This window comes from Centrocercus urophasianus, unplaced genomic scaffold (genome assembly GCF_019232065.1).
Source record: "Centrocercus urophasianus isolate 14NV4802_14NV808 unplaced genomic scaffold, USGS_Curo_1.0 seq_10, whole genome shotgun sequence".
In the NCBI taxonomy this organism is placed as follows: domain Eukaryota; kingdom Metazoa; phylum Chordata; class Aves; order Galliformes; family Phasianidae; genus Centrocercus; species Centrocercus urophasianus.
The window spans coordinates 76,350,616-76,413,041 of NW_024884142.1; the positions used below are offsets into that span (position 1 = coordinate 76,350,616).

Here is a 62,426-nt window from a genome sequence, read left to right on the forward strand (position 1 = left end):
AGCACAGCCTGACAGGTTATTAGGCTTGTAGAGACATAAGGCCACTGCATTTTGAACTGCATCTAGGGAACCAGAGATGAGCACACCAAAAAGTCAAGCTGTTTTGGACAGACAAACAGATGGAAGAATAAAACAACACCACAAAGAAAAGCAACCCTGCAGAGGAGGCAGCAAGCACACCTTACAGAAACCTCAGAAAACAGGCCAAGGCCAATTAACAATGAGCTGCAGCTGACAGAGAGGGGAGGATTTCAGGATAAGAGAGGTGGCACAGAGCCTAGAGGAGATGGGAGCTTAGATAGAAGAGCAGAAGGGGCCTCCTGGGAATGAGCCTAAGCAGGACTGCTCAGGGAATTTAAGCTAGTCCCTGTGAGGCCTTAGAAAAGGGGTCAGGACTTTAAGCAAGAGCCTTATGAGAGATTGGTTCAGATAAATTGCTAGGATCACCAGGGCAGAGGCAGGAATTAGTTCAGGGGGATAGCAAGGGGAAGGGGATTATGGTTACTAGTACCTGAAATGGGGTTCTTAGAGCAAGATCAAGAGAAAATGGTGAGCTTGTTATGCTGCTGAGGAAAGCAGAATGAGCACCTGGCTGCAAGCAAAAAGGCTGCTGAGAGACTTAGTGGGAAGAAAAAAAGCATAAGACTTACAGAGGATTAAAATTATGAGCCCAAGCTCAGCTGTGGAGTCACCCACCCTTTTGTTTATGAAATGGAGACCTCCAGCCAGATCACATACAACCCCCATGCAATAGGCTGCTTACTCAGTAGCCAAAGGGGCTCCTAGGTGGGAGGAGCACCAGTGAGGGCTGATATACTGTACCAGGAGCAGATGCACAAGGGAGATCACTTACTTGTGGATAAAATAGATATTTGTTACATAAAAGTTCTTGATTATTTGTTTCCAAAGCCATTCTCTTGCAGGCATAGCTTGTGATTTTTGGAGTGCATGGGACTGACTGTGATGTATCACAACTTGCTCTACTCCATCCCCTCTTATACCCCTGCCCACAGATGCCCAGAAGATAGCAAATGCATGAAACCTATCAGAGGAGTGAATATAGCAGCTGTTACACTTTATTTCATTATTTTTATTTTTCCTTCAGATTGAAAAAGAAAAGACAGAGAGAAAAGTTACAAAAGGTACTAAAAGGCAACAATACAGGCAGGACATCCACATTCCCATTCATGGGGCCCCCAGGGAAGGCAGTCTGCAGCATCCATGCAGGCAGGAATAGAGCTCTAGGGAAGCACCTCAAAAGCACAGGTGAGGGGCCACGAGGGCTGCATTCCTCCTGCAGAATAGTGGGCTGCAGTTGCCCCTTTTCTTGAGCATGGGCACTTGCTCTGATGCAGTGATGCATCCTGTCCTGCCTTGGTCAGCTCAATCTGGCAGCAGTTAAAAGCTGAGGTGTGCCATCCAAACAAAACAGGCAGTCTCTACAGGAGTGGGAAGAATCAGCAGAGAAATTTGCCTAAGTCAGAAAAAGGGACTTTTGCAGGGAATCACGATGATCTGCCTGAAGCACCTCACCAGAAAACCCAAGCAGTCCTTTGGAGGCAGTGCTGGTGCAGGATGTGGTCCAGCCATGATACTCATGCCAAGGAGCAGGCAGAGCTTGGACAGCATCAGGATGGATACCCCCTCACGTCCTTGCCCAGCCACTCTGCTTGCCTGAGAGAGGCAGTGGATGGGTAGTGGTAGGAGATTCATGTCCCCGCGCCTAGGTGACCTTCAGGCTTTTCCCCCAGGGTCTCACAGCACAGAAAGTACCAGCATGTGCTGGTTCAGTCTATGGCCTCCTATTGAGAGCTGTTCTGACCCCTGGTCTCATCCAAAAAGTGGTACAGTGGAGCAGATTTAAAAATAAAACCAATTTTATATTATTATTCACAGTTGCTCCTCTTGATCCAGACAAGTAAATTACACACTCCCACTTGTACCCAGTCAGATGCAGATTCAAGCTGAAGAATGCTGAGACAATTACTCCCTCCAATGCTGAGACAATTACTCCCTCCACCAGGTACTTGCAATAAAGACTTATCAGATGCAGCAAGAGGAAATGCCTTGTTCCTCTGCCTCACTATGACAGGTGACAGCTTCTCCCATTAGCTGATGCCTTGTAGCACAAAGCACATCTGTGCCTCAAGGCTAGACTCCAGTGGTAACAAGACTTGCTGTGGTTCCTAACTGCTGTAAGACTGTTAATAGAGAAGCTTCCTTCTTGTTTCTTCTGCCAACAGATGGCTACAAGACTCCTTCCTCCCACTTTATGCTACATACAGGAATACCTGCTCCACTGGGACAGAACGGAGGTCTATCTGAATTTAATAGCCAGCCTAATGGGGTAACAGACAACTTGCTGGAGACACTTGATTTGTTGAGTCTGATGATGCCAGTTGTTCAGTATCACAACAGGTGCAGCAGTACTGGGACAATGCTGTGGACAAATGCTGCATATCCCCAAACGGAGGCAGCCTCAGCAGAGAGGAGTACACAGACACACTCATGTTCTTCTCCCTGACGATGCCAAGAGAGAACTGAAGGTGGGCACTCTGCTTCTTTGGATGGCTGAACACAAATCCTTATTCTATAACTTTATTTTAACTCCCACTGTATAACCAGAATGCTCATGCCTCCCATTTCAATCTCATTTTAGATGATATTACTGAGCCAGCAGACTAGCTGGAATGTGGAACTATATCTTCTACTTACCCCATCCTACATCCATCTCCCAGGGTCTTCACTCAAGAAAGCCTGAATTTAATACAATCCTAACAGTCTCAGAGAGGGATCCTCTTTCTTTGCAAGCAGCCCAGTACAGCCTCTGTTTCCAATCCTGTCCTACTTTCTCTGTGGAAGAATGGTCAGGTCTACACCAAAGTACTGTAGACCCAAGTACTCTTGGAAAATTGTTTGGACCTGATCACTTTTCACTGCTGCCATGCAGGCTATACTAGCCCCTGAGCCCCTCAGGGATATCTCCAACTACACATCCATGTGTTCACCTTGGTGGCTGTCCTCGCAGTGTGGAACCTGTCACCTGTCCCATTTTACACTTCAAAGACAAAAATCTCTTCACCTGCTAATGCTCAGATGTGGCAATGCTATGAAACCAGTCACTGCTGCAGAGCTGTATGTTTCCTGCTGCCAGGGAGACTGCATTGCAAAGATGTGTCACTGTCCCCTTCTCCCACGCCCAACCCCCGGGTGTTGCCACATCCCTTCCCACTGCCAGGCAGGCGGTTGGTTGATAGTTCCTGAGGTTTTTGGAGAAATTCCTTCAGTAGGCACATGACGGTTCTTCCACTGGAGCTATTGGGCTCAGCGGCTTCAAGGTGCTGAGGGAACGGAAGGCAAAGGTGGATGGATCATACACAAAGTGAGGCGGCGGGCGGCCTCCGTTGATGCTCTGCGGGGGAACACAAAGAGTGATGAAGTCAGTACTCACATACGCTGCAAGCAGTGAGCTTCTTGCCTCAAACTCTTTCTCACTCCCTCTCTGGTACGATCACACCTCCTTGTATGAGTGGTCATACTTGTACTTGCAGCAAATAGCACCAGCCCAGGCTAGTTTCCTTGCTCCTACTCCTCCTGTGTAGAGTATGCCACCCCTCTCAAGACTGAAGTCTCTGAAATCTAAATCACCAGGATTCATTGTGCCTGTAGCCACTCAGGTATGCAGAACAAGGTGAGAATAATCAGGAGTACATTTTTCAGAGTCCCATCACCATTGCTGGCAGAAGGCAATATATAGATGAGTAAAATTCAGATTCACTTGTCCTTAAAGCAGGGACCTACTATGCTTTTAAAGCAGGCAGATAAACCAGGTCACTTCTGAAGACTCGTTTCTCAGTCCTGTTTTTCAACAGCTCTCCTGTAAGAAATTACAAATCACTGTTTCTCAAACTATGAAGTCCTAGACACACAGAAATTCTCCAGAGCTTTGGTTCCAGACTTTACAGTTTAGGCTTTCATCATTGTTTTTCCTCCCATCCCATTTACCACGTTTCTTCTTACCCATTGTTTTTGTCTTCTCTTCCTCTCTAATTTATTTGACTTGATTCTTAAATTATCTCACTTCTAATCCACCTGCAGCCTCTCTGCTCTTTCCACATTGTAATAGACAAACACGATATTTGTTCCTGAAATCACTTCACACCCAGAAGTATTTCATTAATATTTCTGGTAATCTCCATGCTGGCAGGGCTTCTGTGAGCAAGTTTGATATTCAGAAGCTCCAGAACTTCTTCAGAATCCTGGGGAAACTAGCTGAAGTGCCAGTGCTCAGCATTTTCAGAAATCAGGCCTTCCAGGCCTTAAGTCTAGACTAGGAGGTGACACCTAAGCCAGCTCTGTCTCACACTGGAGTGGCTGTCCAGGCTTCTCATGAGGGCACTTCCCTGAATGCAGTTTGTTCATAAGAAGAGGCAAAATTAAATGAAGACAGATTCCCAGAACAGTCCTGTCTGTAAGGTGGGTACACACATGTAGGACCTGGAGGAGGTGGTATTACCTGTAGAGCACTGGAACTGCCTGACCCATGGTTTAATTTACACATTTCTAGAACAAATAGATGAGGAATGGCTGGGAGATGCTTGGCGAAAATAATAATAATAATAATAATAATAATCCCACCTGAAATCATTCAAGCTTAGGTTGAATGTTGACCTCTAAAGATAGTTCTTCTCTCTTCCCCTGCTGGTGTTCAGAGTATGGTCAAAGCAGATTTAGAGTGAGGATCCAGTGTGATATAATAGAAATGCTGCTCCTCACTAGGTCACACTGGATCCATGAATCCCAGAGGAACAGTGATGCCAAATAGACAATTCAGCTCTAACACATAGGAAGTGTTTTCTATTCATATCTCAGGAACTTTGTTTTAGTGAGCAGAAGCACCAGTGCACTTCAAACACAGGTCTTTCAGACAGAGCAACCACATATGAGATGGCACATGCATCTCTTCCCAGAAAGCTGCCCAAGTGGCCAGGGTCACCCAAAGAGTCACACCAAATTAGACAGCCCTGAAAGCTTCCAAGCCAGGCCTCACACGCAGCAGTCATGGCAGCAGGATGTGGAAGCGTCTACCTCCCAGATCCTGGTCACAACTCAGCGCCATGGAGCAGCCTTCATATCACAAATGGCCTCTCTAAAAGCCAGCACAGGCAGTGCGTTTCTGCCTGTGGATCCCTCCTCTGCAAATTAAGATAGGCACTTGAGAACGGAAAATGCCAACATGGTGCTTGGCATCAGCTGCGACTAGAGTTCCAGACAGCAAATCCTGCCCTGCTTCATCCCTCTGACACCGTGGCCAGCAACATAAGAAACAAGAGAGGCAGATTTAAGGGCCTTTACTCAATAGCCACCTGCTGTGGGGTTATATATGGTGTGTGCTCTGGCAAGCCTCACAGACTGAGGGTAACATAGCAACCCCTATTCAAATCTAAGGGGCAGAATAAATCAGCACATTTGTCCTTCTCCAGAGCAGAGAAGGTCCCCTGCCAGTGCCAAGAGGGAACAGGAACAAAGAACCTGGCAGTCCCCTCCATTTTGAGATGCCAGACAGGATTAGGCAAGGCAGCTGAATCAGTTCATTTCTGGCAAACAGCAGATGGAATAGAGGCTGGGGAAGAATGGGTCCAGAGGACAGATGAAAATCATCCACAAAACTCACCAGGCTTTGGATAAGAAGGAGCCATGAGGCTGCTCTCTAGGCCATCTGGGGCCAAGACACAGAAGCAGAGCACCCTCTCAGAGCACCACAAGGGAGATGGGCACAGAGCAAATGTGGAGGCAAAGTACAAGGACACAAGAAGACAGCAAGATGCAGAGATTCACAGGCAGTTGGGTGGCTGCAAGTAAGTTCACACTGCACCTCACTGTGATGCCTCTCAAGCAGCAACATGATGATGGCTTTTGACAGCGCAACACCACAACTGCAGGCAAGGGCAGGGCAGGAAGGACTTCGTGTCTAACTGCAGGTGTAGGAGAGGCAGTAATGCAATTACCTCCATAAGATGACTGTTCCACAATCGTTTATAACTTTGAGCAGCATGGGGCTCTCTTTTGCCTGTATGGCTGATGACAGAGCAGCAGCTCTGCTAGGGACCTTGATGGAAAGAAGAATGAACACCAGCACCAAACTGGCCCGCTCTTCACAGAAGTTTGTGTTTCATCTGGAGTTTGTATCCTGCTATGGGGATGACTGGCCCTGATATGACTTAGTCCTCGACACCATTTGGGATCTCAGCATGTGGTGGTCTAGCTTTGATGAGCAATGCAAGGCAAAACTCCCTAGATCTGCTCTCAGAACAAGGAATAGGACTGGCTGCCAGAGAGGGAAACACGTTCCTCCTATCCTGCTGCTTGATCCAACTGTCTCCCTGGAATCGGTGCAAGTGTCCAGGCCATCCTGCCCTTCTCCTCATATACCCAGCACCAGCCTGTGATGCCAGAGATGTCACTCTGACTAAGGCAGGCTGTTTGGAATTCTCCAGCTACAGCAGACCCTGGGGAGCTTGCCACAAACCTTCCTGACAGCCCTCTCTGAGCAACCCCAGGCCGACTGCCTCAGCAGCTCCTCAGTGTAAAAACACTCCACATTTGACATTAAAGCCCAGTGTGATCACCCTAGTGATATTCAGGCAGCTGGATAACTTGCATAAAATGGAGCCTAATATGGGCCCTGTGCTAAAAGGGGATCATTAACCAGAGCCCTCAATTTGTTAAGCAACGTATTTACACAGCTGGAAAACAGCCCGAGAAGTAAACCACTGCTGGCAAGAGGGCACACATGCTGGGTTGTATGTTCTGTCACACACACTTGTGCCCACTTGCATACAGTTTGTGCACAGACTTACCTGCTCTCACACACCTCATATTTCCTCCCCCCTGTACATATACATTTTCTCAGTCACTTGTCCACGCTTCTCTCTGCATGAACCAACTTCTGAACTACAGAAGGAGCTTTCCCCACCCATATGGGCTTCATCCACTCACACCTCAACTCACATTGAAGCAGGACAGGGGCTGAGCTCCCTCAGCATCCCAAGGACAGCTCAGAGGAACATAGCTCTTCACTAGTCTTATAGAACTGTCAGGAGCACAAGTTAGTTTCAGTACCTACAAGCATTTGTACACCCAATTCAAGTTAGATTACCCCAAGGGAGCTAATTTGTGTGTTACCCACGTTTCAGGTAACTGAGCATGTACAGCCTTGGTCAGATGAGTTCATCCTCATGCACAGACACGTGCACATTCTCTCCTTCATACACACTTCCCACTTACAAACCTGTACTGTAGTCAGTATTATTACCAATAAATACAGGTGGTAAATAAGCAACTAGGCTTGAAACACATTAACAAAAAGTACTCCTCAAGATGGTATGAACTGTGACTGGATGCAATAATATCAGCAGCTCCCAGAAAGTAGAAATGGACAACTGCTCTATAAATGCATCTACAACACAACTGTGTATTTTGGCAAGAAGAGCCCAACATGTAAAAGGTAAATCTACTAATACAAAACACCACATTGCTCCCAGAAACACCCCCCTTGCCACAATGAAGTCTAGAGAAATATTTAAGGTGCATATAGTGAAATATACTAATTTTGGACTGAAAACTTCATGGAGATGTGGTTTTCTTATTTAGACAAAGTAGAAGCAAGCACAGCCACAAGTACACTTTCAGATGTGGAAATAACAATCACAAAAGGAGAAGAAACATGAAGTTATCTAACACAACAATGGCCTAGAAGAGAGCAGTGGAGCTAAGGATGATACAAAACTACGATCTCCTTAGTACTCTTCGGTTCTCTTTCGTAAGAGCTCTAGCATCCTGGCAGCATCCAAAAATCAGACCAGTTTGTGCACCCTGCCAACCCATTCCCTACTCAGGGCCAAGAGACCACAGGAGTCCCTTCTCTCCTGCCCTTGGACCCCCAGTAGCTGGGAAATGCTGCTGAACTTCATTGAAAGAATTACGCCTTCCAGTGGTGGACATCTCTCAGTGGTGAGTGAATGATCCCTTTACAGTCTGGAGACTGACTTATTGTAAGTCCTTTGGGGTGAAAGGTACCATGTAATTGCAAGTTGTAAAGGCGCATCCGATTCCCACCACCACCCTGTGTGGAAAGGAATAAATCCCCAGGAGAGTCTTGGCAAAGACAGACGCCTGCCCATGATGCTGCCAGTTTGTGAGACATCTGCCTTGCCCAGGGTGAGCAGAGCCAGAGGTAGTGTGCCCACATTCAAGCAATGCACAGAGAGAGCAGAGGCTGGATGACTATGCAGTGCAGCATGGACAGTGCTTTTAATTCCATTTTGCCCTTCTTCCTTTCACCTATGCCAAGTTGTTAGAAAAGAAACTGGTGACACTTCAGCCTTGACGTGGGAAACAATCATGATGTGAGCAAGAAGGGGGGACCCTGGGCCTGCTTCTAGTCACAGCTCTCATCTTGGACGTGGTCCTGACTAAGCAACTTCCCATCATCTATGCCTCAGCTTCTCCTGTGTAAAACAGGAGCATAATGTGTTAACCACAGTCAGGCAGCCAGGATGAATTAACATCTATGTGTTGTAATCTTCAAATGGGAAGTAATTTCCTTTCAATTACAGTCTTGCTTTAGGCAGTTTTCAAGACATTGTCATTGACAAGCAGAACCAGCTTCTCCAGTGGAGCAGCTATTCACATCTAACTGCTTCTTCGTAAGCCTCTGACAATTTATTTAGGTCACAAGCTAGGCGCAGACCAAAAAATAACCTTTCAAAGGCAAACTCCTTCCCATCTGTCTCCTCACTACCTCCAGGTTCACATACAGTTTGATTTCAGAAGATAGCCAGAAGATAGACCATGACGTAATATCAATTTAGAACCACTCCTCTCCCTTCTCTTTCAAGAAAAATAATGATCCACTCCTAATGCTGCTCTAATGAGCAAGAGCAAAACTTTGCAATCAGTGCTGTTTTTTTTCTTTTCTCCATTACCTTTCCTTAAAAACTGAGAGGAAGCGAAGGCCTGTCCTTCTCCACCAACATAAGGCTGCCTAACACCTACTTCCTTCTGTGCATTACAAAGACCAGTTCAATCGTTTACAAACACAATGTGTTTCTCTTAGAAAGGAAAAAAAAATCACCACCAACAAAAAAACAATTATCAAACATTTGCAGAAGTGTGTGCAGAATTGTCAGATGGCAACTACCAAACTTAGAGAGGTGCCACCAGATAGGCAACATAGAACTTCTTGTAAGGCACTTCAAAGGGCCAGGCAAGCACTGGTTATTTGCTCAAGAGCAGAAATAGGCCAGCTCCAGTTCCAGGTCCTCACTGGCACCAGTGTAACAAGTCTTCCTTCTCACCCCCATACATCTTTGAGATGTGTAGCTGAGAAAGCTGACTACAAACTTTGATTTTGCTTGCCTTACACTCTGGAGGGTGCACAATGAAAAGGCACAGATGGGTCACTTGGAGGGGCAGATTTTCAGCGCTCACTGGCTAATTTGGGGAACTCATCATCCTAAGGTGTCAGTGAAGATTACGTTCTGAAAGCTACACAAATCTCTCAGGAACAAAGGAAATGTGGATTCATTCAACTTAACTGCAAGATGTGTTTTATCACCACCCTCTTTCCCAACAAAGAATGGCCTGTGCTTTCCTGTACACACCTGCAGCAGTTCCTGCACAACACCCATAGTCCACATATTCCAGAGTACAAGGAGAAGGCACAAGAATACTCTCATCTACACATAAGTAGAACCTCTCTCTCTTCCCCAGCTTCCTCTCTTCAGCCTTCTCTGCATGGTAAGAACATCCTACCTACCTCAAGTGACTGCAGCCTGCTGCCCTCACAATCCCTTCAGGCCAGGAGCCCCAGGTAGGGTTCCTCCTTCAAGGCCTGTATGTGATGCACACTTGGGCATGTGTGGCTTCCAGTTTGCGTGAGGTCAGGGTAAGACTCTTCCCTCCAGCCAGGCAGGCCGGCACAGAGCAGCACACCGCTTTCAACTTAAAGGGAACCCAAATTAAAACTGCTAAGTGAGTATTAATTATCCTGGCATGAGCAGGCTGCAAACACAAGCTGACGCAGCGCTCTTGCCTCTGGTCAAACTGCTCCAGCTGTGGAAGCCAAGCGCAGGAAGTGGGTGTATTATGGGAGGTATGTGTGAGAAAAGAAGATTATGGCACTGGGGACTGGGAGAAGGATTGGGTGCCAAGTTCCCACAGCCACGTAAACAAAGGGGAGCAGGGAGCAACAGGGGTGGGCGTGGATGCAGTGGTAAAAGACGTGCTTGATCTACCATCTTAGATTTGAAAGTCCATCAGAGTAAGATAGTGGAAGAGTGGATGACCCTCCAGCTGTCTTCTACCCTTCTTTCTCTGCACCAGCATAGAGGTATAACCAAAAAGCTACCAAATTCATTTCTCAGTGACATGTGATTTGCCACCCTGCAAGGCCCTTCTTAGCCACACATCCCAGCTCCTGAACCACAGCCACTACCTCCATTCTATGACTCCTCACCCTTGCTCCTAAACCGGACCCACAACCCAAGCCATACTGCAAACACAAGGGCAAAACTGAAAATAGGATCACAGAACCCTGATTCACCAACTACTCACTCCTTTTCCAGCGCTGTATGGATTATGAAACTCTCAATTACTCCTGAGCATCTATTCTGCAAGCACTTACATGGCTTAATGGGTGCAGGGGCATACATGGCGTGGATTTATGAAAAGCAAGAAGCAATGAAAATTCTTCTATTTAATGGAGCAGAGTAAAGAGACAAATCCCTCCTCGAGATGCTATGGAAAGTCTGAAGGCTAGTTAGCCTTTGCCATAAAATCCAATAAAGGCAGTGCTAAATAAAACAATGTCTGGAGCCAGATATTTGGGATAGTTTTTAAACAGAGGCATTCCCACCTCAGCTAGACTATATCCCTCCCCATGCTGCCTTCTGTCAGAACTTACTGAGATCAAGGCCTTACGTTCTCCAGGGCCAGCCATCAATACACAGATCTTCAGCAGGTAGTTCACTGGCTTGGCTGACAGAAACATGGAGGGAGCTGGTATCCCCAGAAGGCCAGTAGATATTCATGCCTTCACTTCACAGAGGACCTTCTCCATTTTGTTCAGCAGAGAGTTGCCCATTATCTGGAGAAAAATGCCTGTCTAGGACTCTGCCTAGCAAGTAATTCAAGGATGTGAGCAAGGTGAGCCTCTCTTGCTGCTCCTAAAGAGCAAGATTTGGTTTAGGCATTCAGACACATACTAAACACAACCAGGAGTGACAGACAAACTGTCAGCAAGCCGCCTGAGATATCAGAGCTGTTTAGACTGCGTGGTATGGTATGAATAAGAATGCAGCTCAAGGAATGCGGTCTGTAGATCAAAGCCTATTTTCTGGTTTCTCAGTTTAACTCTGAAATTGCAATCATGATATTTTTTTTATGCTTATTATTTAGCAATGCTCGCAAAGTGCCTTGGGAATCTACAGTGGAAGGAATAACATATTGTACGTATGTACATGCACAAAGAATCTTCTGACTTGTGAAATCTTTACTGTTTACCATGCAGCGAGAAACAGGCTTGCACCTAATCTTGCTCTGTCAACTTGCATGCCTCATATTTATGAATATCTCAGGCCTCTGCCAAGACAGCTCAGCTCTAAGCTGAGAAGGTCCTCTGTTTTAGGAGGATATTCAGCATGTTTCTGCATTGGCCGTTTAGGCTACAAACATGAGAGATAAGAGTCAGGGAAGTCATTCCTGGGATCTGGCCACCGTTCAAGCAGGGGATGTTCTGAAGAACTGATAAGATCAATGCAAGAGTACAAGCGGTTTATGTTCCAATTTAAAATTCCTATTTTATTTTGTACATAGCAGAAAACACCTATCTGATCAGGCAAATTATCAGATTGGCCTTGAAATCCTTAATCTCTGCCTGTCCCAACAAGAGTTCTCAAGATAGCCAGGGGCTCACCAGTTGTGTATTCTACCCACCTCCCGCACCTGAGATAAGCCCAGCTGCTGCCCCTGAGCTAAGCTCCATCCACCTCTTTCAGAGACTATCTGCAGGAGTTCATGACGGAAAAACAAGGTACATGACTGAAGTGGAAGCCTTGCCCCAAGAGGGTCTGGACAACAGAAGACTTGTGATACTATAGATAGATTCTGGAAGATGCATCTCTGCATTCTGCAGAGCTAGCTGCATCTGATCAAGCAAGGTCGAGGGCTGAGGAAATTAAGTTCCACAAACACATGCTCATACAATCATCCTCCTTCCAAAACCAAGGACATGCCTCCACGTAACACTCAACCATACTCTTCTTGTTAAAATACACACACATACACGAGCTCCTCTCACTCATACCTAACACCTTGCTTCCACTTACAGACAAGACACTGGCTGACACACTGAGATATGAGCAATCAAATCTGCATACAGACGCCCGCTTCACTGGGCAACACCTCTGTGTGCCCATGTCTACCCCTCACTTTGCACTGAAGCATTCTATGTTACACGTGCATCCATACAAATCCATACTTCATACACTCACTGTCACCTCCAATTTATCCCCACTTGCCTACCCATAGGGCCTGATTCTCCTGTTCCATTATCCCTTACTTAGGGCGGATGGGCAGAGGGAGAGAAGAGAAATTGAATAAGTATTTTCTCCTTACTACAGGCCCTGACCTCTCACAGCAGTTATTATCCAAAACATTTCACATGTGACTAAGCTGCTGCTGCTGTCTTGGGCTTGTCATACTTCTATTCCATCACCTCACTTAAGAAGAGCTGCTTAGACAGTGGAAAGGCTGTAGCCTAACACCACTGGAAACCGAGGTACAAGAAATAAGGAAAAGGTGGCATCTTAGCATTCAAACAGCATGCAGAAAAGCAGAAGCCAACCGGGGACACTGGCTCCAGAAAGGCTCCCAAGGAATACAAACATTTCCAAGGAATGAAAATACTCTGGTACCAGATGGCAAAGACAGTGTCTCTCTATCTAACCCTCCTCAGCGAGGCTCTTCCAGAAGAAGAAGGAGGAACAGCATAGATGGGATGATGCATGAGAGTACATCACTTTGTGTCCTGACGTATCAGCAAAGCCCTGAGACATCAAGATAATAAAAATATCAGCCAGGAAGAACACATTTTTAAGAGCATGTTATCTTACAACCACATGAGACACTGCCTTCAGCAAAAATAGCATGAAAATGCTTCACTGATATCACAGTGCTAAGCATGCCTACTATCTAGTTGGTCATTTGTCCCTGCAGTGTGAGGGTTACGCTGACAATAAGATACGCAGAAAGCAGCAGAACATAGCAAAAAAAAAAAAACCAACAAAAAAAACCAAAAAAACAAAACCAACAAACAGATCTCCGATTCAAATCCTTTCAAAAAAAAAAACAAATAAATAAAAACAAAAAATAAAAATGAGGCAGCACTGCTTCTCTGCTGGCCTGTTCCTCAGATCAGTTCATTCACTGCATCTCCATCCACTTCTACTCTGTCTGGATGTGGTTATCCTGCCTAAGATCACTGCAACTCTTCAACTGTGCTGAAACAGGAGCACTGTACACCAGGACTTCCCAGGGTTACAGCAACACAAGTTCACGTGATGACATTTCCTGTTCAGACATGCAGACAGTTGTCAGATTCCTCCTGTAATAACTCAACAACCCATTTGTGAGATCTCCCTCAATTTCTTCAAACCCACTACAGTAGCAGTCACAACACTAAACCTCTGTTAGCAATCAGAGCAATAGAGAACCAGGCTTATAACCTGGCCTTCTGCTATCACCCCTTGCAAAAAGCTGTATTTAGTAGGGCCTCCGAAGAGCCCTCCCAAGGGCACTAAAGTCTCTGGTGTGCCTTAAGTTACTGAGTGCTAAGGAAAAAGCCAAAAATCACAGAATGAGGCTGGCAGGTGCCTGTGGAATAGGCATCTAGTTCAAAGCCCACATTCTGAGAGTGGTTAGTTACGACATGCTACCCAAGGCTGTGTCCAGGCATGTTTTGAGTTTCTTCAAGCGACTCCACAAGCTCTCTGGGCAACCAGAATTTCCTGTGTTTTAGTTAGTGCCCATTATCTCTTGACCTTTCCCTGGGCACCGCTGAGAAGGAACTTTGTGCCAAGCATATCTCACTGGCTGGATTGAGGTTTCCCTTTGTGCGGCAAGCACAACAACATCCTTCAGAGGTATGGACCTCTCTCAGCTGCTTCCAGAGCAGAGGCACCTCAACAAGATATTTGGCTGGGGGCCTGCTGCCTCCTCCCTAAGCTGTGTACACAGAAGTGAGTACTTGGAATTGCTTGAAAAACAGGAGCAAAAATGCTCATTTACCCAACACCTCTGCTACCGCGACAGATCAATTGGAGACTGAAGTATCATTTGCTATTGTCATGGAAACCGCACGAACAACTCAGGTAGTGACACACTGTACCAGCTCAGCAAGGCTGGCCAGAGAACATGGATGCTGTGCCATCTGTCAGAAAGGTGTGCTCTCCATTTCTGCTATTTATTTTAGCGTGAGCTGACATGAGCTCAGCAGGGAGCGGAGGGATGATTCTGTCTCTCAGATTCTCAGAGGCACATAGAAAGCTGCAATAACGAGCTCATGGTGCTAGAGGAAACAGCTCTGAGGTGCCCTTGAAATCCCAGGGGCTGTAGGGCTCCTAGCAGTAGCAGTACTAAAGTTAACTGTAGCCTAGGGACACACGGGAAAAAAAAAAAAAAAGAACAAGGAAAGTATGAGGGACAAGTCTAAAAGGAAGGTGGTAAATCCATTGGAGTAAAACACAGCAGCTGCATTAGCATAGGTCAGGTACAACCTGATGCTCAGAATCAGAATGCTCAGAGGGCACAGGAGGAAACAGCTCAAGTAAAAACAATTCAGGCAGCTGCACAAGAGAATACAAAGCAGATTGGGATTAATAGCGCATCAGAAGCATCAGGTCATGGTGGAGCTGGAAGACAGGACTGAAGTGCTCTAGATGAATGCATATGAGAGGTGAGAGAAACACCATGCAGCTGAATACAAGGCTTTAAGCCACTCCTACTTGCTCCTCCTCTCAATAACAAAAGTCACCTACAAAGCGGTGATGGACAAGGGCACCCAACTGCATGCAAATACAGCAATTCTGGGTACACAAAGGCATCAGTCCCTGTAGGGTCCTAGTCTGCTATTCATCCCTCCTGCAAGGCATCCTTGCTGGTTATAATTACTATGTAGTAGTTTCACTGTAAAATTCTTCACTACAAGCTGGTTTTGTTCACGTATTGCAAATATGAGAAGGATTATGTGGGATTCTGTAGACTTAACCACTTGCTTTGGCTGCAATGTACAAGGCCACACACCTCCCTGCAGTGCCACACAGCACTGACTGAAAAAAAGCCAAAGTACCCACAGAGGCTGGCTAAAGAGTCAAGGGATCGTGTACTAGGGACAAAGCCTAAGAGGTGCAAACAGCATGACATGGAAGAAACCTAGACCTGCTACGTTTCTGTGCACTCAAAAATAGGAGATGCTCAGACACTGCAGTGTCATTCCATCTGTAAAGCCATCCAAGTGATCTAGACTGTCATCTGGAGATCACCCATCCCACATCCCTTACAGTTCTGCTGACATCAGTGCAGCACATAGCTACAGTCCTTGCCTGGACTACCTACCAATACCTCTCATCCATGTCAAGCATCACTGGACAACCTGGATCAACATTTCTGCTCAAGAAGGATCCAAACGACTCTCTACAGGACAGCTATGCATAAGTGTATGAATTCATAGCACGAGATGTAGAGTTCCTCTCCAGTGAAGCAGGAACCCATGGTCCCCAAAATGGAAAATATTGTTAGCTTCATTAGAACCCAATTTAAGTCTGCAACTACCATTTATCCTCCAACTTTGTAACTTTTGTTATTCAACTGATCAAGCCAAAGAAACCTCCAGAGATAATCTTCTTGGCACAGGTTTTCAAGGACTATCACCACATTCAGAAATATGTGGAGAGATGAAGTGCACCACAAAAGAGCAACTTACACGAATTTTAATAACTCTAGTCTTCATTCCACAATTCTTCTTCAGCAGCATCTTCTGAAAGAGAAGTAGAATCCAGGGATTAGTAGCAGAAGCATGAGGGAACAAAGAGAGAGAGGTTGCAGGAAGTCTCGCCTTATTAATGCCTAATTACCAAACAAGATGGATAGATGGATGGATGGTTTAAGTGAGATATGAAAGACAGGAATACATGAATCATCAGAAGTGGCCATCAAGGAATCAGCCTAACCTGAGATTCTAGGATAGCCTAGACAGTCCTCCAGCACTGGCCAATACACCAGGTTTCAATAGAAAGCAGAAGGAATGCCAGAGAAAGAAATGAAACAACTGCTTAAAAGGAAGTCTCTTCCTAACTTCTGCCAATTAGTGGTTAGTACTCCACCCTGAAGCAGGTGAATTTGTCTTCCTTTTATGAAGAAAAAAATAGTCTTTTTAACGTATAGTGGATGCTCCCATTATTTAACAGCAAATTTCATTATGTTTACTTATTTAGAATTACAAAATGAAGCAAAAGTACCTGCCCACAGTCCTAAATCCCTTTGCTATACAATGAAGAGCTATTAAAGCTGTCTTAACATGAACCACACGACCTAGCAAACAGGATATACCTAAAACAGTAATTACTCTGTGTCATTTCAGAAATAAGCAGGTGAGGTGCAGTTTTATGCCAGTTCTGAGGCAGCGCTTTCAAAGTTGGCAAGTGAACAAAATAATTCTTTCTCCTCAAAAACAAACAAACAAGCAAAACAAAACCCTCAAAGTGGAAAAACAAGGTTTGAAACCACTTTCTCCATTAAAAGTACTCAACTACACTGTTCATAGTTAAAATCTTATTGATGGGGATACATCAGGCAAGAGATTCTCTGTCAACCTTTGAAAGAAGTATTTTCCTAGCTCTTGTTTTCTACCTTTCCAGTTGGAAAGCTATGTGATGTGTGGAAAAACACTTCCCTCCCACAAGCACACTTTAACAAAGCAAATGAAGTGTTTCCCTAATTGTATTAATAAGACAGAAAACTTGTGGAAGAACATCCCTCCATCCTACTAACACTGGCAGTAAATAGTAAGTCCTTACTGCTTCCTTGCTCCTTTTGGTTCACGTCTTCCTTCTTTTTCCAATTAAAAGAAAAAAGAAAAAAAGCAACACAGTAAAGGACTAGAAACTCGAAAAAGCTTAAAAAGAAGCCACACAACAAAACACGTATATACGCACCCCCACCTCCAAATTCAGAAACAAAAAAAAAACAACAAAAAAAACCCAAACAACTGGCAACAGTGCCCAGAAGAACAAACACTTTTTTTCCATAGAAAGTACTTGTGCAGTAGGAATCCTGCTCCTCCAACAGTTTTCTGCCATTCTATGCTCCACAAACATCTTTGCAGAGCTAATCTACACACGCTCCCCTAAGCTGGAAAGGGGGCTGGAAATCCACATTTCTACACACACCAGCTACTCAGATCCAAAATCCAGCCCTCAGCACACTCAGTGTGCACCTCTATGTCTGGCAAAGAGACGGACTCTGCAATGCATCTTGAAGCCTGTGCATGTGTACTTTGGTGTCTGAGGAAAGTACAAACATCCACAGAGGTGAACGTAAGTGCTACAATGATTTCTGCAATTTTTCTTTTAATGCTTTTGCAGATAAATCCCAATCTTACTTCTGTTAGTCATCAGAGGGCTCATGTGTGGCCACACCCAATGCCTCTGCCGTTCAGTCTGACTTGGAAGCCCAGGCTGCCATGTCAGCACAGACCCAGGGTTTCTAACCAGAAAGGACTCAACAGGTCTCTGCACAAACCAGGTAAGGTAGATAACAAATGCCACGAGCCCATTGGTGGGATAAAACGTGCAAGAGAAAGTGGAGTCAGGTAATGAAAGTGAGAATTGGAACTCATGGTGCCAATCCCCACTGTTGGAGGGAGGAACACCGTTACAGCAGGATGTATCCTGCCGTGCCCATTTAACTACAAGTTGGAAAATCTGTGTGGTTGTGTAGACTCTCTGCTTCTTCAGACAGCTGTAAAGCTCAGCTTCACAGTACACTTGGGTGAATCCCCAGGGATGGTGGGGCAAGGCAGCAACACTGCATTCTGCAGTGCCTCAGAAGCACCATGGGATCCTGTGCTGAAAGGGGAAAAGCAAAATACTTTCCAGTGTAACCCAATGCCTAGCAAGGTCCCATACCTTGGTCCCCTTATGATTCCATTAGGGTGCCAAAAAACTCACTATTTCCCATCTACACATTAGCAGAGGCAGCAAGACCTTAAATATATTCACTCTGGCCTCATATTAGGACAACTAGAGAGGAACAACAGAGATAGTAATTACACCTTTTAGAAGACATGACAAAGACTGACTGAAAAGTCTGAACAAGCCGTGGGTGGATGACAACCAGCCAGACTTCACTAGGAGGAATTCAAGTGCTCAGCTGTATCTGAAGTCCTACGCTTCTGGCAGAAAACAGAGGTGCTCTTTTCACTGATGCTGTCATGCCAAGTCTTAATGGTAAAAGGATCTTAACGCTATTTGCTACAGTTCAAGGATGGTGGCATTTTGTATTAAAAACAAGATGCTCTACAAAACAATTTGTGTTAGCTGTAATCTCCAGTGTGCTATTTGATAGACTCGATACTAAAATCCAAACATGATACCCCTTCATCTGCAATTTGTAAATATGGAGCACAAACCTCAGCAGAGGAAACCCTCAGGAATAGCTGGGTTTTCCTGTTACTACTTAAACTGGAAGCATGGCAAGACCACTGATGCTGTGCTCTTCCAGCTTTACAGCAAGAGTCCAAGAGAGTCAGTCAGAAGAAAAAAACAAAAAACCACCAGGAGGAGGAACAGAAGGGACAGAGAACAAGCAAGCCACATGATCCTGCAGCTGAGAATGAATAAACAGAAGGCCAGTTACTGAATATTATTCTATCTAACCAAATTGCTTCCACCTCACTTGCAGCCACACACTCCCTGCACCCAGCACAGTAAAGCCATGCGTTAGAGAACGTAAGCAACACATCTTTGTAGGGCTTTCCATCACTTGGTTTTCTCTCTCCTTGCCAAACCTGAGCAGAGTTTTGGAGAAGGAAGCTGCAATGCTGTAGTGCCTAGCAACAGCTGGGGACTTTCCACAGCAGCCTCTCCTCATCCTCCCTTTGGAGCTGGCCATGAGACAAAGCAACTCATTAACTCCTATTTACATAGATACAGGCAGAGCTGAAATAACATTTATTTGCCTACATGATTTGCAGTAGCCTACAGCCAGGGGGAACAGCCCATAAAAAAGGTGACACATTCAGTTTATTAATCAGCTTAGTAACCCTGGGATTATTCCTAACTCCCAGGCCAATCTGGAAGAGCAGTTTTGTTTCCTCTCTTTTCAAGAGCTATGACAGGGAGAAGAGCAGAGATTTGCTGAAGGTCATGTAGAATATTAATAGCAGAGCTGAGAATAAACTGTAGAGTTTGGTTTCTGACATTCTTTGTTCCACCTGCAATAAAAGAAATGGAAGAAAAAGAGGAGAGGCTCAGCCTCTCTATTTCAATTAAAAAGTCTCTCCTGCTGGTCTCAGACAGAAGCATTGGCATCAGAGCTGAAACCTACAACCTGGGAGCACTATTACTTACATGGTGGAAAGTCTGTTTTATGATCTGCCGTTGTTTCTGCTTAAAAGAAGGAAATGACATGGCTAAGGAAACGTGGAAAGTTTTTTTTGAAGACACAAGAGTTAATGCTTCACTCTAAAAACACATTTGAATTGGAACATATTAGGGTTAAAGTCCCAGAAAACAGCAGAATCAGTTCAGGCTAAGAACCCTCCCACCCATCCCACCTCCTGTTACACAAATGCTCTCTGCTTGTAACTCAGCAACTCCCTCCCTCTTGGATCTGGATCTAAAAACGAAGCTGCAGGAATTGGAAAGTATCACTTCGAGGGTTACGTGTTTACAGAGTAACACACTGTAATGAGCCCTTGAACTGGTACACACAGCTTTGCGGGATGTCACCACCACGTCAAAACACCACACTGACAGCAGAGATGAACCACCACGCCTGCCTCACAGAGTGCACAGCCCTCTCATTCAGCCTCATTTCAGGAAAGATCTCCAGTCAGGCAGCAGTGCCTAACTGAAGCCCTCTAACATCAGTTTGAACAGTCACAAACCTGAGCCAGACAGCGAGGGCTGCACGCACCTCACAGCTTATACAAAGCGCAGCATCACACAGATGGCTGTAGGATATACTAGCAAACAAAGCATATAGATACTGTTACTGCAAGATCCTTCTAGGAACGGTGCAATCCTCAAGAAAGGGGAATTTCTGTCACGCTACTGAGGTTCAAAATAAATATTTACTATGCTGGCTAAGAACAGTTCAAAATCAGGTATCACAGCTTAATTTTCAAATACTGGAGCCTGGTGAATTGCTGGAATCAGTGTACAGTGCAAAGTGCCAACTTGTATGTTAGTAAACACCTTTCACCTCACACCTCCTTTTTATATTTCTGTTTTTCTGCACATTTCTGTTTTTATAATGGTTTCCTTTTTATTATCTCCACAGGACAAAACAACAGCTCTGTTGCTTACCTAATTCTATTATTTTTTTTTTAATTATTATCATTCGTTATTATACTTCATTACCTGGTTGTAGCTTTAAATCTAACGGCCTGTAAGCTGTTGGATACAGCTCAAATATTATTTTTCCACACCAGTTTAATTGATTTGGTGCAAGAGTGCTTAGAAACTTTCAGTGCAAGTTAACCCATCATTTAATTTACTTTAAATCAGCACATTTCAAACTCCATATACTGATACGCAATCACCTTGTTCCAACTTAAAGATTTTGAAGGGCTTTTTCACTTCTTTAATGAAAACGATTTCAAAGCAGTAACAAAATAAAACTGTGTTTACCAGGTTTGCTACAATTTAACTTCAAATCAGGCTTCTGGAAGAACATTAATCAGAAGGAACAACAAGGCAGTCAAAGCTTGAGTGTCTATCACAGAGAATGTAAATGTAGAAACAGACAGATGATTTGCCTTTGTTTGGAAAAAAGAACTCAAACAGGAAAAACTGCAAAGCCCCAGGAAACATCACAACAACACATAAACTGCACACTTGAGGACAGAACAGAAGGCTGAGGTAGAAGGAGTACGGGAAGGAAGAAACTGTGCCCAGCAATGGTTTATCCATGAAAGACCAAAACCAACAGAAACTGAACAAATCAGCTTTGCAGCCTGAGAAGGGAAGGGCAGAAATGGTCACAGCATGCTTCTTGTGGCAGGAGGTGAAGTAGACACCAGTGCAGAAGCAACACTGCATGAGCTCCAGCCCAGTGCCACAGCAGAAGGCACCAAGGTGGCCAGAGTAGCGCATCATGCGGCCTTTCCTCCTGGGAAGGTGTGCAAGAGTTGGGAGCTGCTCAACCTCCTCTCCAGCAGCCCCAAAGCCAAATTTTGGCTGCACTCTGCCTGCCATGCCTGAGGAAATTTCAGGTGCAAGGCTGGGGTGCAACTGTGGTGGGTAGAGGGTGTTCAGATCCTGAGCAAATTGCGTGCCACCTGCCCCCGTCCACCATATGGCTCAGAGTGGCCAGCCTAACGGGCCACAGGGACAAGAGGCTCCTGAATTAAAAGAAAGGAACTGGCTACTACCAATGGTAACATTCCAATGAAGTGAGGCATGAAACCCCACATGCCTCAAGCTGAGTCCAGCAGCAAGGCTGAAGCTCTGACGTGTCCTTTCTACAACAGCTCCAGCCATCTCTTCACAAAACCACCACTGATGAGTGCAGGCATGTCCCAACCAAGCAAGTGGTGCTGAGCCACTGGCCCAGGTAGCAAGGGAACCGAACTACAGCTCCTCTCATTTCTCTTATAGGGTGACAGGTGCCTGCAAATACAAAGCCAGGTCTTCCATTCTGATCAGCTTAGAAAGATAGCACGCAAAAGACTTTTTAAGCTGTTTTAGAGGCTGATGTCAGGCTTTCTATTTAAATTCCTTGGCACTGAGCAGTGCTGCTATGGGATGAGCATCACCTCTTAACTCTGCAGTATAAGAGCTGCAAGTAAAAAGGGTAGGTCATTGGCTGTGCAGCTGTACAGGAAAGCAACTCCAGCTGGCTGTAGCCTGGAGTCAGGGGTATAGCACAGGGACATGCAGACACCACCAGGTGCACGACCTAGCTATCCTGCAATTGGAGTGTTCAGGCTCCCAGGCACATGTGACTTTAAGGGGGCAAGGTGTTCCCAGCTGTCACCTAAGGTTGCTCTGCATGCACATTACCCCCTGTGCAGCCTTTGACCAGGGATGCCCTGTGCCAAGGCAATGCCCACACGTGCAAGACTACCACAAAGGTTCTGCCCCATCCCTGCAGCTGGGCAGCATTAGGAAAGATCCATTTCAGCTACAGCCTTAAATCACAACTATCATCTGTCAGAAACTGGACACTGCTCCAGCAGAAGTTAAGCAGCCTCAGGGCACTCTAAAATACAAGTCAACCCAAGCGGTTTGGCCAGCAGGCTCTTGCTACAAAAACAAACTCCAGCATCCAAAGGCTGTAAATTCTGTGGTAATATTTTGGAATATCCTGAAAAGCCTCTGAACTTTCTAGAAAGTTATTTCTATTTCATATTCCATGGAATTAGTCACTAAAACATTTTAATTTTTTCTGCCACAACACTTATCTTCAAGCTGAAACTCCTTCAAAACATTAACAGATTTGGTCTGTGAACATCATTATAAACAGCCCCCACCTCTAACAAATGGAGGAGCCCCAGTTTTTCAGGCAACACCCCTGGCCAGCAAACAGTATGAACCCAATGCCTCTATTACGGTGTAAACACTAACTGCTTAGTGTCTATGCACAGAGAAAATGCTGATTAGCAAGTGATTGCTAAGAATAAATTCAAACTAGAAAAAAAAACCTCACAAAAATGTGTACCATGGGGTACTCGTCAAGGATGATACACCATGAAAATCACAAAAAACCAGAGGGGTCACAAAATCCCCTCCAGCATGATGCCCTTAAGTCTCTTTATTTGGTGCATTACTGGGAGGCACTGGGCTGCCACTACTAAGACCAATGGGTGAGAACTAACAGCAAATATGAAATGGCCCTGAATCACAGGTCAGTTTTAACTGCAGGTATGGTACGTCTTCCCACAACGGATCACTCTCTAAACAAAAGCAAATCAATCAAATCTAAATTGGAAAAGATGCACAAATGATTGCAATGAGTGGCACCTAATGCTCAGGGCAATGCCTGCTGCAGAAGGATCTGAGTCAAAGCCTGGACAGCAAGGTCTGCCACCTGGCAGAACAACTGAATTCCCACCACTCCCAAGGCCCAGGGAGCAGATAACATTATTCTTCTTACAATCTGCTCTTTGAAGCTCTCTGAATATCACACTAGAGCCACAGCTAATGTAAACACTGTTACCTACTTACACAATTATGGCCTACACAAACAGACTTCTTGCCTGTCTGTAGATGACTCTGGTTTTCTATTGCTCCTTGGTCATCTGTGTGGCATACGATTTCTAAATATGCACTGGATCCATATGAAGCCCTGTCTCCCTAAACAGGGATCAACAGGCGAGATTTGCTCTGACACTTGCACCACTAGCACTTTGATTTGAATGGAGAGGAGATATTGGGATAGGAGAATGGAACACTCTATATAGAGCATCTCTGGCTCGGCCGCCACTTCCCCTGCTGGTCTGGCAGAGTCTGAGTCTGCTGATCTGCAGGGTACATCAGATGGTTCATCTATTCACTCCTCGCCAATCCCAAATCCCTTGCTGAGTTTTCTTTAAGGCCTGAAAAAAAAAATAATGCAGAACTCCATTTGTTCAGGAAATGGACCTGACTGAAAACTCCGGCAACCTGTGGAGTAACAAAAATATGAAGAAGGGGCAGGATTCATTAATTTCCTATCACTCACCCATACACACTGAAGCTACCAGAGCTCAAATGCTGGGCTCACCCCTCCTGCTCACTAGAGCTTAGGAGGGGAGGAAGGGTTTGGTTTCACAGCTGGCAGGCATGGTAGTAGCTCCTGAGAAAAAGCTCACAAGGATTTAAATTCAGGGTTGCCAATGTGACCTTTTCCTCCCTTCACTCCCAGCTTTGGCTCCAAAGCTGTCCACGGGGAACATCCAGTCGTCTAACATATCATCTGATGTCTCTATACTTTGTCTCACTTCTGCTGTTCCAACTCGTGACCATTAACCAGAGCCTTGTCTTGGACACAACTTCAAAGCCCTCCCTCCCCGCAGAGTTTTGCCACAGGCAGAGCGAGGGCAGAAGGCACTCTGCCTCCTGCAGCAGCACTAGGGGCTCAAAACAAGCAGCCTCAACCCCTCCCGATGCTTACTGTTCAAGTCCTGCCTCCTCAGTGCACCAAGAAGGGGTTAAAACATTAGCACAAGTCAGACCATAGAGTAAACACAGTTTCCTGTGAGCAGGAAGACACAGAGAGGGCTCTGAAAAATCATACAGCTGTATAGCCTGGGAAAGAAATAAAATGCAAGAAAAGTCAGTGCAAGGTACAGACTTGTCAGACGTGACATTGCAAAGACACAAAGAGGGCCGTTCCAACCCCAAGGGACACAGGCACACCAGAGGGTGTCCCTGACGCTCTACCAGCATCCTCAGCTAACTGAGAATCTGACCATGTCCTCCCTCCAAAGGTTCTGTGGTTTCACAAGCCAGCCACAGGACCCCCCACACACCAGCCAGCCAACAGACGGAACATCTGGGGCAGCAGGTTTCGAGAAGAGTGCTCACTCTCACAGGTTCTGCCCAGCAGAGGAAAACGGAATTGTACGTGTGGAGAGCAAACAAAAAAAACCAAACCAAAACAAAAAAGCTCAACTGCTTTGGGGCTCTTGATTTTTAAGCCAATTTCTTCACAATTTGAAAGTGAACCTGAATGTTTTAGATGGTGATACATGAGTTTGAATGCCTGCTCACCAGCCACCAAGCCTGGCTAACTATACCCTTTAAGGCAAAGACACTTTTCTGGAGGAAAAATACTGTAAGAAAAATAGTGTATCCACCTCTAACCCATCACAGAAGAGCGGCCAATGGAGATCAGTGTGTTTGTCTGGGCAGAACCCAAAACACACCAGCACCATAAATTCTTAGACAGAAGATTGCTCTTAATGGAGCTCCTCGAAGCAGAGCAACACAGGATACACTCACTGCTCTAAACTATCTCAAGTGGCACTGATGGCACACATAGCCTGTTCTTTATAATGGAAATTCCAAAGGTGATCTAGAATCCCTCCCATCATCTCAGCAGCTGAGCACAGCAAAGGATACCATTCTTTGGGAACCCTCACCTTGTGTTCAAGCCAGTGCTGCCAACAGCACACACAAAGACAACTTTAAACAGAAAATACACAAGGTCATATCTTCAGATGAGAACTTGGATTTGTAGACAGCAGAGAAGCTCTGAACAAGCCAAATGCAGAGTGACTGCAAATATAGCTCTGAGAAGCCAAAACAAACCTGCCTCAAAGAAACAAACAAGCAAACATCCCAAGCTATGGGGCTGGTTGAGGCTCCACAGAGTCTGAACACAAGTTACAGAGTCCCATTTCTTCTTATTCTGACACACACGTGGCATGACATGTCAGCACAGCTTATTTCAGCATCTTCTTCCTTCATGACTATGCTTATTTGTGAGATCCCATTTGTTTGCAAGGACATGTGAAAATAATTTTACATAAGTAAGTACTATATTAGAAATTACAGGTCAGAAGATGATTAACAGACCAGAGAGACTTTTTTTTCTTTTTTTGGTCCTTATGTAAACATCTTGGAAATTGCAGTAGTAGAACCTTAATCACTACAGAAAGAAGTGATGAAGTAACCCAACCATTCTCAAGTTTTCCAACTCATCATCTAGATGTTCTCCTGTTCTCCTGCTCCCTATTGAGATCCACATACACAGTAGTAACAAGCAAACACCCTGAAGTGGCTGGCTAGCTAACAGGATAAAGGCCTCTTACTCCAAGCAGTTAATCAATTTATAAAGCATGTAATTAACCACTGTGCTTACAGAATGTTCTGCCTGCCTATGTTGTGAGCCATGTCCCAGTGCAGCAGTCCCAGCCCACACCTTCCTTGCAGCACAGCACTGAACAGCACATGGGGCTTCGGGTGCCATTTGTGGGACAAAACTCTGAGCTTGTGATGGAGTTTGATCTACCAACTCTGACTGAGCAGGCCTGGGCCTGCATCAACATGAACAGCTTGCAAGGATTTCATTGGAGCCCACATTCTCTGGCTGGTTCTTTGCCCATCCTTCTAAGTAGGTAGGTAGCTCCCTTCATTGCTGGTGATGAGCACTCATGGACTTTGATATCCCACTGCGTCCCCTCTGTCCACACCCTCATGGCTGCATGTGGCTCCAGACAACACACAGAATCCTCTCTGACATGAGAAGCGACACAACCAGTTCTTTTACCCACATGCTTCAGTGCTCAAGAGCTCCAGTATTTCCAAAGATCTGTGAACACCAGCACAGGAGACACGTCACTCTTGCCAACCTTTTGAATGTCTCCTATGAAAAAGCAGTCAAGTATTAGCTCAGAACCAGGAGGAGGCTGTGACACTTATAAGCAGATGTTAGCAGAGCATGGCAACCCTTAGAGCTGCACCCATTAGGAAACTGCTGGAGAACTGCTGACTTGACGTATGCAACTGCACTATCTGCATCGAGATCCACTTTCCAAATACTTGGAAATAGATATTCAACTTCACATTCTGTAAGCTCTGTACCAGAGCTCCTACAATACATGCCAGTGTTCTTGACATCAATTTCAACACACAGATCATTTAGGATTATTATTTTTTTTTTTGTCCTCATGCTTACAGAATGGTCACATCGTAGGACCATGAGGGCTCTTTCACTCACCACACTGGATAACAGGAGAAGTTCAGATCATCTCATTAAGAGAGGAAAGAACAGAGTACAGAGGCAGACCTGAATGTCTCAAGGCTAGCTTGCTGTGATCCTCTGTGGAGAGAAGCAGGTTGATAATAAAAGCAAGAATTTATACTACATTTATATGAATAGCTTTGAGACAATTTGTTTGAGTGGTTGGTATATTTCCCTTAAAAGCAAATGACTTGGCTCAGCCATCCCCTGACCTGTGGTGGTTTCCCCTGTTGCAAACCACAACATCTGTAATATAACAAGTATGGATTTATAACAGCAACAAAAATCAGGCATCTGACTTTAGTTTAAGGATACCTCTACCTATTACAGAACTACACAGACTCCCTTAGCTTTGCATTTTGGAAAATGTTTTGTTAAACTGTTCCTTGTTTCTTAATCCCATTATCCCCACATACCACCATGTCAGAATCCACAGGAGTGTCTGATGAGCTTGTGAAGCAACATTCAAGATAAGGAATTTCTAAACTCTCCACAGGTAGGCAAAAGACTCATCTATGCTGTCAAAAATGAGCACACCAACAGCACTAGCAAAGTAACCTATGAAATAATTCACCGTTTAATCATTTCTATAACTGCTCAACCTAGTTTTTCATGTTCAAACACATGAAGGTGGAATTATTCCTCACAAGGATATGTGAGGATTTTAAAACACAAGTGTATTTGTAAAAATAAAAATTAATTTTCAATTTTCACAGCATTATCATTTACATTCCTAATACTTTACAGAATCTTGAGCTTTGCAAATTCATTTCTGAATGAACCTAAGGAGGTACTTTAAATGAGCTAGCAATGTCTAAGAGGTTGAAAAATAACATTTTCAAAGAGGAAAGCCAGCAAACTTAATAGGGTTTCTTTGAAATATCTTCATTTACGTATTTTTAATTTACTCGTGGCCCCCAAGACACATCCATGCTTTTGAAATCTTGCATTTAGAAAAAAATGTAGTGACACATTCTTGGATGGGGCTCGAGGTGTTTGTCTCTGACTTACTGATCATTATTTCATCATAATCAATTGCAGCTCAACTAGAAGTGTACATCTGGGAACAAAGCTCTAGAGAAGAACAGGAAGCTTCAGAGGTGAATCTGCACTGGTTTAATGCTTTTTCAATTTACATGTGAAGTAGATGCCACTGTTGAGTCCCTCCTTCTGTGAGATGAGCCACGGACCAATGCCCAAAACTCTCATTGACATCAACCAGCTTAAAGACAGCAAAAGCAGAGCCCAGCAGCACAGTTCTCATTTGAGCCAACAACGGAGAGTCTATTCAGAGCTAAGGCAGAAAATCAGAGCTAAGCCCCAGCCCACGCCAAGGACAGCTGCACTGATGACAGCCAGGCTGACTATTCTACCGCACCAAAGCTCTTCTCAAAAAACAGCATTTCCTAGACTGTTTACTCTAGTCACAGACTTGGCCTTAAAAGCTCAGCCAGCTTCTGCCTGCTCAACAGTAATGGCTGCTGTGGTTTTCGGGTCTCAGACGTGCTCCAAGACAGGCTGCCTACTTTCAGTCTGTGGTAGCAAAACTGAAGCACTTGCATTAATAAATCAATCAGAAGATGTCTCTGTTTCTTCTGTTTCCAAGCCTGCACTACCACACCTCCTTCCATCCTTCTTGCCCTCTCTTCCTGGAACAGGCTGCCCAGGGAGGTGGTGGAGCCTCCTTCTCTGGAGATGTTCAAGACCTGCCTGGACACCTACTTGTGTGATCTGGTGTAGGGAACCTGCTTTGGCAGGGGGGTTGGACTTGATGATCTCTGGGGGTCCCTTCCAACCCCTACAATTCTGTGATTCTGCGATTCCTAGCAGGACACAGATTGCTAAGGTAAGTGGGTCACCTCCCAAGCATCACTGGTAATAAGAGCTAGACAAGGAAAGTGACTTAACTTGAGATCCAGGGCTACACAGCACCAGGGGAGAACAGAGGGGAAAAAACAAGCTCTTACACTCCATCTCTTGCCACCATAACTTTCATAACTTGCTCTCACAGTATGATTTTTAAGCAGAAGCAGCTCCCATTATCTTGTGGGTGCTGACTGGTCACTTCTGTAAATGCTTAAGATGGGAATTCAATGGTACTAGGGCAGCTGGGGAGGAACAAAAGATAAGGTCTAACCTATTTCCTCCACTCATTCCAGGTTCTCATCTACATAATCGAGTAAAAAAAAAAAAAGTGATCAGAAAACTGACACCAGCACCCCACGCTGTCTTGGCTACAACAGGAACAAACCCTTGCGACCAAACAGCTACTTATTCTACCCTTTCCAATCCCCTCAAGTTCACCTCAACGTTCCTCTGAAGAAGTTAACTGTAAATCTTTCTCCTCTTCAGAGGTTGTTACCATAAGCAAAAGATGCAACTTATCACGCCTGAAGAGAAATCCATTCATCTGCAGACTGAATACAACACGGGCAGTTACAGCATATGGCAAAGCCGCCTGCTAACTCCTTTTCTCCCCAGGCAACGATATTTGTATCACAATGAGCCACATGCTGAGGGAGGAGTGGGAAGGGAGAGGTATCTGGCTAACAAACAGCCACACTGGGACCCAACCCAGGCACTCCTTCTAGTCCAGACATGTCAAAGAGGAGGGAGGTAAGGATAATCCTGCTCTGTTCTAGAGACCACTAGAAAGAAGGCCTTGACCTTCATTTACAGGCAACATCTATTAAGTGGTCTTGTTGGAAAGTAAAAGCAAGCCACAGCAAAACTTCTTAATCTGCCAGGCCCTTAAGGCTACTTGGGCTGAATACAGAGAGAGGGAGCGTACCAGCGTTATCCTGCACTGTGTCGTGTCAAAGCAAGAAACAAAACATCCTTGCAAAGCCTTCTTCAAAAAGGGCCTACAGCAGACAACACAAAGGAGACAGAACGGATATATGTCAAAAAGGTGGTCACCCTTGGGTACACAACCCAGTGCCCACGCTGTGACAATCAACCATTCACCCCACTTCACATTTTGACCAGCTGCGTCACTGCTGCAGTTACAATCTCTGGGTTTTGCTGCATGATTTTTGCTGCAGCCCGCTGGCAGCCCATCATAAACCACTGCCAGTAGGTACAGGACACTGGGCTCTGCCTTCTGCTAGTACCAGTAGGTATTACTTTCAGTGGTGCTCTAGCAAGAGATAAAAAAATGACACAGAGGTCAAAAGACCATTCATGTACAGACAGATGCTGGCACCAGAGATGGGAGCATGTTCCCTGCCTGCCTTTCACTTGCTCAACTAGTTCCCCTCTTTCACATACGCTGGGATGGCCCATTTGCTTCCTCCAGGATTACCTACCCCTCAGAGTCACACCAGTAGATAAAACCACACGTAGTACCACCAGCATCACCCAGAACGTCTCCCTAAGTCAAATCCCAAGGACATATGCCAGTGGTGCCCATATGCCCATTTGATCTCCTCTTCCTGGTCTGCAGCCAAAGAACCAACTCTACCTAATACCTTCTAACCAGGCTTTGGAGCTAAGAGAAAAAAGAAAGACAGCTGAGTTGGGAAGGTAGCCAGCAAGCCTGCCAATCTAAATGATAAGAATGATAAGCTAAATGATAAGCTGGCTTTAACCTCAGGCTCATAACTTACTACCACTGGTGCCAGGTACTGTTATTGTCCCTTTGGGAATCTTAATACCAAAAATAAACTTTTTAAAAAAAAGAAAAAATGAAGATTCTTAGTTGTTTCCACTGATTTCTATCCTCATCTTCCCCTTCCTAACTCACGTATCTCCCCTTCAGTACATTCTTCCATTAACTCATTCAAGCTCTCTGGTGTACTCCAGATCACCCTAACCAAACTAGTCACCAACCATATCATCTTTCAAGATCCAAAGCAGAACTTCAATGAACCAGATTTCAGATGTTTCAGCAGATGTTCTCACTACTGGCTCACTCTTGGACACAACCAACAGTACCAAGGCTCTGCAGCAGTCCAAATAACTGTATCACTTAACATCTCCTTGCAAGAGAAGGCAAAGTTACACAGACAGACACATAGGGAAAAAGAGACAAAGATGCCCAGGCAGAAGCACCCATACACAGATGTACAGTCTGCATCCTCGGAGAGATTTAAAAGCCTGGACCTGGTCCTGGACTGTCTCTATTCAGCCCTGCTGGTGCAGGAAATTGCACAAGATGATCTTCAGAGGTTGCTTCCAACCTCAGCCATTCTGTGAGATTGCTTAACCTCTATCACATTGATCCATGCCAAAAGTTTAGGAGTAGAATGATTTATCTTACTCACCTTGCCCTGGATGTTTAGAAGCAGGCACCACAGCAGGTGAAGCCTTACTGTTAGCAAAGTAACATCGCTTGCCTCCCTCAGGAAAGGAAAGGAAAACATTCTCCTTCCTAGAAAGCAGGTAAGCTAAACTCTGCATGGCTTACTACTCTATTCTGCTCTGATTCATCCTGCCCTGACAGCATGCAGGCACTTCCACTACGGTATGTTTTTGCATGGATTAGAGAGTAAGAACCATCCAGAAAACACTCGGGATGCAGAGAAAGATAAAGATATTTACTGCCTGACAGAACTGTAATCACCTCCTCTAAATACCGTGAGGTTCCTCGTGCCTTCCCTGGTTACTGAGTCTCTCCACTTCCCAGACCTGGGCATTCTCAGAAGGCACTCTTCCTCCCCACACCATACTTCATCGGATTACAATTTCCTGAATTCACAAACCAGACATCAGATGGAGGGCACCATGAAACAACAAATCAGAAGAGAACATCTCCTCACTTCTTTCAAAAAGAGAAAAAAAATGAGATATCTACTGTGCCCCACACGGTACGTGTCCGGAATGCCAGAGCCTCCTGCAGCAGAACTATATCCTTATACTTGCTAGATGACCAGTCTAATACTTTTCTTTTCAGCCCCTGACTTTCCCATGCTAGGATTGTCTTGCAGCAGCTATGCATAGCATTTGTTTTATTGGCTGCTTCATGGCCAAATACTGGCAGGGGTGAGATGGTCAGAGGCTTCAGTGTGGGATGAACAGCTGCCATTGGGTATTTTTTGGAGGTGAAAAATAAAAGCAAAATAGCAGAAGGTTACCAGAAGCAGAATTTCTCATTCTATCACGGCACAACTGGTTTCTGCAAGAGTTTCCTTATTATATTGCTTCAAGAAGCTACCAACTGTACTTGGGGACAAAGAAGTGCTATGGCTCAGCTTTTCACACCTGGAACAGACAAATTCTGGACTGGGTCAGGGAAAAAGTGGTGAAAACCATTATGTTCAGCACAGATCAATGACTCAGTCACTCTGGGGAGTGAGGCACAGGGCAGAGAGAGATGAAAATATCACCAGTGCAGGAGTGGGTTTTCAGGCAACCCCGAACAGTAAGAGGCAAGCTCAGAAAAGACAACAGATGATAACAATTTTCAGTAACTGACAAGGGCTGGATTCAAATGAGAGGATGAAAGGTGAAAAGGACTTGTGAGCTCTCACATTCTCTATCTGGAAGCTATTTGTCAAGTTCGGGAGATGCAGGCAAGGGCAAAGCCCAGCTGTGTTAAGGATGTGGAAATTTCACCCTGGATCCATTAGCAGCACGAAGCCCAGACCCCAGTGGACCAGAGCACACACTGAACCTTCCTTCATCATTTTATGGTGCATGCCCATAGCTTGCTTTCCTGCAGCTTCTGTGCAATTGATATCAGCCCAAAAGAAAGCTTTCAAAGCCTGCCAGTGCCTGCCCAACCAAAATGCCAGCATTCAAGTATTCATCAGAAGAACCATTGAGCTTGATCATACAGCTAAGTTCAGATCAGAGATAATGCTGCCCCAGGTCGCTTCAATGCCAAGCCAAGACAAAGCCTCCATCACCCATCATGCACTGAAACTATTCACTCTCCAAAACAGTGCAGTGTCTGCAACAGGAAATTCAAGTTTCAGGTGCATTTTTCTCTTTTGTGCTAGCCCTTTTCATCCTAGAATCTCAAAGCATTCTAAATGATGCATTAGGCCTCCTTAAGACAATGAAAGTTTGATATTATCTACTCACACACACAGGTAAACCATAGCAGAAGCGTTTCACTTGTTCAGAATTACCCAATGATTTCATAGCATAACCTAGGTATGCAGATTCTGCTTTGTACTTTTAAGTGATGCTTTCCCTACCAACCACCTACCCGTATATAAATGAAAACGGTTTGTTTACTCATCTTGCCAACCCAGAGCTGCTCTCAGATTACGATCTCCCTCCCTGCAAAGGCTGCACTCTGAAATCTACTCTCACCATCTTGAAAAGTCAACAGAGCTCCAGCAAGCCCCAATAAATGGCACAGGAGGAAGGATCATCTACTTCCTCTCTGTTTACAGAGCACGTCAAGAACAATCAATCTCATCCCCTGGACCTCCTTATACGTCTGTCAAACTTTGTGGTCCTTGTTGCCTTTACCTCACACCATCAAAAGCTCTCCATGCTCTGTTTGACCTCTAGAATCAGCACTGCCTCAAAAGCCAGATCTGCTCATGTTAGCAGGCTGCCAGTCTTTCTGGGACACACACAGCCTCTGTTAAATGGCAAGTGGTTGGCAGCAGGGCCTGTGCGTAATGAGGTTGCTATCTAAGAACCGTGATCAAGGGGCAGCTAGGAGAAGGCATTCACTGGAGCAATACAGGCGTCTGCACGAGCCAGGGTATTTCAGCCCAATTAAGGGAAGAAAAGAAGAAGTCTTCTGAGGTAATTTTCCAGTCCTTTGGAGAAGTGAAGAAAAGCGTGTATTGAATTCCCCTTCTTAGCCTCAATAGAGAAGAGATGAAGCGGGTAGCTAACCAACCAGGGTGGGTAATACTCCGGCAACTGTCCAAACTGATGGCTGGGGCACAAAAGGGTAGAATCACACTGTCCTGTGAAGCTGGAAAGACATGGCTTGGCACCTAACCAGAATGGGACGTTTTAAACATGCTCTTATGCAGCCTCTCCTGCTGAGAAAGGCTGAACTGAAAAGTCCAGATGGTGGAGATTTCCATTTTATCCACAGGCCATGGAGGTAGAAGCACAGCAATGCCCTAATCCCTTAAATGCACTCAGACTTCCCACTTTTCTCTCTCAAATTTGTTCTCCTTCCTTATAAAAAGGCATACATTCACTGGAGCCCAGGAAGGCGTGTCTTCCTGCAAAAACTGCCTTGTATGTTCAGTTCTAAAAACAGCTTAAGTGTCCCAACACAGAGCCACTCCACACCATGACTCTGGACTGATCTTCTATCACCATCCAACAGAAATAGGATTTGATGCAAAGACAAAGCACTCACCATATCTTCACTCACACCTGAGCAACTATAGCATGCACATATACGTATCTTCCTGTCTCTGAAGACATTTGCTTCTAGAACTAAATAATTTTGCCAGATACACGGAGCTGCATGAATGCTGAGGGACAAGTGTGGGAAATATCTGCTGTTCAGAAAAGTATCCATCTGATCAAATCCATCAGCTTCATTCTGGCAAATAAACACGTAAGACAGTAAGGAAACAAATCACAAAGTGAGAGTGGCTTGATGGACAGAGTCCAGGTGGAGCCTTAGAGTAGCCAGTTGATATCAACTTTGCTCATCTGCACTGTTTTGATAACTAAAAAGGCACATTATGCCAAATGAACAGGCATTTAATAAAAGTGGCATTTTTGTTGCAAAATGAAGACAGATGAAGAAAGAAACTCATAGCTCCTGTTGACCAGCTAGGGGATAGAGATACTGACCAAGACTTGCACTGCTTCACATAAGGATTCTGCAGAACTCAAAATCAAAAACAGATCTCACATCACTGTCCTAAGAAACAAGCCAGCAAAAGCCTGAATCTACACTACTTCTCTCATGATTTTCATAGCAGAAAAAAGTACAGGTGACAAGCAAAGATATGCAGTGAATGAGACTTTGTGGATCAAGGAAGAAATAATCATAATGCTTCAAGAGCTTACCAGTTGAAAATAAACCAATTAAAAATATAAAAATACAAATGATCAAAGTCCCACAAAATTCAGGCTGCATCTCCCTTTGTGTTGGCTTGCCTATGCTAAAGTCTCCCAAAATATATCATTTTAAAATTAGCTTAGGGAAATCGAAAATAAATATATAGTTGTTTCTGTGTTATTCTTTTTCCCCCTCCCCCCCCCAACTGGCCCATCTCATTGGCTTAGTGGGAACATTCTTCATGAGGTCAGATCTAGTACATCCAGCCAACCAGAGGCAGCAAAATTCTTCCCTAATGAGAGGAAATTCAGAACTCAAAATAACTGTCTTTAAATTACTGCAATTTAGCAGGGTCAGCAGATGTCTGCAGATATTCTTTCAGACTGACACTATACCATTGCAAGAAAAACAAATAATGAAGAGCAGTTTGCAATACTAACTCTGCAGCAGCACCTATTTGAAGAGCAGCAACAGACAGGCACTGTGCAGGCCAACTCACATCTTATACCAGGTATGCCCTATGTCTTTTCCTCAGCTGACCACCCTGGGCAAAGTATACCTCAGTCCCAGCTCCTTAGAGCAAAATCAAGAGTAACTGCACTAAAGCAGTTTGCTTTTGTAAACTATTAAGGATATAAAAAGTATAGTTTTACATTGCTGTAAAACTTGCAGAAAGAATAAAAAGACAAGTCCCAAGAGGTCAAGAAACTCACAGATACTTAGTACCTAACATCAAATCTATGCCTACTTCCACTGCACAGGTGCTCATTCATACACCCCTGAACAATTAATTCCTATCAGAGTAAATGGCATGAGTCAGTTCATGGCAGCAGGAGTAACCTGACTGAATTCCAGTGATTTTGTTCCTATGTCATTCAATAATCCAGACTATGTGTTGCATTCTTAACGTGTACCAAGATAGAGGCACAACTGTAGCAGAAGCCGTTAAAGTTGCAGCAACCTTACCTCTTAAAAGAGGTATCTAAACTAATTTATCCTAGGCAGACTGCAGAAGAACTGCAGAATCAATTATGCCTCTGAAGGCACAATCACAGGAAACAACTTCTTGAATTTACTGAGCCCTGCCTCAATAATCCTCTTCCACTTTAGCTTACAACACCTCCTCTCAAGTGATGCCACTTTCCTGGTATGAAGTTCTGCCTTACCTGCTGCATTTTTTCCAGGTCAAGGCTGGGCCTGCAGATCTTATCCCCATATCCTTGTCGATGTCTCTTACATGGCATGACTTGCTCAAGGCCTGTCCCAACACTCGTCAAGATTAAAGGTCTCGAGGCCGGGTTGCGCACCAGAGGCTGGAGTCTCTTGGGAGGGGAGGCACTGAACAGCACAGGGCTTGGGCTTGCATGCAGACCATCAGCCTGCTCTGCAACAGGCTGGAAGGACATGGCGCACAAGTTCTTCACTTCTTCGTCACTGGAGGAGGTGTTGTTGCTGTCACTGCAGCACGCAAGCCTGCTGACCTGGGACCACTTCCGCTTCTCAGCAGCAAACTCTCGGTTGATGCGCTCCAGCTCCTCTTCCGAGCTGTGGCGATCCAGGCTGGCATGGAGAAGAGCTCGGACCTTGCAGCATTGGTTCTCCTGGTTCTGGAGCTGGTTGGTGGCCAGAGGGGTCAAGGTACAATTCCGTCTTCTCTCTGGTGGGGAGAGAGATAGAGAGAGAGAAATGACAGAGCAGATCTCTTATCTCATGCCATGAAACGGGCCTCATTTCTCCTGACCCGTTTTTATTACTTCCTCCCAAGAAAACTTCTGAGCTGTTTTCCACATTTTCTTCCCAGAAGAAATGTCTCTGCTGAATGCTTCCCACAGAAGTTTCCAGATCTTTCTTTAGACCATACTGCTCACAAACTTAGCTAGAAGTCTTGTTACACAATAAGAACATGGACCTGCTGCCCACCTTAACCCCAAAAGGCAGAGAGAATGCGGTCCTATATGCATTCTGTCAGGCCCTTACCTCCAGCTAAAATATTAAGTTCCAGTGACCAGTTCTCAGGGCAGAGGAAACACATAAGTTATGGAATTCTAAGAATATTTTAAGAAGCATGTCTGTAGCTCAAATAGCAGATTTGCTTTCTGGAGCTAAACGTCCTTCTCCTGTTCCAAAATTTTTCATATAAAAGAGCCTGCCTTCAGCCATAATCTTAGTATACTCTACACCCGTTCTGGAGGTAAGTACATGAGGACAACTTTCAATTTTGGCTGGACATGCTCTATGGGTCAGGAATTTGAGTTCTCCTGCCTTTGCATAAAAATCCACTTGAATTTGGCCAAACTGTGATAAAACATAGGGCATGTATAAATGGCAGAGACTTACTGCACTCAACAGATGCAATTCCTGCAGATAAAAAAATATCACATCCAAAAACAATGGCAAGACACCTGAACACCTTTCTTCTATCCCAAATGCCTAGCTAGATTCAGTAACAGAGGTACCCAATACCAATGGTGCAGGATGGAGATAATTAGACAAATGAGTCCAGGATCACAGGGAAAGGAAAATCAAAACTGGAAGCAAAAAGGAAGATAAAACCTAGAACAAAGACAGTGTGGATGCACAAGTATGGAACAGAAGATGCATTCTCACTCCTGGCTCTGCTGCTGACCTGATAGGAGATACTGACCATCCCACATCTACAGTACTACCAGCTTAACGTGTGGTTAACAATATCCGTGACTGATAAGAAAAGCGTGACTACAGCATCTGATATCACTTCCCTCTGTGAGGTTCCAAAAACTTCAAGGTGCCCGATTTAATGTATCTGGTTGTGGTACAGTGGAGACTGCGAAGGAGGCATTTGCAAGAGCACACGTGAAAATCAAAACACACTTCAACTGTAGTATTCCAGGACCCTCCTAACTTGTCCCTTTACCTCTGTCGATTTGAACAAGTTCTTGATTCTCTCCCTCAGAGTCATCGCTGTCCTCATCGCTTGGGGGGTAGGAGATCTAGGGAGCAAGGAGAAAGAAAAGGCTTCATCATGATACTGAGCATTGCCTCGCTGCTGCCCAAGCCACTTCCCCCACCCTTCCCTTCTCATATCCTGCAGGCATCCCCTCATCTAACCGCACACACCCCACCATAGCACCTCCCTGTAAACACATCCTCATCTCCCAACCTCAAACTCCCATCACATCCTCTTACTTGCAGCAACACAGAACAAACAACCTACCACTATTTCCACTTTGCTGCACCACCAATTCTTTCCCAAGCACAACGAATGCACCCAGTCCTTAGCTCCCCAGATGCACTGTTTATAACCATCAAGGCCTACCACATCCACATCATGTGGACAACTGAATCTTCAAAACCCATCACTGTAGGGGGGAAGAGGAGAAAAAAAAAGGCATCCTGTCAAGAGCACTATCATCTCGCAAGGCACCCACAAGTGGATGTGGCATGTTAACTTTAGCCATCTTATGCATGTACCCACACTTCCCCTTGAAGACACACACACAAGCCACAAAAGAACAGACATATCACTTTCCTTACAGCATGACTCTGAGGAATATAACAGAAATAAAAGAAACAGGCTTCTACAGCAATGTGACAACACTATACTCTCCCTGCTAACACCAATACTTAGAATTTAACTAAACACCCTTAAATAACTGCCCTAAGAGTAATGACAACTCATGTATTTTGCCTATCTGGAATTTTCAGAGATATTTGCATTGAGTCAGCCAATGGACTAGAGCAAGCCACTTACTGCATACCCAAATACCACTTACACAACATGTGTTCTAACACTAAGCAAACTTGGTGGCAACCTACTGAGAAGGACTGAGATCTGAATCCAAATTTTTGCAGCTCAAATCAGAAACTCAGCAGGAGTTGGTTACATGTAGAGGAAACCCTACCTCCCTAGTTCCTGACTCATGATCTGCAGCACAGGGCATACTTGGAAGTTATTACACCTGATCAAACCTTGGAGCTACACAGCTTACTATGTGTTTCTGGCAGTGCCAAAAAGAAATGAGTCAAAGGATAATGCAGTACTTCAACAGAAACATTCACAAGAGAGAGTTCTGGAACAATACCATCACTGCAAGATGAGCCTTTTTATCCCTTGCACATTTTATTCCAAATAACAACAAATATTCCGATCACTCTTAGCTTTCTCTGAGTCTCGGAAATTACCTGGCCACAACAGTATCCAGTGACAAAGGGTTTCAAAAGTTACATGCTGTGTTTCCACTTGAAAAGTGTTTCATGAGCTGTGCTTGACTTTTATATAAGGTGAGGCAGCAAGCAACCATTATACTGATACGGACTCATCTCCCCTCCTCCACTGTTCCCAGGGAAGTGTCCTTTGAATGTTTCAGCCTCCCAGACACCCAAAAGTGCAACTACACTTAATTAGGTGCCTCCGAGTGAAAGACATATACAACTGACACAGAGAAATAGCAGGGAAATACTGACTGATACTAAATTTGGCAGATATTAGTTCAACTCACCTACTTTGTCACCATCCTCTAGAGATTTTTAACCCCTGAAGAAGTCTGCTGCCAACTTTTTCTCTCTCTCTCTAAGTGCTACCTTATAACCTTCCATATTTACAAGGCCCTTTACGAAGCCATAAACTATCTTTCTACCTTGCTTGTCTTTTTAAGCTACTTTTCCAGTTGTCAAACCACGAATGGGGAAAGCAGCCAAGGTTTACCTGTGTTTCTAATATTCTTGAAGTACACGCAGGGAGTTGCTTTTCTACCACAACTACAACTTTCTTGCATACATTCACACGTACACATTATTTAATAAAGGCAGTGCTGAGGAACTCCGCCAGATCTACAGAGTTCTAGCTGTCCCCAGAACAGGTATAATACCCTGTTTGTGCCCTGGGGGTGGGCAGCTGACACTGAGATATCATTGTGCTGGCTGCTGAACAGACAGACAGTGGCCTTGTCATCGGAACAAAAGCTAGGGCTCCAGTTCTAACCTGAGAGGTACTGACCTTACTTTGTTGCTCATTCGCACATTAAAAAATAAATAACAATAAATAAATAAATAAATTTGGACATCGCTGGAGTTTCAATGAGCTTTAAGGTCTCTGTGTGGGAAACCCATCAGCTCTGAGCTTGATACTGTGAGAATGCCAGTACATGGCACGGTTCTGCTTCCAAGAGAGCCTGTGACACTTAGCACGCACAGGTCAATGAGCCACTGTCCAATGTCACTGGCCTGAGATGATTAAAACAGGAGTTGGATTTGAGTCAACGATTGACATTCTGAAGGTCTTTGTGTCTGCTGGTCCTGCATTTCCAAAACACCCAGCCCTCCCCACACAAGTGCAATGCAGCTAGCCTGCTGCTTGCACAAGTGCAATTTAGATGATCCCTAGTTTCACCATGAATAATTAGTCTCTGCTAAGTTCTTTGTCCCACAGTCAGCCAATGCTGCCCATCTGAGTTGCCCTGAACGCTCCTCAAAAGGTTTTGTCCAGAGCACTTGAAAGAGAAGAAACCCTGCTTCAACCAAGAAGAAACTGAATTTGTGGATTTGGTCCCACTGCAAACACCAAAGAAATTACAGTGGTAGGACAATACAAAAGGTTCCAGGAAAAGGGGGCTCCCCTAATGTTAATCATCCTCAGTGTTTCAGAAAGCAAGCATCCACTCTCCTAAGAACAACTTAATAACAAAAACATAAAGTGCTCCTCTTTGTAATACCAATCTTTTGTCTAGAAAGAACATTAGACCAGTACCACACTCTCATGACATCCAGACTTTTATTTCTTCTGCTATTAAACCGTTGCTCTGGACTGCTCATTGAAATCAGCTTGTGATGTATATTGTGAAAATATTAACTGTAAAAAAAGCCCTAAAACTCAGCAATTGTGCAGGTCATGCATGGCTAAAAAAGAAAAAAGAAACTCAAAAGTCCCTTTCCCTCTGATGTCACATCACTGGCACTGTCTTTCACAAATCCTCTCACCTATAATTTTGTGCGGGTTATGTATATGCAAATACTGTCCTGCTTGGTCTTCCCATCCTTCAGCCACAGACACAATCATTTCCCTCTCATTAGTCATTTGTCAGGGCTTTCCATTTTAGTATTGTTAAACTCTCCTCTTATTAGTAAACCCTTCCACAAATTATGCCACAGTTTTGGGAAATGAAGTCTCCCAGCCTTCTGCATACGATATGCTAGCTCTCTTGCTCCCACCCTAGCAGAGAACCAGCAAAGAACTTCATGTGTAACATATCACATAGGCAAATATTAATTTCAGATTGGAAAAAGGACTGAACATTTGTGTAGATAACAATCATTTCCAAAACAATAAAGATACAGGAAGTCAAAACTTATGCATTGACCAGCTGGAGATAAATGCTCTCCATTGACTCTTTCTAGGCTTCAGCAGTTACAACTTCCTCACTTCAACAGCATCTCATTAAATGAGCGTTCAAGTCTCCAGCTTCCCTTCTGAAGTCCCCATCCTACCTTAGTCAAAATTGTGCTTTTGTCTGAGGCAGAACAGTCCTTTTTGCCTCATGAACTCTGAACAGTGACACTGCGATAACAGAAACTTGGATCTCTATGTCAAAGATCCCACTAGACTTCACTCACAGCACACGAATTGCAGAACTTTTTAGATTGGAAGGGATCCTCTAGTCCTGCACCCTGCACAGGCTGGGTCAGCAAAAGCATGCTGCCCAGGACTTTGCCCCACACATGCCATACTTCAACATACACAAGCATAGAAAAGAAGATCTCATCTCCAATTCACATGGATGTGAATGTTTACAAGCATGGCACAAAACCACAAGAACAGGTGCCCGTCCACCCTCCACTCTTTCTTGCAGAAATGCAAAAGATCCAAAGTTCAAAGACAGAAGCCTCCTTTTGATGTGGATTTCAGCTTTACACCTGGGTCCTCCAGCACCAGACATGCATTCTGTCAGGTTAAGGGCTCTCATACCAAATGGAAACACAAACTCCCCCATACATTTGATTTAGCACCAACCTCTAGTAAGTAAAGATGGTTTTGTGTACAATAGCCAGGTGATGTTTAAGAAATGAGTGCAAAACATTTAACTTCGGGAGAGATTTATCATAAAAGACAAACAAGCAGATGTAAGAAAAAGCTAGAGACAAAAATCTGTCTCTTCCCCACTGCTGCTTGTCAGATGAGTAATGACAACTAGCTGCAGCCCAGGCACTAAAAGGCCCAACCACCCTTAGAGTCATACCCTGAAACACTGTTGTATTTGCACAATAAAAGAAATCCTATTAACCTGAAGCTCCTCCTGGCCTTTGCTTACAGAGGAGAAATTAAGCTATCATATGATCAAAATTAGTTACATTAATAATCATCTATGAACTTACAAAAAGAAAAGGCAGCCTTATTTCTATGGCAGAACATATCTTTCCCAGCAGTCCTCACTGGCTGTACTGCCCTAAAAAAATTAAGTATGAGCAGAGTTGTTTGGTACAGTGGTGTCTGTGTGCATGAGGAGCAATAAGATAAGCATCCAGCTAACCACATGCAACCTGGAAGAGCTGGAAGTGTGCAATGAGCACCTGCAAATGCAGAAGAACATCTTACAGCATGTGGAAATGAGTGCGGAAGCGTTTGCCAAGCCATTTCAATAAGCAATAATCTGGGTGTGCAAAATATTTCAAAGATATTTCCATGCAACTTGGGAGGAGACAGTTCCTTCCCTCTGCTGACTGTCTGCTCCAATGCTGTGCAAGATCTTCACGATGCAACTGCTGAACAGATCTGTGACAAGCCATGAAAAAGGAGCAGTGAGGGGGAAATGAACTATGAGCCTCTCCACTCACTCACTTGTTCCCTTTAAGCTGGAAAAAATCCTGTTCTTCCATAACTAAGGTGCTGACTTGGACTTAGTTAAAAACATTTTACTTAAATTTCCCCAGTTTTTTTTCCAGGTCAACAATAGCAGCAGTTGCCATGGGACACTGCTGATCTTGAAAGAAGAAGGTGCCATCATTCCACCTCTGAAGAAAATCTGAATTAGAGAGGAAAAGCAAGGGAGATGATGAGATGCTAAAAGGCCATTACAAGCCATGGAACAGCACGAGGAATAGGGAAGGAGCGAGTCAAACAGACCTTCAAATTAACTAACTTCCTTTTTCTCTCAAGTTCTTTAATTTTTATTTTAGAGATACACAGCATTGCAATAAGTACTTAATGCTAGCAAATCAAGCTGTAATACTTGCTCTCTCCTCAGTAAAAGCAGCAGAGTTTGAAATGAAAGGCTCAGCTCAGTCTTCAAACATCTACAAGAGAAAAATGACTGCCCAAACTAGATATGGACTTTACAGCTGCAGTCCATCAACAGCTACTCCAACCAGCACAGTCCTACTTCAGAAAAATCTTTCTCAATTTTTTCTTGATTTTGTTTTTAACTTTCCACCATAGCTCTGCCTCCAAACTTTTTTCCCCACTTTCCTGCAAATGGCTACGATGCAAACCTAGAGTCTGGAACCCCTGAACACTGCTTTGCTTGACAGAGCAGCCGAAACTGGTGAGACATGGCACTCCCCACTGCCCTTGTTTTCCTGGCTAGTCCAACGTTTAATATAGCAAAGCCATTCCTGTTTTTTGTTTGGCATGCAGTATTTCTCTCCATTTCTGTGTTACTCTGTTCATGCCTTTGCTGATGTGATAAAGAGATTTATGGCTGAACCACATCCAAGTTTCATGGAATTCTCCCAGAAGACTAGTATCCACCTGTTATCCTTTTTATCCAACGCACAGAGACAGCATTTTATGTACGTAGCTCAGAAAGGAATTAACAAATAAAGCAGCGTCAAAATAATGTGTCAGGAACGTGCCAGAAAGAAGCGACCTACAAAAGCGTTGTGCTGCAAAGAGATTCCCCAGCAAGGAGGTCAGCTCCTTACAACTTGTAGCATGAAGCCTCTGCATTCCCCTGGCTTCCATCTTGCAGGATCAGTGCTATTTAGCAGCGCTGACACCACGAAGCACAGCAGTCAGGAAGACAAGAAGGAGCCTGAAGGATTAAAGACCGAAGCTCTTCTTCCATTACAGGGCCCCATCCACCCTGCACAAAGATACAGTGACTGAGCTCCGTCTGCAATTTACAGCCCACATGCTGCTGAACCTCATCTCCTAACAGATTAAAAGCAACGCTACTTATCGCAGGCTGACAGCTCTCTCAGACAGGAGGGGAGGACAATACAAGGAACAGCAAGAACGAGGGGGACCTACAGCATTGACCTCATCTGTCTCATACCTATGGACAGGGTAGGATGGCTGATGGCTGCTCACACTGCTGCTCACCATCCTGCTTAGCCTATAGGGATTTCAATACACTCCTCCCAACTCCCACCCCGCTCCGAGAGACCTAACTACATGGCTGTGCTGAGAGGAGCTCCCTCCATGCAGGCCACCTTCTCTAACAACTTACAGCAGCTCTCCAGCATCGCATGGGTCTCTTCAGCCAGTGCAGCCTGACAGGAGCTGGCATATACAACACATCTGGTAACAGTTTTTCCATTTTCTCCTCTGCAGACCCAGAGGGCAACTGCCATTGCCATGAGATACTTCACTAGCTGAAGAGAAGTTGCTTGTGTTGGGAGACCTCACTCGACACTCACCTCTGCTCAGCCATAAAGAACTACATTAGCCAGATTTGCAAACACAAGGAACAAAGCCTTACAGTCTGGAAAATGCATTTGGAGCACATGAGACATTTCAGGCTTCTCCTCCTCTTAAAATCCCACATTAACCCTTTTGAGTACAAGCAGACGTGAGATGCATCATTTCTATGGTTTTACACCAAAGCCACCTTGTTTTACAACAGAGTAACCCAGTAATACAGCATCAGCTTTCAAAATGAGATCTTTGATCTATATGGTCAGACAACCTTAAAGGAAGAGGAATGTCCATGAAAAACTTTGCCCTTGCTCATCATGTACCAGATCCTTTCCTGGTGACATTATGTGATTCCCAGTGCTCTTGAGCCCGATTCATAGGAGCAGACCACAGCACATGCATTTACACGTGGTGTTACATCACAAGTGGATGCACAAAACAAAACCCAATGTTGTTCTTGCAGAACTGACTCACTTCATGCACTACGGAGAGCAACCAAGCATACTAAACTGGCACCTCCACAGACCATTTCAGGTGAGAGACAGAGGAAGTTGCATTACGCTGAAGTTCTCTGCAAAACCAAAGCATCCCCTAAGAACAGCTTGCTCCATCAAAGTCAGAATAAAGAGTCCTCTATGGGGAGAAAAAAAAAAAAAAAAAAGTATATTATATGTATATATATACACACACACAAAAGTTGTTGATTTTTTTAGCTTCTACATTTTGTTGCTTGATATGGTCCATTTCATATATCGTTGTTCTCTTCTGGTAATTACTCTTTGGCCATAAAACTTTCAGTTCTTCTTAATAACCAATTCTCAGAAATGAAGTAAATACATAAATGCACACAAAAAAACAATCTGGCTACAGACAACCATTTGGCTTTGTATGTAATAAATGGGTAACAGGACATGGAAGGATTATTTTATATTTTCCCATTCTATAACAAGATCCATTCTTAGCAAACTGGAGGACCTAGCTGTCTCTCAGGCAACTGTCCTCAAGGTAGATAGGAAATTCACTATTCAACCAATTTAAGTTTTCTTCTCATCATGCCAATAAAGATCACAGTAAACTGACTTCTGATGACAAGAGGTAAGGGCAACAGTATGAAATAAAGAGAAAAGAATGAAAGAAATAAAGCATCTACATCAGAGAAACAGCATGACCCTGTAAGAAAGGAGTATAGTGAGATCTGTTTCTGAACAACAGCAGTGGGAGTGGACAAGACCTTTATGCCATTAGCAATTGAATTCTTCACTCTCCTTGAAACCACTGGCTCAAAACCAGGCCTGCAGCCTGGTCAAGTTGATTAATCAGCTGCCCAGGGCCAATCAATACATTTTGTTCCCTGCACGTGTCAGACACCAAGGTTTATCCATTCTCTGCAAATCTGAAAGAGTGTTGGGGTATCTGGGTGTACTTTATGCAGAGATCTCATAATTTTAAATTCAAATGAGGACCATTTGCCTTGCACTCAAGTAAGAAACCTCATCCATCCCTAAAATAAAGGTTTTGTTTATTCTTGAAGTGGGAGAGAAACATTACTAATCAAAATCTCCTTAGGGCACCTAGACTCAGGCTTTGCTTACTTTTTCCCTCAAGGGTGTTTCCAATTCTGAGTTCTTAAGTTTTGTCATATGAGCTGATTTTGGAGCAAAGTTTAGCAGTTGATTCCAGGAAAGGCTACAAAGGGCTTTTTCCAGGTGTGTTTGCCAGGGACAATGACAAGCCAACACAGTCACCTTAGTATTTGAGGAACACAAGCCATGGCCCCCACAGTCTACCAAGCTTGAGGAACACCTCTCCAAGTTTTGTCACATCACAATGACAACGTTACTTTGGAAGATGCATGTCAGAAGGCAACAAGTGATCTCTGTTCTCAGCACCACAGCCTAAGTCTTGGCAAACTGAAGGGGCTTTACTACTATGAGCCTGAGTAGTAGACCAGCTTTCTAAACTGAAGAGTACTAAAGGAGGGCTGTTGACAGGCTGATCTGCTCCAGCTGCTTGCAGAGCTGCCAGTTGTTCTCAGAGCTGCCTATGTTAGCTCCTGTTGCCCCAGCCGATACAGAACAACTAGGAAGATCCATGATAGGGATTACTGCACAAGCAGTTCATGGCAGCTTTGCCACAAATCTTCCTGGTAAAGCAATTACTTACATCCAGATCCTCCAGGAACTTTCTTTAAGTATCTACAGGGTTTTACTCTCCATCCAGGTATCAAGGCTAGTCTACACAGGCTACCATGTGATCTTTACACATGATACACAAAGGATGCTCTGTTGTTGCAGCCCCATTCTTCTGGGATGGTATCAAAGACAACAAAAGAAGTCCATCTTGCCCACTATCTGGTGAGCCACAGTAAGCGCAGAGGAGGAAGAGAGACTCAACCAGCTTCCAAGATGCCCCAACCTCAAAGCGCCTGCCCCACAACAACCAGAGTGCACATGAAGTCCAGGTCAATGTGCAGAGAGACCAGCCCACAATAGAGAGGAGGTTATAATGGGCATGAGAGGTTTAAAAAAAAAAAAAAAAAAGAACTGCAAAAGAGTACAGAAGGGCTCAGCAGCACCATGAGCTGTGTGTCCCCGAGTAGAGACCTAGCTGATCCAGAAGAAGACAGACTTCTTTGAACCGTGCTCCACACGTGTGCCACGGCCCTACAGCTTAGCCAGACCTGTGCGTGGGCTTGCAAAGAGACAGCTCTGCATGAGTCAGATTGGGCCACGCACTCTTTATGTAGACCCTTAGGCCTGGGTCACAAGGGAGAGAGGCTGTGTCCACGCAGAGTCCATACTTTATGGGGAATGCTTTCTGTTCAATCCACAGCCACAACTAATCGACTTCTCTAAACCCTTGCCTGGGTGTTCACATGGAGCAGCTGTGGGTGGTGCTGGTTCCTTTTCAAAAACAGCTGCGTTGGCTGACTGTGCTGGTCAATGATGGTGAAAGGACACGTGGGCACTGCCCACAGCCACGTATAACACTCACTGCAGCAGAAACCAGGCCTGAGCGCATACATAGCTGCGATGTTGGTTGCTAGGAACAGCTGGGTCACCCAGCAACCCACATCCCTCTGAATAGGGACTCCAGATAAATGTGGGGAGACAGAAGGGCTGGCGCTGCCTACACTGTGGGTGGGAGTGTATTTCCCAAAGAAAAATGAACACAGCCCTCGGTTCCCATACTGAGACATCCCAATAACACTCCTGTAACCCCAGACACGTTCCAGGAGCAGCCAGAGATTTTGACGCTACGGCAGAGCGGTCCCCTGCCCAATTACCACTCCAGAGATGTCCTCAGTGAAGGGAAGCTCTGCACTTCAAAACAAATAAATAAAATAAAAAAAATAAAAAATGAACCCACTGTTTTGCAAAAGCCATAAAAATTAATGATCACCTGAGTCCACTTTCTATTTTCACTTCAAATATAAGCCACATTTCTGCTCAAGAAAACATCCTAAACAGGGCAATTCAGGAGCTTAAGACGGTGCATGACAGCAGGAAATTAAGTAGAACTGCACTGTCCAGCAAAGTAAAATGGATTCATCTGTTTCCACTGAAACGCAGAAGTTAAATACATAGGATTACATTTTCAAAAATTGAATTTTCAGAATTCAATTTTTCATTCAAATGAAAACAAGAATTGGGAAATACATGGGAAAGTAATGAGATTTCTTTGTGGCAGTGTATGTGTGGAGTTCTCATTGTATTTGAATCTAGCCTATATTAATTTATAAATGAGGGCAACTGAAAGGATGGCTCACTGAATCATCCCAATCTCAATGAACTTCTCTTTATGCCATATTTACAACACCTGAAATCTGTCTGAAGTCCCACTCTCTGGAATTAAGATGTTACAGGATTTTACTGGTGCTGGATGACAGCACAGAGAAGATGACAAACCTTGAAGATTCAGAACTTAGAAGCTGAGTAGAAGGAATTGCAAACCTTTTATTTTACAAGGCCTCAGGCAGAAATCTCAAAAACCATCTGAGTGGCAGGGACTGGCTGTTGTGCTCCAGCTCGGATAAGTATTTGTCATAGCATTTTTGACCCACTAACGTCACTTCAGTCCAAATTATCAGTATTTTAACTTCAGACCTCTCAGCCACTGTACTTACACACTTTCTGAAACTGCTTGCCCTCCTCCTGAGTGAGACAAGCCAGAAGCATCTAGTGTTACCAGGTGTTAATAGGTGGAATGGTAAAGCTTTGGTTTAAAGCAGACTCCTACAGCCCTGAAGCGATGAACCTGTTCAGTGGGATGTGCTGAAAATCCACAAAGCAGAGAACAACTTCACACACCACAGGAGACAGACGAAGCTAAGATCTCATTGTGCCAAGCTGCCATCAGCCAGCCTGAAGGCTAGTGGCTGGCTGAGCACGTGACAGGCAGTCAGCTCAGGCAGACGGAAATTAATCTGCCCTCATTCATACAAAGCATGAGCCTTAAACGGATCTTTCAGAGCGCACCCACTGTGCATCAATAATAAGGGAGCTACTTGGCTCTATTTTGATTCAAGAAGAAAAAGTGTAATAGCCCTCCTGCTCTGCAGAGTAACCAGCTCCCACTGGGCCAGGGTCTCACAAGTCACCTCCTGCAGACCTGAGGCTCACTGTGCAAGACCAACCAAGGCAACCAAACACAGGCAGGGCCAGGATGATGCTCAGTCACTCCTCAGGGCTGGCCAGCCCTGAGACTCATAGCTGACTCCAGATGCAGATGCAGGTCCCCATCACTGCGTAGGCACATGTGCAAGCTGCAAGGATACGTGAAGAAAGCTAACATGGTGGCTTTATTAGTGCCCAGTCCACAGTTCCCTTTTAAGCAAGCGTGAGGCTAGAATTACACAGAACAGAATGCAGTTCTCTGTGACTGGGACAGACCTGCATGTGACTTTGTTTCATTTCACTGATTAAGGAAACGACAAACATGTCTTAAGAAACTCTACCCCACCAAAAAGAAGCACACCCAATTTGCAGGTAATTCAACAACTTTTGTAGATTAAAGTATCATCTGCATCATCTCCAAAGCCGTTTGAATTGACGGAGTGGAATTGCCACCCTTCAAGTGCCGAGCTCTGTTCAGCTGCATGTTCCAGGCAGCTAATTTTATATACCACAACCCAACTGCTTCATTCAGATAACACCTAGGGCCACTAATTAAGGATTTAGTTTGACTGGCAATGCACAGACTTGTACCAAGCAGATGCTCCCTGCCCCAAGGAGCTTGCCTGCAAAGCTTACAAAACCGACACCTACACTTTACCCATTACACAAATACGCAGGAGCACAAGAGTTGAAGAGGGATTCAGAATGAATTCATTTGTGCCAGAAACCCCTGCCCCAAACTGGGGACAAGCATTTCATTTGTAGCAAGCCCTGCGAGCTGGGCAAAGAGCATTTCTTGAGGGCTCGGGACTCTCATAACCCACATGCAAACCCAGGATATACATCTTAAAAGCCACCTTGAACAATTTGATTTGTATTTCAGGATGGGCTTTCAGGGATATCAGTCTAAAGCTGTGAAAAAAATAGAAACTCTACTAGATTGAAATACTGGAAAACCAGCTAAAAATTCTGATCTTTATTTATGGCCTTCTCTCATCACCCTGTTTGAAATGTTTCAACCAGGATGTGGCACAACTACTTTTTGTCACTCCTCTCTGCTGTCCCACAGGCTGCTCTGAAACAGACCCAGTTGCCAGCTGTTACCAGAGATGATCCCTAATCTGTACATTCAGAGCTGTTGCTGGCTCTACATTTCTAGCCAAACAACGTAGGTTTCTAGATCTGGTCTAATCTCTAGTCGAGAACACCAGATGATCAAAGCAAGAGGTGTGAGGAATAAGACTCCAACTTACATCCTGTCTTGAAGTCTTTCAGCTGCTGCAGCCAAGCCCAAGCCACAGGGCTTGACTGTGAACCACAACAGCTCAGAAGCTGCCACTAAGCTGCCTCCACTGCAGAGGAGTGAACGTCTAGCAAGGATGCAGCAGGACCAAATACAAACCCTAACTGTTAAGCTTCACAGTCCAGCCACTCTGAGCAGGAACTGCTGGCTGAGCGCACTACCCCAACGGAAGGTGAAACGTCAGTCAGCCAGTCCTTCCTTTTATATCATAGTAACTTCTGGTAAAAGGATAACAAAGGGACAAGAAGTTTTTCAGTAACACCAGCACGCCTCTTAAGTCAAAGCCCTCCAAGCAGCTTTAGTGGTCAACTACCTAAAGAGCAACAGCACAAAGAAAGAAGGAAAGTCCATTAATATAGCAGCTGATGCATGTATAATCCTGGACTCACTACATGAGGCCACTCAGCTTCTCTAGGGGGAGAAGTCTAGAAACACTCATCACAGCCACACTTAGCCAATTCAGGACATGCTGCCAAAATGAGATCTTCACAATGGGCAGAAATTTCATCCTGAAAAAGTTCCTAGAGCTGGGATGCCAACCGGAGGTCAGTCAGCTCTCCCAAGTTTACAAAAATGAGTTGACAATTCACCCAAGGACAGTCTCCCAGGACTTTGCCTGATTGCGGTACTGCTGCAAGCCTGAAACACAGCAGTGGTTTGTTTTCTCTTGAATTTGGGAACTTCCAACAAAGGTCATGAAGTGCAAAAGCAAGTGGGTAGTGAAGGAGAACAGCCGCCAACCATACTGCCTTTAAAGCTCAGGAAGCTCTTGGTTTGGGTGGTGGATGGAGATCAGTACTTAATTCTACTCTCATTGGTTGCTCATTCTGCATTTGAGCTACTACAGGCCTGACTTAATGCTCACACTTCCCTAACTTTCCATCAGGTTTCAGTGACAGCAGGACTGGATCTTTTAAACAGCACATGTACCATGCAAGCCAAGACATGCACACACTACACAGATTACATACACAGACTCATGCAAGGCAGCAGAAGACACACAAGCCCAGCCAGTGTCTGACAGTCCCACAGACGGAGGCAGGAGATGGAGATGGTGTGGGTCAGCTAGCGCCATCTTTTCACCTGCAAAGAGATCTGGCCCTGCACAGAGACAGAGTGTGCACACTCTAACTAAGTGGTTCATGCACCGGTACAAGGCTCAAGTAAAAGCAAGCTGCTGCATGTGGTCCCCAAAGGCCTACAAAACATATATAAACCCACAGTTTGCAAGTCTGGCTTTCTGCCCATACACATGTATACCAGTCATTGTATCAGTCACTACAGCAGGCTGCAGTGCTACCTCTGAAGGTCTATGCTTGCAAGGAACAGCACAAGCTTGAGTCTGCTTTCTCCACTGAGACTGCAAAAACACAGACCACCTGTTGGCAGCACACAACCTTGGCACTACCATGAGCAAAATGGCTGCAGGTACCCCAACCTGAGGTTTCCCAGCATGCACTCCAGTATCCTGAATGCTGTATATATCCCCAGGAGCTCCATCAGAAGGGCCTTATGGCTTCACAACTTCAGGCTCTAAGAGACAAACAATGAAGCTAAGGGAGATGATCACAGGTCCAGAAACATGGCATTCAAAAGAAATCCCCAATTGCCTCTGCACGCTTAAAGTAATGCTGCTATTTTGTTTCCAAAACCAAAATCTAATCCTGCCTCCCACAAGACCAGACGAAGCATGGAGACAGAAAACTTTGAGGCAACATTAGTTCCCTTTCTAACAAAGTTGTCATCAGCCTGTCTACAGTGACTGTGCAGAAGTGCAGCCACACTGCAATCTGCCTCTGTGTAACACATACAAAAGGCTCCACTGGAGCCTGGTGTGCAGATTCCCCAGCCCCCATCCCAGGCGCTGAGGGCTGCTTCTTTTCCCACATCCCTTCTTTATTCAGGGCCAGATACTACACTGCAAACTGTACGGATGGAGGTCCAGAATAACTGCTGATTTGAGTGAAAACCCCTCAGTTCACAATACTTTTGCCAACTCAAAACGTGGTAATTCTTCTGATTGTGACTCTGTTTCCATCCCATTGCATACAGCTAAGAGATTCCTCCTTGCATTTAGCAGGAACAGTTTAGCTATTCCTTGTGCTGAATCTGTGATCTCAGCTTTTTTTTTTTTTTTTTTTTTTTTTTTTTTAAAGCTAAAAAAGGACAAAAGCAGAGTTTGAAAAACCATGGGTCAATGCAAGGAGCCAGGCTGCAAACTGCAGCTCAGATTGCAGCCTCCTGGAGCAGAAGGGAGAGAAACGCAAATACTGAGCTGAAAGGCATTTCAGGCAAACCGTGTTTGCACAGCACCTAGTGCAGCAGGGTTCTAGCCCAGAGAGGGCTGGAAGGCTGCAGATAAAGTGCATGCAAAGGTACCCAGCGAGAGCGGCGAATGCACACACAGCTGAACGTCAACCCCGTTAAAAATAAGTACTTCTAGACTGAAAAACACACAAACCATTTACATTCACGTGCCTCCTGCGTAACCCACCGTGCGCAAAGAACACGACTCCAGTTAGCAAGGATACAGCCCAGGCCAGCTCTTGCCTAGCGCCTCAAAGGAAATCGGCCCAGCATAACAAACATCGCAAGTTACTGCCCCTTGTCACCCCTGGTCCTCGTTACCTGGATGGCCAAAAAGCACCCGAGACGACACCGCCCATCCTTACCTTTAGCTGGAAAGGCTGAATTTCGTTCAAAGTCTGGTTCCTGAGCTTTTTGGTGAGGACCTTCAGCATGGTACAAGTCCGAGAAGCCAAGAAGGGGTTAAGCACACGCGCACACCTCCAAACGCCCAGCCGCCGCCGCCGGGCTCGCGGCAGCGCGGCGGGGCTGGCATCCAGCGCCCGGCACGGCGCGAGGCGAGGCTGCGGCCAGCCGTGCCCTGGGTCCTGCCCCTCGTTGGGGGCCGCGGGGCGGAGCGAGGCCCCACAGAAATAAATACCGCACTTCCCCTGCCTTTCTCCCCGCTACGCTTCAGGAAGGAGGGAGGCGCGGCGCCGCCGGGCGCTCACTGAGGGCCGGCGAAGCCCCCCGCCGGCCGAGGCTCCGGGCCCCGCTCGCGGCAGCAGCGCCGCCTGCCCCCCGCCTCCCAGCGGCCCCGGCCGGGCATGGCGCCCCCCCTCCCAACCGCCCCGGGCCCCGCACGGCCGCGGCCGCCCCGCGCTCAGCCCGCAGCGGGGAGCGCCCAGGCAGCGGCGCGGCAGCCGCGGCGCCCATTGGCCAGTCGGAGCGGGCCGGGGCAGGGCCTCCGCTTAAAGGGCCCCGCGCCCAGCCCCCTCCCGGCCGCGGGGCAGCGCCGGGGCCGCTCTCCGGCGGGGCTACGTTCGTGAGGTCGGGGTCTGTGCCCTATAGTGCTTGACGGCTTGCGGGGCACTCCTGGCCTTTGGGTTGGAGGAGCGTTTAGCCTAGAAACGGGAAGCTCGAGTTAATCTCATCAGTGTGTATTCACACCTGAAGAGGATGCACTGAAGCCAAAGCCAGGCTCTTTTCAGCGGTGTCCTGCACCAGGACAAGAGGCCATGAACACAAACTGGAACGTGGGAGGTTTGCTCTTAACGTCAGAAATCAATTCTGTGCTGTGCAGGTGATAGAGCTCTGCCACGGCCTGTCCAGGCACTGTGGAGTCTCCCTGGAGATCTCCAGAAACTGCCTGGACATGTTCCTGAGCGACCTGCCCTGTGTGTCACTGCTGGAGCTAGGGCTGGAGCAGGTGGACCCAGAGTTCCCTGCCGGCCTCAGCCATGCTGTGACTCTGAAGCAGTCCTACATGCTCACCCACAGCCTGCTCACAGCAGGAAGATAACATGATAGACGCCGTGCACTGCCTGTCCTGTCCCCTGATTCAAAGCACTGATCCACGGGGAATAGTTGTGTATGTCATCTCAAGTCCCTTGAGCCACGTGAACAGCTTCCAAAAGGCATGAAGTAGCAGGGAAACTCACCAGATCCTCTTCTAATAGCAAGTGGAGGCACAGGATGGGGAAGACATAGGTTCTTACTGCACCACCTGCCCTATTCAACTGCAACAATTGCTCTTTCAGGCATAGCAAGGTGCTCCATTTCCGTGGCCAATTCTCCAGCATCTCCCTGACAAAACAGTCAGAAAAGCTATCAGGGACTGACCAATATGCTCCCAACACCTTTGAACTCACAGGAAGCCACCAAAACATTTCCAGAAGTGCTGGCCAGCAGGCCATCAGTAACACTAACAGGCTTTTAGGCACTGCCAGCTCATGCCAGAGATAAACTCTCCGTACCTATGTGAAAGGCTCATTTCACCCACTGCCAGGCCTTTGGGGCCACCAGAGCCTTTTGTCCAAGTCTTTTTCCTGGAAAAAAAGTCTGGAGCCTTGAGGAATTCTCTTCCAGTTGTTCCCTGTTCTCAGACAGCATGCCTATAACAAGATAAGAGCATTTGTAAACTATTGACTGCAGGGGAAAAAAAAAAAAAGTGTCTTCATTTAAGGGACAGGAACTCCAGTAACAAAGTATCTTTTTTTAAGGTCTGCAACAAGCACAGAGTCAGAGCCAGAGCCTAATCCTTCTGCCTTTTAGCATAGTGCTGCCTTTGAAGAAGTCGGCAATAGTAGTAATTCATTTGTTACACTGTATTTGCTGTCTGAATTCTGCATTCACAACAAGGAATTATTTTTACCTATTTCACCCCATTTCATGCCAAATTGAAATCCCTACCCAGCCTTAAGACCCTAGGTGACCATACATCGTTCACCATACACTGTTCTATGTACTTCTTGTTTCCTCACTGCTGGATACAGGCAAATAGGTAACAGCGCGTTACCAGACCGCTAGCCTAGCGTCCTGCTTCTGACAGGATAGAATACAACGCCAGACGAAAACAGAAGTGCTCTGTATCAATATGCAATAACACACTTGTTGCTAGGTAAGAATTACTCCTGACTGCTAGCTGATAATCAAGGTGCTTCTGAAAACAACTGAGAATCTCTTACCATTTTCTTGCCATGATGAGTATCACTTAAGAAGAATTTTTTTTCCTATCTCTTCTTTTTTTGTTTTCCTCATATAATGCCAAATTCCCCAGAGCATTGTTTGTTCCTCATTCAGGCCCTGGAGCCATTGGCTCCATCTGTAACGGTCTTTGAGATATGACCTACTGGTGGTCCGGTCATCTTAAACTTCTGGATACGAGAGCTTTCCCGTATTTGAGCTCTCTGTGTTCAAATGCTGAGACAGGCACTCTGCAAGGCCCAGCTGTTTGTCTCAGGGCAGAGGAGAAGCTGCCTAAAGCAGAACAGCAGAACTTTCCATCTCATCCACAAACAGCTTGCAGTCTCTCCCTGACCTCACACCATCCCACTGAGGCACAGAACACAGCAGTGACCGCAGCCTGGTGGGTTTGATAGTAGGATGCTTAACTTGTTCCCAGGCCAAAGCTGCTAAGGACAGGCAGCAAAACCAGATGTCAGCAAAGCTTTGTCATAGCACTTGTGATGTGAAAGAACCTAATACTGTAATTCCTTGTATTAGCTCTTCTTCTGCAAACTTTGCCTAGCTATGCTTCAGCAGATATCTGCAGAGCAACTATTTCTTTCTTGCTTCCTTTTTTATATAACAAAAATAGCCACAAGCACCAACTTCAGGTACACCCCAGCATTTTGGGGCTCAGTTATACATACTCTTCCAGTGTTTTTGTTTTTATTCTGTAAGTACTTATGAGTTCCAGCAGGCTCAAGAAAAGCTTGCACTCTCAAGTTCCTCCCCACCTCACTCCTCACACTCTGATCCACAACCACAATGCCAAGAGCAGCTGACTGGCAGATCACAAGCTCCTCATTGACCCACGGCACCCAGCATCTCTGAATAAGGCCCAGCAACGTGCTACTGCAATGTGCAGCTGGCAATTTAGTAGAGGTCCATAGTAAAAGCCCTTGCAAAGAGAAGAGCTGCAACATACTTCCTCTTCCCCCTTGATTTGTCCTTTCCCCAGTGACAAGGCTTGACATGTGCAGCTGGAAACAGGTCATGCTGCTGCCTCACACATTGGAAAGAAAGCTTTGTGAGAAGTCTGGAGGTTGTGTTCCTCCCTGCATACATGGGTTGCAGAATATTACCAAGTAATTAATATCCAAGGATAACAAAATATTTTCCCATGTAAGTAGTAGAACTATTCCTAATGGAGAAAATGAAGACCATGGAAGTTTACTTGAGTTTCTGAAGGTCACAGGAAAACTGTGGAACATCCACAAATAGAAGCTGTATCTTTTGGATGCCAGCTGTGTGCTCCCAGACTATCTCAGACTGTAACCTAGTCTGTCACTAGATCATGCTACTGGAGCTATGCAAAATTCAGTGGTTTTATTTCCCAGGCATTTCATGTGATCAGTTTGCTTGGGTTTTGGTTCTTGTGGGTTTCTCACTCTTGAATTTTTGATCTGAATACTGAGTTCAAACCAAATCTCAAACCCAATCAAAGAGGCCAAGTTTCCTCTGGCCACTTGATAAAACATGACTAAGCCTTTGCACAACGTTTATGACATGGAGCATGCCAGCTCCAGCATTGCTCAAAGATCTATTCAAGTTCCTGATGGCCAGGCCAGAAACCAAAGGGAGGCAAATGGTAAGCTTCCTCTGCAGGAGCGCACAGCACTGTGGTGAAGGAGAAGGTAAGAAGCTCTGTGCTGAGCCTGGATCCTGGTTCACTCCCCCAGTACATACACATTATTGCCTGGTGCTGTTAGGAGAACTGCCTTACTTTTGCTGTGCCACGTCTTTCCCCCTGCCTTGGAGATATTTCTCTCATGTCCAGACAGTACAGACCAGACACAAGCCAGGATGGGTGAAGACAATGCAGTGAGGATTAGTTCAGTGCATAAATTCTCTCTGAGCTGTGTTTCCCATTGTGCCTGGAGGACAACTTAATACCCTCTGCAGCTTATCTCCTGACTGCCTACACTGACACTGTAAAGATGCAAGAACAGAAACATGTGCAAGTGCAGAAGGCCCCATTAGGCCTGGCCAAGGCTCCTCTTAAGGAAAGGGATGCTAGTTTTATCCTTGGAAATCACTTGGGGATTTGCTTGGCCAGCAAATAACTTTCCAGCCTCCCTTTCCTTCACACTTCCCTGCGACCACGCTCCATTAGCACAAAGCCAGCCTGAACATCTCTATGTTAACAGCAAAACCTGCCGGGAAAAAGGCTAAAGTGCCATCTAGTGGGGATCTCCACTTATTACACCGAGGGAGAGGGATGAGCTGGAAAAGAAAAAACCAACAAAGCAACATGATCATCCATCCCTTAAATTTATACCCTAACTGGGTGATGTCCGAGACAAACACTAGAGCTACAGCCAGCTCTGGGCATGGAAAGAGCATCTGTTTGCCAAGGGCATTGCTAAGAGAGAAAAGCAACACAAAATCAGGACGAAAGCTGAGACTAGGGCTAGATTGGAAAGAGACATGGGACCAAAGCCAGGCACAACTTGAATGGTGGCACAGAGCAGGGCCATCCACCAGCTGCCTCAGTCACAGTCCAGTGTGTGTCAGCAGAAAGCAGGCAAGCAGGAGAATCCACAAAGATTATAAGAATTGTTCTCACAACCGTACTACCAATGAAAAAGAGGCAGCTACAGCTTTCAGCACAACTAAGAGCACTGAGCTCTGTCCCTGAGCTAACCACCATGGCATTTTTCCTCTTAGCATGTGAATTGCTTGGCAGTAGGCTCCTCCAGAAGGGACTCTCTGACTTTGTCTCTGACTTTGCCTTTGAGCAACATTTTTTGCCTTAGAGAGGCCTATGGAAGTCAAGTCCCCACCTTACAAACCATAAACACCATTTAGTCTGCTGCAGGGATAAAGCTGCAGTGTACACAAGTGCTCTCTAAGCACTGTGGTCTTCAAACCATGAGCATGGGGCAAACAGTTGAGAAAGATCCCACATGCAGTCACAAAGGACTCCCTCTACCAAGGCTTACGGGCACCCAAGAGTGGAAACTGGCCACCGCTGTCTAACAGCTACAAATCAGACAGCAAATCTATCCCCATACTGAGTTGGCTGTTGTCAAGCAAAAACTTTGGACATTCAGGGAGTGTCAAGAAGGACTGGTGAGACATGACTGACCTAGTAGGTCAGCTAGTAGGTATCTGGTACCTTTTACATGTCTGATGCATGCAAGGACTTAGGATGCATGCTTTTGTAGAAGCCATTTTTGTCTGGTACAAGAGGTAGGAAAAAAAGCAGACAAGAAATTGAAGAGAAAGGTGTTCAGAAATTTCTGATCTCTGCTATTAGGTACAGTAACAGTGACCATGGCAGCATAGGCCACATGACTGCAGTAAGAAAAGAGAATCTTCTTACCAGGGCTGCTGAGCAGCCCCATCCCTGTTAGAACTCCCCTGGTGCCTGCTCTCATCCTGCAAATCATCAGTGCCAGCTGGAGTCAGTGTGTGATGAATATACTAAGAACCAGGAAAAACAGAATTGCAATCGCAGTTTACACTGTGCACCACTGTGTATCTGGAGCTACAAACATTTGATTTTCTGTGAACGGGCCTGGAAGGGACCTCATAATACCTATGTGGCAGTGGAAAGCATAGGCAGCATTCACAGAGGCAGTGGTTCATCTCGGCCAGCTCAAAGCATCAGGATAGCAGGGCAGCCCGGCTCCTCAGAAATGGAAGCAAAAAGAAGAGATGACTTTTGCTTTAGATAGCTTCTAACCCCTAGAGGAGAAGAATCATCATCTGACTAAAGGATCTCTGACCTTCTTTCCTCCAGATACACTCACTGCAACTCTCTTTCTTTTCAAGTACTTTAATAAGTCCCCAGCTGGGATCATATAGTGGTACTGAGCCCTGTCATGCATGTAGCAAGGAGAGCAGTCAGTCTAAAGAGAAATGAAATATTCTGTGGGGTTCATCTTACCCCCACCGAGAGGGCCAACCAACTCATCAACTGCCTCAGCTTTGAAGTCTTCAGGTCAAAGGCAAGAAATATTGAGCTACAGTACTTAGAAGGGCAGCATCAGAGAGAAAGGGCTTATGTTCCTGCAGAAGCAGGAAATCTCTTAAGCAAAAGCCCTAGGAAATGAGCAAACACAGCCTCTGCAGAGGAAGGGAGAAAATATTATGGTTGCTAGTTTGATGTGGGGGGGAAATTCCTTTCTGGAACTTCCTGACTGCCCAGACAGCCTCTGGGCTCATCCCAAGTGTATAAACAAGACACAGCTTTCAACATCAAAGAGGTTTCCCAGTTCCTATAGCCGGGCACACCATTTAGATCTGCAGTTTTGCGCAGCTTTAGTACTCCCAAGGAAAGTTAAAAAACAGCCAGGTTAGAATCAGCAGAGAAAGGAATTCCAGTAAGTATTTCCAGGAGGAACAAGTCTAATCTGCTGCATGCAGTCCATCCCAGCATGAGCAGGGTGCTTTGGTGAGGAGAGCAACAGTCCAGCTGCACCCATATGGCGTCCTGGCTGGGCTAGCTTGTGGCACAGTGCCTCATGGCAAGCCTAGCCACTCAGATTGCTGTCAGATGATCAGAAAACACCAGCCAGATGCAAGTGAAGCTTCATAGAACTGTCAGGGCTGCTTTGCAGCCTGCGTGCATCCCATCTCCAGCTGCTGCCAGGCTCTATGGGAGGTGGGGAAGACAGCTCTGTGTCCACTGAATTCATTATGTAAAGCTGTGCTGTGGAATGCAACAGCAGCTCTCAGCGCAACAGAGAAGGCTGGGGACAGGCATACAAGTACTGCTTGAAGCCTCTGCAGCAGTGACAAGACAGCAGAATCTTCAGAGGAAGGCTCAGAAATAAAACAGCCCTTAAAATAACTATAGAAACGAAAAGTGCTTTCATGACTTGGGGTGTGTGGCCACAAACCATCCAGAAGCCAACAGAAGGGGTCCAAGCATCCAGAAAAACAGAACTTTGAGAAACAGAACAAGACAACCTGTCCTCAGAGTCTCTGCCTCAAAAGCTTTGATCACTGAACTCAGTAAGGCAGGAGAGCACTACGGACTTGTAGAAGCTTTTGCAACGAGAGTAAATCAGAAGCGTGTCATCTACCCTTGGCTTTCTGAACTCTGTGACTGCACGCTGCATATTCCCCAGGCTTACCTAGAAGCTAAGGCCAAACACTGAAACTTTTATCAGTCTGTAAAACTAAGGACAGCTTTTGGCACTCTGTCCACAGAAATCCCAGTTAGAACAGTTCTCTAGCCAGCATGGTTGTATAAACAAGGATGAACATGGCCTTGGGAGGGAGGAAACGAGACTGGGATCAAAAGCTCTGCATGCAAGCACGCTAGCACTAAAAATGGTAGGAAAAGGAGAGCAAAGACTAAGGGACAGAAAAGGGCTCGAAGTGGGACATGGAAATTTTACTGCAAGTTCCTCCCTTAAGTCTCCCTGTTCCTAAGCTACAAACTTTCAGCTAAAGGCACAGTCACGACAGAAGCAGGAGCTGGCTGCTCAATAGCTACTCCTGTCCTACAAACCTCATCTGCGGAGAGACAAGCTAGAAAAAAACTTACTAAAAGCCGCAAGTACTTATTTTGCCTGTATTACATACTAACCGGCCCTAGAGGGCACACGAGACCACGTATTTGCCTCTAAACCAGCTCACACTTGAAATAGAGCCCCTTTAGGAAGTGAAAGACACCTGAGCCAGTGCCTTAGTTGCGTTTGGGGTTTTCCCAGGTCTTCCTCTATGTTCACGAGGGTTAGGAGCAGGAACTGGAATTACCACAGAGCAGTAAAGCCTTGTGTTGATGTGCACATATACAAGCATCCAGCAGGAAGCTGTGCTTCGTTAGCCAAAGGTCTGATTGCCTCCCACACAGCCAGCCAGGGAAACAGTCCCAGGCTCCACATGCTCCCTCCTCAGTGCTTAAGCCCAAGGACAGTGCAAGAGCCAGAGGAGCAGCCCTGCCCCCAAATCCCACTCTAGCGTGAGCTCTCATCATTCAGGTGTGTGAGAGAGGCACTATAGCCACATACTTTTCACACTCTGCCACCACATTCCTGGCCCTCTAGGAGAAAAATAAGTATCACCTACACATCCTGATTGCATACAGATGAGGCAATGCAGAAACAAATTCCCTCCATTGTAGCTTCTACACCATGGTTAGCATTCCAGAGGGAATTAATGAGTAATTTTATGAAGCTTGTTTTTGAAAAACTATTTTTTTGGCTGTATTCTGGCTCCCTTCTGGATGGGTAATGAGCCCACATGCATAACACTGGATCCCCCAAATCAGCCTGTTGGCACACCGTGAAGAAGCATGGATAGCAGGTGCACAGTATTCAGCCTCTGGGAGACCCACGTAGCTATGCAGCAAATCACAAAAAAAAAAATGAGACAGACAGATTCAGTCCAAAGGATCAGATGTTAAACTCAGCCACTTCTCAGCTCTTCACCTTACTCCCAAAGGCATTCTGAATATGCAGCTAAATTTGCACCCTATATGGCAGATACTCCCTAGGCTTGCAGATAAACAGGCTTTCAATATAATTCTGCTCAGTTCCTTGCTTCGGTCACAGCAAGTCATCACCGTGGCATCAGAGCCATCCCAATATGTGTTCATAGGTTGGGCTGGCTGTGGTTGGGATGGACAGGTACTATATGTTTATGTACTGCATAGCAGCCATCCCACCAGCCTCACGCAGATAACAATAATGTCAATGTTCATCACTGTGCCCTGGCCATGTACTTAAATACTAATGTGGTGGCTATACTGATGAAAACAATGTTCAAGTTATTGTAAGAGTCAGGATAAGAGGTTAACATCCAAAAAGAGTTATGAGAAAAGAGCTATGATTCGACCAGACAGATGGGTCAGGAAAAGTATACAACTTGGAGCACTGTAACAAGCATCCTTAGCGAAGACATTATGCTTTTCCATACTAACATAGGTTTTCTGCTATCTGTCCTAAGCCTTTCTGTATCATTCTTCAGGAAACACAGAAA

General features: G+C 45.3%; 1 protein-coding gene across 3 annotated transcripts; it reads right to left on the reverse strand.

The window, feature by feature from the left end:
- Positions 1-1,054: 1,054 nt before the first annotated feature.
- On the reverse strand, positions 1,055-53,324 carry LOC122161283. Of its 3 annotated transcripts, none has more exons than XM_042820616.1 (5): positions 53,150-53,324; positions 37,845-37,920; positions 36,118-36,608; positions 16,043-16,093; positions 1,055-3,412 (listed from the first exon to the last, which is right to left on the reverse strand). In XM_042820616.1, exons 1-5 carry the CDS (start codon positions 53,216-53,218, stop codon positions 3,284-3,286), a joined length of 816 nt encoding a protein of 271 aa, XP_042676550.1. In that variant the 5' UTR covers positions 53,219-53,324; the 3' UTR covers positions 1,055-3,283. The 3 variants fall into 3 exon arrangements, with proteins under 3 accessions (XP_042676550.1, XP_042676542.1, XP_042676561.1); XM_042820608.1 differs by having other exon boundaries at positions 16,043-16,096; positions 53,150-53,323; XM_042820627.1 differs by lacking the exon at positions 16,043-16,093 and having other exon boundaries at positions 53,150-53,323.
- Between the last annotated feature and the right edge of the window lie 9,102 nt (positions 53,325-62,426).

Bases quoted from the DNA above. Each gene is read 5' to 3' on its own strand.
- LOC122161283 (XM_042820608.1), bottom strand. From the start codon at position 53,218: ATGCTGAAGGTCCTCACCAAAAAGCTCAGGAACCAGACTTTGAACGAA. The intron at 16,097-36,117 runs GTAAGGCAGAAC...CTTCTCTTTCAG, and splicing joins ACCTGGAAAAAATGCAGCAG to AAGATGCTGCTGAAGAAGAA. The intron at 3,413-16,042 runs GTAAGTTGCTCT...GTTCCCCCGCAG, and splicing joins CTAGAGTTATTAAAATTCGT to AGCATCAACGGAGGCCGCCC.